The sequence below is a fragment of the Macaca mulatta genome, chromosome 1 (assembly GCF_049350105.2).
Source record: "Macaca mulatta isolate MMU2019108-1 chromosome 1, T2T-MMU8v2.0, whole genome shotgun sequence".
In the NCBI taxonomy this organism is placed as follows: Eukaryota; Metazoa; Chordata; class Mammalia; order Primates; family Cercopithecidae; genus Macaca; species Macaca mulatta.
In genome coordinates this window covers 146,372,124-146,426,926 of record NC_133406.1, presented here as the reverse complement: position 1 = coordinate 146,426,926, position 54,803 = coordinate 146,372,124, and the positions used below count along the sequence as shown (strand labels likewise).

The window sequence follows — 54,803 nt, the reverse complement described above, 5'->3', positions numbered from 1 at the left end:
TGGAAATATACTCAAATTATAAGTTTACTTTTTCCTTTCTAATTTTTATGCTTAATATTATTTTTCTTGTAATAGCATCAGCTAGTACAGTATATCCAGAAAATGTTAAATAATTTTTCATGATAATGGTGATAGTGGACTTCTTTGACTTGTTCCTGGTCATTATAGAAATAGAAATGCTTCTCCACTAAGCATGACGCTGGCTTTTGGGGTTGGTGTGGCATGAGCACACACACGTTTTATCACATTAAGAAAATACCTATCCCTATTTGTCTATAATCTATGGAGATTTTTCTTTGATCTAATATTCCATGATATATTAACAGATTTTCTAATATTTAACTCATTTTACATTCTTGAAATGATGCTACTTGGTTGTGGTGTATACTGATTTTAATATTTTATAATTTTTGCATAGTTAGAAAGATTGACGTTTAATTATCTCTCCATCATAAAATGAATAGCAAGTACAGCATTGTTTGTAATGGCTCCCAAACTGGAAATAACCTAGATGTTCGTCAGTAATAGTCTGTTTAAAGAAAGTGTGTACATGTATAGAATTAAATACAATGAAGACATTTTAAAAATGAGATCTATATATATACTGCTATATCCAAGAATATCCAAGATTATGTGAAAAAATAAGATATGCAGATGAATATTTTAAATGAGATTCCATTTGTGTTAAATAATGCCCATAGTAACAGTAGAAATTATGTATGTTTACTCCTATCATTGTGCATGCATAGATGATTTCTAGAAAGATATTCAAACAATTAGCAGTGGTTACTTTAGGGTAGTGCTGGGTTGGGGGAAGCAGTGGTATGAAGGGAAGAGCCTTCCTTTTTACTGTATACCTGTATGTAATATTTCAGGTTTTTTCTTAATAAGCCCATCTTACCTTGATAATAAAAAGTTAATTTTAAAAAAGTTAAAGGTAGGCCAGGCACGGTGGCTCATGCCTGTAATCCCAGCACTTTGGGAGGCCGAGGTGGGTGGATCACCTGAGGTCGGGAGTTCGAGACCAGCCTGACCAATATGGAGAAACCCCGTCTCTACTAAAAATACAAAATTAGCCAGGTGTGGTAGTGCATACCTGTAATGCCAGCTACTCAGGAGGCTGAGGTTGGAGAATCATTTGAACCCAGGAGGTGGAAGTTGCACTTCAGCCTGGGCAACAAGAGCAAAACTCTGTCTCAAAAAAATAAAATAAAATAAAATAAAATAAAATAAAAAAAACAATGCTAAAGAGGAAGGAAAAAAGAATACCTACCTGTTCCTGGATCACTTTCAGACAGGTAGCTGTAATACTGCTTATCCATTAAATATTTCTCAAACTTGGTTTTTAAAAAACATTTATTGACCCCTTATGCTCTACTATATGTCCAATCTCAGTGATTAATAAGCCCATTAGGAGCCCATCTGTTAAGCATCTCTAGGAACTCCTTCTGATACTATTGGAGAAACATATAAATACGTCTTTTCAGAGTGATTCCAGCAGGGATCATATCTTGGACGTCTTGTACACTGTGTTGAAGAGTGTGGACTTTACCCTAAAGGCAATGGGAAACCACTGAATAGTTTTTAGTTGAGAAGCAGTAGGATTAGATGTGTGTTTTGTACCATCTGTCTGACTGCAGTGTGGATCACGGGCTGGAATAACACACAACTGTAAGTTGGAAGACCAGTCTGAGGTAATCGGAGATAATCTAGTTAAGAAAATGATGAGGACTAGAACCAGGGAGGTGGTTTGGAGAGAAGGTTAAGTATACAAACTGGAGATGTTTCAGGGGAGGCCAAATTGATGGGCCTTGATGAATTAAGGGATGTCAAGGAGAGAGGGAGCAGTCAGAATGACTCCCATTTCTAATTAGGCAGATGGGTGGGTGCTGAAGTAGTCACTGGGACCACAAACAAAGTAGCAAGAAGTGGGTTTGGGAATAGGGGATGGAAATGAGTTCAGATTTGCAGATGTTGAGTTTGAGGTCTGTGGAGCATCCTCGCAGCTGGATATACAATGCCAAACACATAGCAGGCTCTCAATAAGTATTTATAGAATGAAAGAATATCAGAAAGAGGAGAATTATAGGAAGGGAAATGTATAGGGAGAGGAAAGGAAAAGAAGAGAAGGTCTGGAGCTCAGGAGACAGATCTATGCTTGGGATTTAAAATTCATTATCGTACAGATGGCACTTGAAGCTCTGGACATAGATGAGATCGTATAGGGAGAGTGTACAGTAAGAAAAGATGGGCCACAGCTACTCGGGAGGCTGAGGCAGGAGAATGGCGTGAACCCGGGAGGCCGAGATCGCGCCACTGCACTCCAGCCTGGGCGACAGAGCGAGACTCCGTCTCAAAAAAAAAAAAGAAAAGAAAAGAAAAGATGGGCCAGGCGTGGTGGCTCACGCCTGTAATCTCAGCATTTTGGGAGGCTGAGGTGGGTAGATCATGTGAGGTCAGAAGTTCAAGACCAGCCTGACCTACATGGAGAAACCCTGTCTCTACTAAAAATACAAAATTAGCTGGGCATGGTGGCACATGCCTGTAATCCCAGCTACTTGGGAGGCTGAGGCAAGAGAATTGTTTGAACCTGGAAGGTGGAGGTTGTGGTGAGCTGAGATTGTGCCATTGCAGTCCAGCCTAGGCAACAAGAGCAAAACTCTCTCTCCCTCTCAAAAAAAAAAAAAAAAAAAAAAAAAAAAAAAGAAGACTGAGTATAGAGGACAGAAACCCAGCACAGACATTTGAGGTATAGGCAAATAATGAGTCCTTCAAAGAGACCAGGAAAGGGTGTCTGGAGAGATAGGAAGAGATGCAGGAAAAAGGTGTTTCCCCAAGAACCAAAGGAGCACGTTTCCTCTGGAGGAGAAGGGGGTTAAGAGGAAAAGAGAATCACTTAACATTTTTTGAACACCTGCTTTATGCCAGAAAATTTATTTAACCTTTACCATTTAATTATCCCCTAATTCTAAGAAGTGTGAATTATCCCCATTTTATAGATGAGAAAGTTAAGATGCAAAGATGTTCTGGGAGTCAGGTGAAAGGATCAGCCTAGGAATGGTAGAAAAATGCCTGTCCTTCTGAGGCAAGTGGGAAGGGGGCAGAGATAAAAGCATGAAGGTAGACAGGGGACAACTGAAGGTGTTCATGTTGGAAGACCTAGTTTCTCTGTGCTCTCTTTTACAGCCCTACCTCATACCTAGGACCCAGGGAAGGTATTGACAAAGCAGAAGCTGCCTTAAAGGATGAGACACTCCCACCTTTTTGTCGCCTATGACCAATACAGATTCTAAAAGACCAGAGGTCAGGAGTGGTTTCATACCAATTTCCTCCTTATCTGGGACCTTCTGCATCCATCCGTTTATATTTTATAACCCACTCACCCTCAGCATGTAACTTTTGAGTAGTAGTTTGTGCAAGGAACTATGCACGAAGGAAATACAAACATGAGTGAGATAGAGTGAATTTTCATAAAAGTTGAGCCTAGTGAGGGACAGAGAGCATGGATTGGTGATTTCATTAATTAGGATCAGTTTCAGCTATGAGTGTGACAGGACACCCACAATAACGGTGGACTTTACAAGACAAAGGCTTTTTCTCTCTCATGTAAAAATGACAGCTACCAGGGAATAGCAGCTACTTAATCATGAGAGATCCAGGTTCTTTCTTATTCTTCCATCCTCAAAATGCAGCTTCCACTTCCTGCTCCAAGATGGCTGCTTCTGGTCAACATAACAGGAGCCATCAGGTCAACATACTAGCTTGTGGGAAGGAGATGAAAGGACAGAGAAGGGCCCTACTCCAACCTCATCCATCTTTGAAGGATACTTCCTAAAAGTTGCACATACCACTTCTTTCTACTCACATCCCATAGGAAGGTGGGAATTACAGCTTTTTTCCCCCAGGTGGCCACATTCTCAGCCAAAAATCAAGTGTCCCGTAACTACAGAAGAAAGTAAAAGTCCAGCAATTTCTGCCAGTGATGCTGAAATAGGTGTGCAGATAGCTGTAGTGCAAGACAAGAATAAAAGTGTGACAGAGATTTACACTTACTAGTTCTGTGACCATAGGTTAACCTCTGTGCCTCAGTTTCTCACTTATAAAATGGGATAATAGCACCTACGTCATAGGTTTACCAAATGCCTAAGTTATTATATACAAACATAATGTTACATATGTACATACGAACTTAGGTACATAAGGGTAACATAAAAATAAGTTATATGTGTAAGTCCTTAGAATAGTCCCTGACGATAAGTGCTATATAGACATTTGTTAAATAGAAATAAGTGGAGTAAAAATAAGCACAGGCAAATAGGAGTATATACATCAGTGGAGAGAATCTGAAAAAGGCGTTCTGAAGCATGTAGACTGTCAGCTCTGTGATGACTAGGATGACCTCCTTTCCTGTGCACCCCTAGCACCTAGTGTGGTGCCTTGCACAGAGGTGATGCTCAAAATATTGGTTGCTGAATAGGCTTCAGGTCAGTACTAGTTTGTTAGGTGAAATGGAGGCAGGAAAGATATTTTAGGTGGAATTAACCACATGAACAAAGACGTAAAAGCTGAACCTGTCATGGTACTTGGTGTGCATGGAACTCAGTATATGTTGACTGAATGCTCAGTATCAAGTAGTTTGGTTTGGCTGAAATGTTATCAGTCAGGTTTGGACAGAAAAACACATTGCTGTAGATAATTTAATATAGGGAATTGTTCCACAGGTGACAGAAATGCTGAAAGTGTTGGCAACTCAGATACTGCAACAGTAGGAAACCTCTACTACCTCTAGTGCCAGAGGGACAGTGGGAGATGGTGTTACCAGAACTTGGAAGCCTGAGTCATCTGGCTGGTGGGGGCTGGGAGCATGGTGGGGCCGCAACCCAAACCAAGGCAGAGAGAAATACGCTGGTTTCTCTCCTCTTCCTGCCCCCCTGTCTTTTGTCAGTGTCTTACTGTGAAGCCAGTTGGCAAGGGAATCTGGGACATGTAGTTTCCTACAAACCAGAGAAAGGGCTGTGAAAAGAGCTGAGAGAGAAATAGGCAAGTAAGTAGCAAGTGAAGTTTAGGGCATGAGTAGGGAAGCAGTGAATATAAACCTGTGGTGGTGTCATTTTATGGAGGGGCTTGAATGTCAGGTCTTGAATGTAGGGTTTCTGTTTGTGTCATTAGGCAGAGGTGAGCCATAGAGAGTAAAATGCAGTATGGCCTCATTAAAACTATTCAATGGGGAGGTTGCGGGCGAAAATGGAAACAGTAGCTTCCCTTTGAGTACTTGTTATTTGCAAGGCATAGTGTTTTTATTTAATCATCTCAGAAAGATGATGTGTCTGGTTCCGGATATGTTCAATTTGAGATAACTTTCTAGTACTTTATATGGTTAATTTATTTGTACAGTTAATTGGAAATGTGAGTCTGCAACAGAGGGTGGGGGATAGAGATGTAAGGATGGAGACTCTGGGGTCATCTGAAGAGGTGAGAGCATAAGTTGAAGGAGAGGGAGGACAAGATACTCAAGTCAAACAGTATAGAGAAAGAAGACGAAGGCAGGCATTAGGGAAACCAACAATTTAAGTGATGGACAGAGTAGAGTAAGAAAATAAAGACTAGGTAGGAGAAGCAGAAAAGCTGATCTTGCTACCAAAGTAGAGCAGCTCAAGCTTCAAGAAGGGGAAGATCAGTAGTGTCAAAAGACATTGTCTGGTTAGAAGGGATGAAGACTGAGAAAAAAATTGAATATAGCAGTAAGGAGGTATGTAGGAAGTTTCTCTAGACTGGTGGGGCCATGAGGAGGTAAGGCAGGCTTCATCAGATGGCCGTGGCTGGTTTAGTGGAGTAAGTAGTTTGCTGAGGCTAGGCGTGGAAGTTGGGTTCTGGGAGAATGGAAGTGTCTGGTATCTCCTGCATGCTCTTTGGGTGTAGAGGCTGCATTAGCTTCCCTGCTGTACCCAAGTGCTTATATAGTGCACAGGACTCAATTATTTGTGTTAGCTGACTTGCAGGATGAATGAATTTGGTGGAAAATATTTGAAATAAATGGATTGTGGAGTAGCAGTGAAAACCCAGCTGACAGTCAATAGCTTCATTATACTTTCCTGAATCTCAATAATCTAGACTGGTAAGAATAGTGTTTCCCTGACTGGGATTGGTGAGGTGAGAGTAACAGAAACAGATGAATTGGGTCTAGATTGGTTAGGGAGAAAAATGTATCTTCATGGGGATAGAGGATTCAGAGAATGAGTGGCTGAAAGGCTTGAAATCATGATTTCACAATGTTTGGGGGGTGAGACCCAGGCATCAGCCATTTTGAAGTCACCATAGGTAATTCCAAATTGCAGCCAAGGCTAAGTTGGAGAGAACTGAAGTAAAGGCTAACAGGGTAACAGATTGGGGTAGTCTGAGTTAAGAATCTTGACCACTGAATTCTCAAACAATGAGCTAAGGCCATGATAGTGATTCACTAAAGTGATCTGGAAATGAGGGTAACTGGAATTGATAAAATTGAGCTTGAGGAACTACAGGGCCATCTTGATTTGAAGGTGTATCGTCCTAGAAATCCTCTATGCACAAACTTACCTAATTTTACATTTCATAGTTCATTTGAGATGTCTCTAGAACACTGATCTGCTTATGACATTTAATTATAGGTCATGGTATTGACCCTACTTCTTGGAAGCATTTCTTCACTTCGAAAACTATGTGACAATGAGAATAATTGCACTTTACCTGAGAGACTGAATACCTGGTACATGTTAACTTTTTTTTTCCCATTATGATATTTTCTTTAACTTGCTGTTTCTAAGAATGGGATCCTATTAATGGGTATACCAGTTACTAAGGTTTTGTTGAACTTTTTTATATAGCCTCCCCGCTCCCCACTCCTTTTGTGACATCCTACTTATGGGACCCAAAATAGACATTTTCCCAGGTTTCAGTAAGAGGAATATTGGTGTTTCTCTAGAGCAGTTGGTTTATCATACAGCAGAACACTGAACACAGAACTCACTGTGTTAGATGCTAAGAACCTAGCCCAGAGCCCACCTTTATCAACTGTAGTCTTACAGCATCTACTTTGTCTTAAGAACATTTTGGGCTGGGCATGGTGGCTCCCACCTGTAATCCCAGCACTTTGGGAGGCTGAGGCAGGTGGATCACCTGATGTCAGAAGTTCAAGACCAGCCTGGCCAACATGGTGAAACCCCGTCTCTACTAAAAGTACAAAAATTAGCATGGTGTGGTGGTGGGTGCCTGTAATCCCAGTTACTCAGGAGGCTGAGGCAGGAGAATTGCTTGAACCCGGGAGGCGGAGGTTGCAGTGAGCCGAGATCATGCCACTGCACTCCAACCTGGGCGACAGAGCGAGACTCCATCTCAAAAAAAAAAAAAAAAAAAAAAAAGGATTTTGAAACCAGATGATGTATAAATACACCATTCTTTTAGAAATCTTTCAATATCTTCTCAGGGGTATTTTGAAGGTCTCTTTCACCAGCACACCTGACTGTGGCAGCACTTTATATTCTTTACATTTTTCTGGTATAAAGCCTTCAAATAGTTCCAGTTGGCCGGGCATGGTGGCTCACACCTGTAATCCCAGCACTTTGGGAGGCCAAGGCGGATGGATCACTTGAGGTAAGGATGGCAAAACCCCATCTGTACTAAAAATATAAAAGTTAGCTGGGCATAATGGCATACCCAGTAGTCGCAGCTACTTGGGAGGCTGAGGCACGATAATCACTTGAACTTGGGAGGTGGAGGTTGCAGTGAGCTGAGATGGCACTGGGTGATGGAGTGAGACTGTCTCAAAAAAAAAAAAAAGTTCCAGTAGGTGAACTGAGTTTAGTGACACAGGCCAAAGTCAGTAAAACCTGTTTCTCAAAAGACTTGCTTATTAAAAAGCAAAACATAACTTCATCCATTATTTAAATATCCAGATATTTGTAGAAGGCCAGAAGCACTAAAGGAGACAATTCTCTCATACTAGGTCCTTATTTTATCCAGTAGAAGGCAAAACATAATACTCCAGAAACAAAAGTAGTTTTTTATAAAAGAGAACAGACATAGATGCTTCCCTAACTCCAACTATGAATATTACTGTCAGTTCTGCTATTACTAGGTTGTGACTCCAAGCAGTAAATATGAGATTTCGGACATAGGTGTGGGCAGACTTCATGACTAAAACACCAAAAGCAATGGCAACAAAAGCCAAAATTGACAAATGGGATCTAATTAAACTAAAGTGCTTCTGCACAGCAAAAGACACTATTATCAGAGTGAACAGGCAACCTACAGAATGGGAGAAAAAATTTGCAATCTATCCATCTGACAAAGGGCTAATTTCCAGAAATCTACAAAGAACTTAAACAAATTTACAAGAAAAAAACAACCCCATCAAAAAGTGGGTGAAGGATATGAAAAGACACTTCTCAAAAGAAGATATTTATGCAGCCAACAAACATGAAAAAACACTCATCATCACTGGTCATTAGAGAAATGCAAATCAAAACCACAATGAGATACCATCTCACACCAGTTAGAATGGTGATCATTAAAAAGTCAGGAAACAATAGATGTTGGAGAGGATGTGGAGAAATAGGAATGCTTTTACACTGTTGGCGGGAGTGTAAATTCGTTCAACCATTGTGGAAGACAGTGTGGCGATTCCGCAAGGATCTAGAACCAGAAATACCATTTGACCCAGCAATCCCATTACTGGGTATATACCCGAAGGATTATAAATCATTCTACTATAGAGACACATGCACACGTATGTTTACTGTGGCACTGTTCACAAGAGCAAAGACTTGGAACCAACCCAAATGCCCACGAATAATAAAGAACATGTGGCACATATACACCATGGAATACTATGCAGCCATAAAAAAGGATGAGTTCATGTCCTTTGCAGGGACACGGATGAAGCTGGAAAGTATCTCAGCAAACTAACACAAGAACAGAAAACCAAACACCACATGTTTTCACTCATAAGTGGGAGTTGAACAATGAGAACACAAGGACACAGGGAGGGGAATATCACACACTGGGGCGTGTTGTGGGTGGGGACCTAGGGGAGGGATAGTACTAGGAGAAATACCTAATGTAGATGATAGGCTGATGGGTGCAGCAAACCACAATGGCACATGTATACCTAGGTAACCTGCACGTTCTACACATGTGAAGGGGTGGCCTGCCCCTCCACACCTGTGGGTGTTTCTTGTTAGGTGGAACGAGAGACTTGAGAAAATAAATAAGACACAGAGACAAAGTATAGAGAAAGAAAAGCGGGGGCCCAGGGGACCGGCGCTCAGCTTACAGAGGACCCACGCCGGCACCGGCCTCTGAGTTCCCTTAGTATTTATAGATAATTATCTTTACCATCTTAAAGATAAGGGACTGGCAGGACAATAGGATCGTTTTTAGGGAGGAAATTACTAGTAAGACATAAGAACAAGGATCTCTGTGACATGAATAAGTTTAAAGGAAAATCCTGTGCCTTGAGATAAACCTTTTAGCAACATTGTTTCATCCTATCACATGGGGATAAACCTTGGACAATACCTAGCTTTTCTAGGAACAAAGACACACCCTGCACGCCCAAAATCCATTAAACCTTGAGTTACTACAGCACATGTCTCTTGCAAGGACAAGGTTGGGGGTAGGGTCACAGATTAACAGCATCTCAAATACAGAACAAAATGGAGTCTCTTATGTCTACTTCTTTCCATATAGACACAGTAACAGGCTGATCTCTTTCTTTTCCCCACACACGTACCCCAAAACTATTATAAAAAAGATTTCATATTTGCTGATATCTCAAGGAAGCAGTATGCTGGAAAAATAGAGGTGAAGTGAATAGTAACATAAAGGAAGCTACAACTCACCAAGTATCAACAGAAATGATCAACACTCCTTGGGTGCCAGAAACCAGCTTAGCCAGGGTGTATACTTGTACCACTGGAGAAGAGGTAAGCTGGGTTAACTTCAAAGACCCCCTGGCCAACTTAAAATCATATTGTTTAATCCTGTTTTACTTGGACCACAACACTGAATCTGGATAAAAACCAATTATTCCTGTTTCAGTTGCCAAGCAAGGAAAACAGCTCTTCTGCCCAAGCTTTCTAGGTCATATTCTTCATATCTTTGTATCCCAACTTTCTGGATCTGAATTTTATAGCTAACAATAGGGCACTGCCTCTCTACCATCTCCTGTCCCCTACACAGACACACTCACACATAAAACTCTTAATTACAATAACGTTTATATATCTTTGATCTTTTTTTTAAAGTTCTTTGAACATGTTAGCAAAATTTATCCTATCTTTTAAATTTTCTTTAAGCATTGAAAACTTTACAAACCATCAGCTATCTTAAAATAGTTGAGATTCTTTTTCCTTTTTTCCCTTAAAGAGTCTACACCAGGGTGGGTCTTTTAGACACCCCTATTTTCTAAGGGCATGTAATCGATTCTCAAATCAACTTTTTCCAAATAGAAATTCCTGTACAAACAGGGCCAGTCTACGGTAAATTAATTTAGATGATGGTGTTAGTTTTCAAAACGCCTTTAATAAGTAAATAAAGGGGCGATGTAAAATGTGGCAGTTTGCTTGGTAAATCTTAATTGCGAAATTTCTTCTTCTTTCGGAACTTTTTTCCTGCTGCATTTGCTGCTTTTTCAGCCATGATCTCTAAGTACTTCCTTCGGTTGTATCTGAAAAGAAAAATCAGAACTTTATGTTTGATATATCAGACATTAGAAGTTAATATAATCTTGGGGTAAAAGTTGGGAATGGATTGGTGGACAAGACAAGTGTAGTCTCTGACTTCATAGCGCTTGCTTGCAATCTAGGGAGAAAAAATGGCAACTGTAGTTGGAAGACTTTCCTACTATATGCACTATATCCATCTATCTATCCATATATCCATATATCATCTATACCCATATATCATCTATATATGCACTATATCCATCTACCAGGCTGTATCAAATGCTTTAAACATTTTTGATGGATAAAAACACAAAAATCAGGACTAGAGCAAAAAAAAAAAAAAAAAATCAGGACTAGAGCAAAACACACTTAACCTGAAAATCCACAGTATGATATATTTCTTAGAACTGACCAATGGTTTTCAAAGTGTGGTCTGTGGAATAGACCCTTTCAAGGAATTCATTAGGTAAAAACTATTTTCTCAAGAATACTAAGGCATTAATTGCTTTTTTCACCCTCATTCTCTCATGAGTGTCGTGTTTTCCAGGGGCTATGTGATGTGTGGTATCTGCAGAAGCAGGTATGAGCCTCTGTCTTTAGTTAAACCACACATTAGAGAGATTTGCACTAAATTATTTTTCATAAAAATACATATGTTAATACGTTATGGATTATTTTAAATGAGTTAAATTATCTGAAATTTTATAAGTTTATACATATTTTAAAGCAAAGTATACATATTATAAAATAAATACAAATTCCTTTACCTTCTGAACTCAGAATCAGCCAGCAGTTCTTCCACAATAGTTCTTTTCCTTTGCTTCTTGGGAATTCGTGAATGGTAGAAATCAGCTGGATTGTCAACAATGGTTCCAATCTGTGAACAATTGATTGAAATAAGTCATGTGCTACCTGAGTGCCAAGATGCTTTCACACTTCAGTGTAGCTCTAATTATATTTAGAGAAAGGAATGGAAAGAACAAGCTTACATTACACTAATAGTAATGTAAATTTTGCCACTTATTTAAAGCCAAAAAAAAAAAAAACAACACACTGGTGCTACTAATTATGTTTCTTCAGTAGTTTATAGTAGATCCAAAATTTCTTTGCTAAACACTAAATTCATGATACATAGTGTAACTAAAGGAGAAAAGTGGAACAGATAATATACACTTTTTGTTCTAATTTCCCAAATCAATGAATTAGACACATTAATTCTACTACATACCTATTTTGTTTCCTAGGTCATCACAAAGGCTGCCAGCTTAGCCTACTTAGTGATCATTCTGTATCTGTTCATACACTCAACTAAATAAAATTTACAGTGATTACTATGCACCAGGCGCTGTCTTACATGTTAGGGAAACGAAGACAACATCTGGTTCCTGCAGTGAGGAGCCCACAGTCTTAAGGAAGCTCCACAAAAAAGTAACTAAAATATTAAAGCATAACATGTGCTAAACAAAACACTACAGATGCTCTGAAGACAAAGTGACCAACTGTACCTAAGAGAGGTAAGGAAGATTTAACAAAGATTGACAATTTAGCTTGAATTTATATGGGTAAAATTTCACCAAGTAAACGAGAACCATGGATATGCAAAGTCAAATAATGCAGGGACTGGTATGTACACGTTCTGACAAGACTGAGTAGCTAAGTGTGTTGGAATTTGTTGGGCTATATGACAAAAGGCAGGTGAACTCGTTTGGGTATGGATTATTAATGGCTAAATGAAGGGATACAGACTCAATCCTATGTCATAATTCATCACTGAATGTTTCTGAGCAGAGGTGTAACATCTGAACAGATGAAAACATTTTAAAAACCACCTTCGATTAGTACACGATACCCTCTTTACCCCTCCATCCTGTATGGACTCTTGCTGTTAGGCTAGTACTATTCATATATTCACATAGGGAACTTTATAGGTTCAGCAAGTTTTAGCTGACCTGGTAACCATTTGTAACACGATCTCCCTAATGTGATCAAATTAAAAGTTAGTGGCTGAATTGAGTTATGGCCATTATTATATGGCCTATGCAGATATGGTCCATACATCAGGCATGCACAATGGAAATATCCTCTATTTCAGGAGTAAATTTTAAAGATCACTGTAGTGCTTTCCAAACTAAAAATCACAGATCATCACTATTCTCTTTGCTTCATACCTGGAAGTACTTGGGGAAGCCATCTCTATCATTTTTCTTGTAAAATCTTTTTGGGTCCATGCTGGCTCTCATCTTCAGTGCTTTGAGATCATTTTTCAGTTCATTTGTCATTTCTGGAGCTTTCATACCAAACCAGCCATCCCCTGCTGTTTTTTGTCGTTCTTCCTGAAATTATGATTTCAAAAATAAACATTCTAACAACTAAGAGTATACATTATAATTCATTTCCCCTGAAGTAACACATACAGAAAATTTTGTGAATTAAAAACAAATAGTTGCTTTACTGAAAGCACTTATGTCCAGAATCATAGAAATAAAAGGAATTAAATCACAAAAAGTGACTTCTCTGCTAAATTAGGCACAGGATTATCAGTTTCATAAATGAGGGCTCCATAAAATCTATTTTCTGTCTCAAAGAGTAACTGCTGACTTGCTGGGAGAATAACACACAACTTCAATTTTTATTGTCTAAAACAGATTATATGCAGTAAGAGAATGTACAAAAACACCTTCATTTCTAGAGCTTATATGTAAACATTTTTATTCAGTCACCCAGGATTCTCAGAAAGCCACTCATACAAGGATCCAGAAATTTGTGTTGTTTCTACAATAAAACAAAAAACTACTATTCTTTTGAAAACTCCTAGCAAGTTACTTAATTTTGTTTCATTCATACAACAAATATTTAGTTAGTGCCTACCATGTGCCAGAGTGCTCCATATTAGTAACATTATTAGAGTACCATCCTCAACTTTCCTCCAAGCTCTCTGGATAACTAGTTGAAATGGCAGATAGAAGGAATCTATCTATATATGTTAAAAAAACCCACAAAACTCTACTTATATATGCACCATTGTGGCTGCAAAGATGTGAAAATCTATACATAATGTGTTTATGGTGCTACATTTTACAGCCCTTAGAAATCTGTAATTATTTTCTTTGGACTGATATATAGACCAACAGATACAGTTTAATTGTGCAGTTATGTTGTATAAGTTGAAAATATATAGTTAAACATATCCAAGCATTTTAATTAAGTCACTGTACTTACTCTGCGTTTTTTCTGAAGTTGATACTTTGATTCACTATATGGTGGAACACAGTGGTTTTTTTCAAAATCAGGTGTAATGACAGCTTTCTGCAGAAGCTATAAAAACATAAAATTGGTTTTAAAATAATGTCAGAATGTTATATAAGTTTTTCAACAGTTTAAACTTATATATAAGTTTTAAAATTTTTAGTCAGCCTGGCAAAGTGGCCCACACCTATAATCCCAGTGCTCTGAGGAGGCTAAGGGAGGAGGATCACTTGAGGCCAGGAGTTTTAGACCATTTTAGTCAACACAGCAAGACCTTGACTGTAAAAAAATTAGTTGGGCATGGTGGCACACACCTGTACTCCCAGCTACCTGTACTCAGGACGCTAAGGCAGAAGGATCACTTGAGTCCAGGAGCCTGAGGCTGCAGCAAGTTATGACTGTGCCACTCACTCCAGCCTGGGTGACAGAGTGAGACCTTGTCTCCCCGCACCCAGGCCCCAAAAAAAAGAAAAAAGAAGAAAGAAAAAAAAGGCCAGGCATGGTGGCTCATGCCTATAATCCCAACTCTTTAGGAGGCCAAGGTAGGACAATCACTTGAAGCCAAGAGTTCAAGACTAGCCTGGGTAACATAGGAAAACCCCATTTCTCCAAAATAAATAAATAAATTTGTGCAGTCAAATCTGTTTATCTTTTCCTAAATGATTTCTGTACTTCTGTTACTTGACTAGTATGATTATATTCTCCTAAAGCTCTGTGTGATTAAAGGACCTCAGCTTAATTAGTATTTTTCTCAGTACAAGAACCAAATAAGACTGCTCTGTAGCCCTCAAAATAGTTTACAGGAATATACTACAAGCATTAATTTGGGACTGACATTTGAAATGATCAACTCAGAAATTAACTGTCAGCCACCCAATTCAGGTTCAGGCCTAGAAGTTTCTGTGTGGTATAGGTAGTCGTCTAGGCTTTCCTATCCCTCATAAAAGGGGGCATGATATTTACTTAACAAATGATTAAGAGTTTGCTGCGTTTCAAGTGCTGTACTAGGCTCAAGGACAGTGATTCTCAATTGGGAGCATTTGGCAATGTCTGGAGACATTTTTGGTGGTGATGACAAGGAAGACTACTACTGACATCTAGTGGGCAAAAGATACGGATGCCATTAAACATCTGACAATGCACAGAACATTTCACAACAAAATTATGCAGCCCAAAACATCAGTAGTGCTGAGACTGAAAAACCCTGTTTTAGGAATATAAAGAAAAGATGATAAGTTAACATATCACATGATCAATAATGAATCAGATCTATGCTAGAAGTTATGGAAACACAGAGGGGCTGTGAGGAAGGACTGGAGGTAAAATGTTCTCCAAGGGCAACGATCAATTATTTTTGTACTTGCTTGGGAAAAAGCAGGGTAAGTTCAGGCAACTACAGTAGTCTTCAGTGGCAAGAATAGAGCAGATGACAGTTGGGTGGGGTAGAAAGGTACCTTGAAGGATTTAAGATAATACTATGTCACATCTGTGTGTGGTGTGTTTTTTGGGGCAGGGAGGAGACATGTGGTCTCGCTATATTGCCCAGGTTGGTCTCAAACTCCTGGGCTTAACCAATTCTCCTGCCTTAGCCTCCTAAAGTGCTGGGATTATAGATGTGAGTTACCTTGCCCAGCCGAATTTGTGTTTTTAGACAGAGAAATCTAGAAGTACAGAGGATGGCTTGAAGAAGATGATGAAAACAAGATCAAAAAGGAAGCCACTGGGGTAGTCTAGATGAGAAACAAAGGCCTGTACTAACTGGTGACAGTGGCTTAAAAAGGAGGAGGCGAAGAAAAAGTCTTCCCCTAGAGGCTTGGCGACTGACTACAAAAGGAAAAGAGATTTTGGTTTCATTAGCCAGAAGAGAGAATACAAAAAGAGGATTCCTGGTTCAGGCAGGGAAAGGGGAATTAGTGAGGTCAAGTGCCTGAGGACATCTAAATGAACAAACAGACACTTGGATTTAAAGGTCTGAAAGTGCAAGTGAGAGGCATCAAAGCTAGAAAACACAGATTTAGGAGAAAGCAGTGTAAGGTGTTGGCTAAAGCTAAGGGTTTGGGTAAGGTTACCCTAACAGCAATTCCTTCTGAAATTATATGTAAAATGTTTATATGCACATGTGTATTTTTTTCCTGGTGGAAGAGGTAGGCATTCACAGCTTTCAGATTCTCAACAGACTCTACATTAGTTAAGAACTTAAGAACTAAAAGTATAGCAAGAAAAGGGAAGAAAACAAAACCCCTGGGATCATAATTGGTGGGTGTAAGATGAGTAACACTGACCCTGTATTGATTTATTTTAAAGCATTATCATTCACAGATAGGATTTTATTGTAAAAAGAAATGACTCTTTTAGAGAAGGAAAAAACTAACACATTACACCAATGTGGTTTCACTGTAGGAAAATTAAATCTTTTACCAAAGACTAATTTCTAAAAGTGATTGGTTAGTTCTGTGAAAACCTAACAGCACAATTAACTTACCTCATTTTTCTTTTTCTCCTTGATCTGTGTTAGGGTTCTCTTGTTAGACTGTAGTTTATCTGCATTGAAATTAATATACAAACCACCCAACTGCTTGATACTCAGACCAGGGTCTATGCTGCTGCTTGTCAACTTTAGACTGAAAAAGAAATCATGACTTAAAGATCAAGTAATTAAATCAAAATGGAAACAAGTAAGATCGCATTTTAAAAAATCACTTATTCTTCTCTTGCCTTGTATTGTCCACGATGAAGAAAAAAAGCATATTATTTTTACAAGGAATTCCTGAAAAAACTCTAAATAAATAAATTTTTCATCATTTTATTTTATTTTTTGAGACAGGGTCTCACTGTTGCCCAGGATGGAGTGCAGTGGTGACCACTGCAGCCTTGAACTCTTGGGACTCAAGTGATCCTCCCGCGTCAACTTCCCTGGGTGGCTGGGACTACAGGTACGCACCCCACACCTGGCTCATTTTTTCTTTTCTTTTTTTTTGTAGAGACAGAGTCTCAATATGTTGCCCAAACTGGTCTTAAACTCCTGTAAATAGATATTTTCAATCTAGTAAAGTCATTTAGAAGAAACTCTGGATGCACAATGAATTAAACCAAAAAGGTTTTGGGGGAACATACCCAAATTTATTCTCCAGATTTTCTTAGAGAAGATTAAGGCAGGCCAGACGCAGTGGCTCATGCCTGTAATCCCAGCACTTTGAGAAGCCGAGGCGGTAGGATCACTTGAGGTCAAGATTTCAAGACCAGCCTGGCCAAAATGGTGAAACCCCATCTCTACTAAAAATACAAAAAATTAGCCAGGTGTGGTGGTGCACACCTATAATCCCAGCTACTAGGGAGGGTGAGGCAGGAGAATCTCTTGAACCCAGGAGACTGGGGTTGCAGTAAGCCGAGATTGCATCACTGCATTCCAGCCTGGGTGACAAAGCAAGACTGTCTCAACAACAAAAAAAGATGATTAAGGTCATATAAAATACCAACAGATTTCATAAAGAGATTTTATAAATTACAGAAAAGAATATACCTGATGATTCAATTTCATATATAGGTAGTGAGTTAATAAATGTACACATCTTCATTTCTAAAACTAATGAGAAAGGCAGGTTCTTGAACTTCCAAGTTATCAAAACTTAAATGTTTTTTCCTGGGTGACTAAGGGCATTTGCTAGTATCTCTAAAGTGAGTCTCGAACAGCAATGAGCATCCATCCCACAGGAGTGTTTTAAAAATACAAATGTCATACCCTAGACCTACTGAATTGGGATCTTCTAGAGTTGACCCGGGCTCCTGCTATATTTATGTAATAATTTCTACTTTATATTATGGAAGGGTCCTTTTTAAGCAAGTACACTTGGACTGACAGTAACTTTCCTCCCTAATTATCCATACACACTGAGTAGGTGAAAGCATAATCAACCTCTACTGGAAAGTGAAATCATTCTTGTGCAGTAATTCTCAACCCTGAATGTATGTATGTAGTCCCCTGGCTGGAACTACAGGCACATGACACCATATCCAGCTTAGTTTGCACTCAATCTTTTTTTTTTTTTTTTTTTTGAGACCAAGTTTTGCTCTGTTGCCCGGGCTGGAGTGCAATGGCATGACCTTGGCTCACTGCAACCTCCACCTCCTGGGTTCAAGCAATTCTCCTGCCTCAGCCTCCTAAACAGCTGGGATTACAGGTGCCCACCACCACGCCCAGCAGCCAGGATAGTCTCGAACTCCTGACCTCAGGTGATACACCCACCTCAGCCTCCCAAAGTAAGTTTGCACTCAATCTTAAATGATCATTTGACATTATGGAACTCTAAGTTCTCAAATACTCACAATATTGAAAAATACAATACTGATAGACATTCAGGATACAACCTGAATGTCTATCATTACTTGAATGGATAAATTCACTGTTGTATAGTCATACAATGGAATACCACTCAGCAATAAAAAAGAATGAACTACTGGTATATACAGTAACATGGATGAATTACAGAAACAATATTCTGAGTGAAAGAATGCAGGCAGAAGAGAGTACATATTCTTTTTTTTTTTTTGGAGACAGGGTCTCACTGTCACCCATGCTGGAGTGCTGTGGTGCGATCTCAGCTCACTGCAACCTCTGCCTCCTGAGCTCAAGTAAGTGATCCTCCCACATCAGCCTCCCCAGTAGCTGGGACCACAGGTGCTTTCCACCATGCCCAGCTTTTTTATTTTTATTTTTTTGGGTAGACATGGGTTTTTCCCATGTTGCCCAAGCCAGTCTTGAACTCCAGGGCTCAAGCGATCCACCTGCCTTGGCCTCCCAAGGTGCCGAGATTACAGGCATGAGTCACTTACTGCTCTTATCACATACAAAAATATTAACATATGATGTCCTTTTTTTTTTTTTTTTGAGACAACATCTCCCTCTATTGCCCAGGCTGGAGTGCAGTGGGACAACCATGGCTCACTGCAGCCTCAATCTCCAGGACTCAAGCAATCCTCCCACCTCAGCTTCCCAAGTAGCTGGGACACAGGCGCACAGGGCACCACACATGGCTAATTAAAAAAATTTTGTGTGTAGAGATGGGGTCTCCCTATATTGCCCACGCTGATCTCAAACACCTACTTGGGCTCAAGTGATCCTCCTGCCTCAGCCTCACAAAGTGCTAGGATTACAGGCATGAGTCACTGCATCCAACAGATTGATTTCTAATGTCACCAAAACGAGCACTTTTAGTTATGACTGCTGGGAAAAATATGACTAAAATAGGTATCCAAAAAGACAAGGGAAATGCTGGATAGAAGAGCTATTCCATGAAGAACCCAAGGCAGTGATTTTCTCATTCCCCAGGCTAACATTTCATATTTTTATGGTAACCACTTGAAATACATGTATCAAAAACTTATAAAGGAAAAACTTACAGTTTAGCCTTTGTGCTATTTAGTAAGTCTTCTTCATCACTACACTCATCTTCATTTTCGTCATGGTCTGATGAATCTTCACTTTTTTCACCCTCTTCCTCTTCTTTTTCTTCCTCAGTGGCAACCTCACTTGCTTTGTCTTCCTCTTCCAAGTAAAAATTTTTATCAGCACTCATTCCAGGAGTTGTGTCAATTACAAACAATGCATTGTCACATGACAGACTTTCTGTGTCTCCACTTAATGACTCCCTTTGGCCACTATTTTCAACAAAACATAAAGTATCCTCTTCATTCTCACTGTTTTCAGACTGTTGGCTTTCATCACTGCTGAGAACTAATAAGACAGAATTATCTTTACCCTGAGATGTGTTGGGCGCAGACGTGTATAGTCTGGTATCACATTCAAAATCGACATTCCCTTCACTGTTCATGTCTTCACTGACACTTATAACTGTGGACTCTTCTTCATCATCACTACCACCACAATCACCAAACTCTGTCAGGTCACTTGCTTTTATGGGACTTTTTTTCTTGTCATTCCATCTGCCTACTTCCACAGTTGCAAATGTTTGAGTTAATGATTTCATTACAGCCTCAGAGTTCAGATTAGAGTGCACTGATACAGCATTTTTATTTTGGGGGGTTGAATGTCGCTGAGAAAGTAACTGTTGAAGGCTAGTGTCCTGAAGTTCAGAAAGATTCTTCAGCTGAGAACTTTTCTCATTAATTTCTTTCCCCTCATCTGTTATTCCATTGGCATCTTCATTCAAATCCTTACAATTCTGTTTTGTTTCTTTAAGAGATTCAACATTGGCCTGTTCTTGCACTGTTAATATATTTTCTGAACTTCTGTGGGAGAAATCATCATCGAAGTCATTATTATAGAAATTTGGCTTATTTATCTCAGAAAGAGATCTTGCTTGTAAATGGGAAGTTGGTCTGGTATCTGAATCCTCTGAATTCACAGGTGTGCCCACGATCTGTTTCTCATTTCCTGGTACAATCTTACTATCTTTCTTTTCAGTTTGTGCCTTTAATTTCCTCTGCATACTCCTGGTTTTTCTAGTTGCAATTTCAGAGAATGAAATGTCTGAGCTTGATGTCTCAGCAACAGATATAGCTTCTGTATGAGATTCTTGGCTTGGATCTGTCAGAGATTTAGCCTTACTTCTTCTGGTTCCTCTCGTTTTTTCTGTGGGAAGCACAATTCTAGAAATACCTGAAACATGAGATTCTGCTTCAGAGACTATTTCTTCAGTGTAAGACTCCTTTGTTGGAGTTACTTTCGGCTTTTTCCTAACACTGGACACTGGGGAGCATGCAATTAAGATCTGCCTTCTCCTAGTTACCCTTAAAATGGTATCATGGTGCTCAGACACAGAAGAATAATTTGACTCTGCCTCAGAGGTCTCTCCATCCGTAGATGGTTCAGTACCCTTTGGTAGTGAGCTTGTAGTTCTGCTCTTCCTCTTTCTAGCTTTAGGAGTTCTAGGGATTGAACTTTGTTTCCCAGTGGTCTGTGATTCAGCAGTAGTTCGGGCATCAGATCCAGTACTACTTTCTGGATGCGCTTGAATCCCATTAGCAGCAGAACTCTGCAAACCAGAGAAAACACACTGTAAATTAGGTACGGCTGGAACAAAGGCAAAGCCTTTGGTACTGACCCCAAAAGCTAAAACCCGGTAAACAAGATTACCTTTAAAACAAAAAACAAAACCCGCCCAACTCATGATTTTTAAAAAATCAAAATTTGGCAGGGCGCGGTGGCTCACGCCTGTAATCCCAGCACTTTGGGAGGCCGAGGCGGGTGGATCACGAAGTCAGGAGTTCCAGACAGCTTGGCCAATATGGTGACACCCCGTCTCTACTAAAAGTAAAAAAATTAGTCGGGCGTGTTGGTGCGCACCTGTAATCCCAGCTACTCGGGAGCCTGGAGCAGAATTGTTGGAACCCGGGAGGCAGAAGTTGCAGTGAGACGAGGTCGCGGCTCTAGCCTGGGCACTGCACTCTAGCCTGGGCGACAGAGCAAGACTCCGAATCAAAAAAAAAAAAAATCAAAATTTAAACACTGGATCCAACCCTGCATTTACTTCACTTGCCTCATCCTTCCTAGATGTAACTTCAGAAGCAGAACAATTAAAATTTTTCTGTTTAAAGTCAAATATAATGGGTAGACGAACATTCTGACCCACCTATAGGAGGGGGAGAAAAGGAATATTAACTCCGAACAACGATGTGTTTAGGAACACAATGATGGAATCAGCCGCCCTTACCTTTACGTAAGGAAAAAATCGCCGCCGCTCCGTTCCCTGCATCGCAGAGTCAGAATGAGACAGCCGACTGACGCCACTAAGAGTCACCAAGTGACGACACCACAGCCCTCCTCACGCCTTAAGGAGGTAACGCTGGACAGCTGCCAGCCTCCCCACGTGAAAACGAAGCTTTTTTTCCAGTTCCCCTAAATGGGGCTTGTGCATGGTGGCCGAAATTAACCCTCCTTGGTACCGTGTTAACAGTATGGTTTAAAAAGCTTGAACTATGCTTCTGCATTAAGGAGTTGAACGACCCAAAGAAAGTTATCTAACCTCTCTTCCATACTAAAAACTGCCTTAAAAGACAGTGGTGAGGGCTAGTTTTCGTGACAGTCTTAGCACGGGGCCTGGGAAACCCAAGCGCGCGGCAAGCTGGGGTCCTCTGTTGGCAGTCCGCACCCTTAAGCGGACCCTTGCGCCGCCCCGCCTGCCTGAGCGCCGCTCTGCGAAGCGGGGAGAAGTAGGAAAGACTGGATTTCCTACCTTCTGCCCGGAACTTTCAGCCGACGCGGCTTGGATGCTGGCCTTAGCCCGTGCGGATCTGGTAACCACCATCTTTCCGGCTCCCCCGCGACAACCACTACTTCCCTCTTCCCTGGCGCTCCGGAAATGCGTCAGAGAACTGTCTCGAGCGCGTTTTCCGCGAAGATCCGAGAGCTCGCGAGAATCTCATCCCTGCCTTCGCCCAGCCAGTTCAGGCTAGGGCGGTCTGAGACAACGGGCTTGGGTTTAAGTGTGCACTTTAGAGCTGTAGAAGACAAGCCAGATTTTTGCTGGCAAAGACCTTCATGGGGGCAGCGAAGCCCGCAGTGACAGAGGGCCTTAGCGTACAGGTTCACATGAATTGTAAAAACGCACCGACAGGCTATCCGTTCATTTGTTCAGTAGAATCATTTGAACCCGGGAGGCGTTCTTTCATTTCTGTGTTCTAAAGAGCTTAATGTAGCCCTTGGTGTATCCAAGGGAGACGTTTGAGGTATTTGTACTTTTTTTAAAAAAGGCAATATTTACTCGTGTATTATTTGTGACGCTAAATATAAATAAAATAAAATTTAAGGACTTGGTTGAGGTAAAAGGGATATAAAGTGCCCACAGGAACTCGGAGACAAAGTAGAAAGCTATATAATCTAAACGTGAGATGGTGTTTAGGGATTGGGAATAGCAGAAAAGAAAAAAAGTTAAAGAAATTGTAAAGGAGAGGAATAAGGTTTTGTTGTTATTGTTGTTGCAGTGAAAGGAAGAGAATGACCAGAATCAAGAGGTTTTTTTGGTTATCTTTTGGGACAAAAGGTAGAGAACTATGTTTGAGGGGATGGGGGATTGAAAAAATAAGTAAACGCAAATTATTGTTGGAGGTGAGAAACGATGGATGAGTGCCTCACCAAACCTAGTCTCTACTTCTTTATAACAGAAAATCAATTTTTTATTTAAAGTCACAGAACACAGACTTCGGTGGACACACTGCTTCCCAGCTTAAATTGCTTATTTTATAGTCTCCCTTGCAGCCAAATGTGGCTACGTGACTACGTTTTAGCCAATTAGGTATAAATTGTGTGCATGTCTTTAGGGACGGCATCTAAAAGAGAGGAGGCCGTCCCTGGCTTTTTTTTTTTTTTTTTTTTTTTTTTTTTTTTTTTTTTGGAGACGCAGTCTTGCTCTGTTGCCCAGGCTGGAGTGCAATGGTGCAATCTTGGGTCACTGCAACCTCCGCCTCCCGGGTTCAAGCGATTCTCCTGCTTCAGCCTCCGGAGTAGCTGAGATTACAGGAGTAGCTGAGATTACAGGCGCCCGCCACCATTCCCGGCTAATTTTTTTTGGTAGTTTTAGTAGAGATGGGGTTTCACTATGTTGGGCAGGCTGGTCTTGAACCCCTGACCTCAGGTGATTCGCCCGCCTCGGCCTCTCAAAGTGCTGGGATTACAGTGCTGGGATTACAGGCGTAAACCACCTCGCCAGGCCCTCGTGGCCTTTTAAAGTGCATTTTACTTCCTGGAAAGTTGGGTTCACTGGTTTTCAGGCAGCAAGTTTGTGCCATAAGGATGAAGGCATGCTTTAGAGATGGCATAGCAGTGAGATGGAAAAATCAACTCGTGGAGCTGCCCTAGGAGCCCTCAAGAGTCTTCTAGATTTTTCACCTGAGGAAAACACCTTGCTAAAAGCCACTGTTACTTACAGATTTTTCTATTTGCAGCCCAGCCTAATGCTAACTGAAGGACTGGATAATAAACAGATGTGGCTGTAGCCAGAAAAGAATGCACCTTCCTTTGAGGCAGGAGGGAAGAGTTGATATTTGAAACAGAGAGGAGAATGTGAATGCAAGTATGTTCAAGTGGAGTGAAGAAGAGAAGATTTTGGATAGATAATAGCCTCTGTTATTATCTATCCAAAAGAAGTAGGTGATACATCTCAGAAGAATGGAAATGGTTTAGATCAACTTTTGTGGCAAACGTGAAGAGCAAAAATAAATTTTAGTAGGGCCAAGTAGCAGTGAGATTATGTAAGAAGATGAACAGAAGAGAAAGGCTAGATTTGAAGAGGAGACAAATTGTGTAGAAGGAAAGTGAACCAATTGGATGTAGGCTGCGGAGATCAAAGCATCAAAGAACAGCAGCATCAATCATAATAGTATTGGCCACTTAATATCTGCTGGATACTAGTTACATGCTTTACATGTATTCACTCATTTAATCTCCACAACTTTAATGTGAGCAAATGCATGGAAATAGAAATTAAGATGACAGAAGTAGGTGTAGAAAATTGGAGAGAATATTAGAAAATCATTCAATGTCTAATATTCACTTGCAAGTATGGCCCTTTCAAGTAAAGAAAAAGAAAAAGGAAAAAACAAACTCATATATAATCTAAGGTCAAGAAACAAACATAAGATATGAAAATTGTCAGTACATATTCATAATATAAGAAGATTGAGCTGGTCTATCAACAAATCTACCATAGGCAAAAAAAAGTGTTTTTACATGGGCTTACCAGGTTTGCCCTATTCTTTGCCTATCTTCTTTATCTGAAGTGGATTTAGGGCAAATATAGTATATCTAATTTTAGGTAAATATAGTATATACAATACAGTTGACCCTTGAACAACACGGGTTTGAACTGGGAGGTTCCACTTATGCAGTGATTTTCTTCTGCCTCCACCACCACTGGACAGAAAGACTAACCCCTCCTCTTCCTCCTCAGCTTACTTAACATGAAGACAAGGATGAAGACCTTTATGATGATCCACTTCCACTGAATAGTAAATATATTTTCCTTATGATTCTCTTAAAATTTTCTTTTCTCTAGTTTATTGTAAGAATGCAATATATAATATATACAACATATAAAACATGTATTAATCAACTAGTTATCTGCAAGGCTTCTGGTCAATAGTAGGCTATTAGTAAAGTTTTGGGGGAGTCAAAAGTTATCTGTGGATTTTCAACTGTGCAGGGGGGTCAATGCCCCAACTCCCACATTTTTTAATGGTAACCAATACTATTACTCAGGCCCAAAAGGAAATTTACCTTAAATAATCTATATTTTATTAATTAAATCCTTAAACTGAAAGGTCAAAGCTCCCTGGAATTTTAGGCATTAACCAAAAGATGACAGTTTTAGTGGATGAGCCTTCTAAAAATACATACTATTCATGGTCATTCTGCATTGTTACATGTAAAACATTACTATTAGGCCGGGCGCGGTGGCTCAAGCCTGTAATCCCAGCACTTTGGGAGGCCGAGACAGGCGGATCACAAGGTCAGGAGATCGAGACCATCCTGGCTAACATAGTGAAACCCCGTCTCTACTAAAAAATACAAAAAAACTAGCCGGGTGAGGTGGCGGGTGCCTGTAGTCCCAGCTACTCGGGAGGCTGAGGCAGGAGAATGGCGTAAACCCGGGAGGCGGAGCTTGCAGTGAGCTGACATCCGGCCACTGCACTCCAGCCTGGGCGACAGAGAGAGACTCCGTCTCAAACAAACAAACAAAAAAACATTACTATTAAAATTAAGTTTGACCTGTAAGATGGTCCAGTGATCCCATTTTCTGGTCTTCAAACCTTTGAATGTGGGCTGGACTTAGTGACTTCTAATGAAACCAATATGACAAAAATGATGGATGTCACTTAGGTTAACAAAAGGCTGGCTTCTATCTTGCTGTCTCTCAATCATTCACTCTGTAGGAAGCTAGCTCTATGTTGTAAACTGTCCTTTGGAGAGAACACTGTGGCAAGGAACTGAGTAAAGGAGGCCTCTGGCCTACACCCAGTGAAGTATTAAGGAACTCAGTCTGACAATGTGTGAGGCACTCAGTCCTGCCAACAACTACACAAGTGAGCTTAGAAACCGACCCTCAATCCAGCCTTCAGGTGAGACTGCAGTCCTGACTTATCTATTGCTGCATCTGGATGCCTCAAAGTCATCCAGATGCAACAATAGATAACAAAGTCATCCAGATGCAACAATAGATAACTAGTAGTTATAGATTAACTTCGTCTCTCCTAAAATTTCAAGTAAAATAAATAATACAGGCCAGGTACAGAGGCTCATACCTGTAATCCCAGCACTTTGGGAGGTTGAGGAGGCAGGATCATTTGTGCCCAGGAGTTTGAGACCAGCCTGGGCAACATAACAAAACCCCATCTCTACAAAATATATATAAATTAGCCAGGTATGGTGGCATGCACCAGTAGTCCCAGGTACTTAGGAGGCTGAGGTGGGAGGATCACTGGAGCCCAAGAGGTTGAGGCTGCAGTGAGCCATGATCATGCCACTGCACTCCAGCCTGGATGAGAGTGAGACCTCATCTTGAAAAAAGAAATAATACAGTATATACTCATGTCTAGCTTCTTTCACTCAGCATAGTGTTTTTGTAATTCATCCATGTTACTGTGTATACCAGTAGTTCATTCTTTTTTATTGCTGAGTGGTATTTCATTGTATGACTATACAACAATGGATTTATCCACTCAGCTGTTGATAAACATTTGGGTTGTATCTGGTTTTCAATATTGTGTTTGGGGACTTTTAGAATTCTGTAATGTCAAATGATCATTTAAGAGTGAGTACAAACTAAGCTGGGTGTGGTGGCATGTGCCTGTAGTCCCAGCAACTTGGGAGGCTGGAGCAGGAGGATTGTTTAGTTCTGGAGTTCTGTGCTGTAGTATGCGATGATCACACCTGTGAATAACCACTGTACTCCAACCTGGGTAACATAATGAAAACTGATCTCTATAAAACAAAAACAAAAAAACAAAGATTGAATGCAAATACAGACATTTCAGAGAAACAGGATCTAGAAAGTTTACTGTCCCTAAAGACCTTTGGTAAAGAATTACTAAGGAGGCTAGGTGCTGTGTCTCATGCCTGTAATCCCAGCACTTTGGGAGGCTGAGGTGAGAGGATCACTTGAGTCCAAGAGTTCAAGACCAGCCTGGGCAACATAGCGAGATCCTGTCTCTACAAAAATAAAAATTAGCCAGGTGTGGTGGTGCATGTCTGTAGTCCCAGCTACTTGGGAGGCTGAGATGGGAGGATGGCTTAAGCCTGGGAGGTTGAGGCTGCAGTGAGCCATGATCATGCCACAGTACACCAGCCTAAGAAATAGAGTGAGATCCCTGTCTCAAAAAAAAAAAAAAAAAAAAGTGAACTTAAAAGGAATAGAATGCAAGAATCAACAGTGAGCAAAGAGGGAAAAGAATGAAAGTAAGTAATATTCATTGTAAAACATGAACCTTAAAATAATGGACCAGCAGACACATCAAAATCTTACATGACATTTTACACATTTAGTCATTGCTGAGGAAACATGTTAAAGCTTTTGTTGACTTCTCTGGTAGCGGAACTGCATATGACCATATCCTGATATAGTCAGAGGAGATAGCAAGTTTTCATCTTTTTGTAACATGTGACTTTTCCAAACTTAACCTACTTTTGTCTCAACAGAAGCCATTCCTTTCTATAAGAATAAGCTTTTGAAGGTATTTTCCTTGAACTTGTAAAGTTTACATATTAACTGCTCCATCATTCAATAAGGGCATATTTACAAACCAGGCAAACAAGGGTTTCTGCCCAGAATGCCCACCACACCTTGTCATCTGACCCTACTCTAAAGCTAATTTCTTCAGGAAAGTCTTTCTTATCCTTAACCTGCTACTCAGTCCCACTTCCTTCCACATGCCCCAATCCTTTTCATTACTTCTATCAACAGATACAGCTTTTTTTTTTTTTTTTCTTTTTTTTTTTTGAGACGGAGTCTTGCTCTGTCGCTAGGCTGTAATGCAGTGGTGTGATCTTGGCTCACTGCAACCTCTCACTCCCTGGTTCAAGTGATTCTCCTGCCTCAGCCTCCTGAGTAGCTGGGACTACAGGCACATGCCACTACGCCCAGCTAATTTTTGTATTTTTAGTAGAGAGGGGGGTTTCACCATGTTGGTCAGGATGGTCTCGATCCCCCGACCTCTTGATCCACCTGCCTCGGCCTCCCAAAGTGCTGGGATTACAGGTGTGAGCCACCGTGCCTGGCCTTTTTTTTTTTTTTTTTTTTTTTGGGACAGAGTCTGGCTCTGTCACCCAGGCTGGAATGCAGTGGTGCGATCTTGGCTCACTGCAACCTCCACCTCCTAGGTTCAAGTGATTCTTGTCCCTCAGTCTCCCAAGTAGCTGGGATTACAAGCATGTACCACCATGCCCGAATAATTTTTGTATTTTTAGTAGCGACAGGGTTCACCATGTTGGCCAGGCCAGTCTCGAACTTCTGGCCTCAAGTGATCTGCCCGCCTCAGCTTCCTAAAGTGCTGGAATTATAGGTGTGAGTCACTGCGCCCAGCCAACAGAGGCAGCCTTTTATTGCTCTTATTCATATACAGATTCCTCCCTTTCCCCCCACATATACCATATGTTCCTTGAAGATAGGAGTTATTTTTCATCTGTGTCCATCTGTAGCACAGTGCCTAACACATAGCAGGCATTCAATAAATCTTTGTGGAATGAATGAATGCATAAATAGCTTTATGATTTGGATGTTTTTAAATTATTAATTTATTTTCAAATCATACTTAGTTTGAGTTCAGATAGTTCAAAAATCAATATAATGCTTCAGGATGCTTCCAGTTATTGAAAAAACCCAATTAAAAATATACAACTCACACTTTATTTTGGTTAAATTCATAATGTAGGTAATATTAAAAATTATTATAAATATGTAATAATGCTTTATAATTTGCTATTATAGTACACCACTACTGACACATAAAAAGTTGACTTATCTAATTAAAACATTTTCCCTTCCTATGTTTCTAATTCTGAAAACTATAAAAATATTAAAGTCATGTTACATATTTTTCAAAAATAAAACTGCCATATCCCATTGCCAACTTTACAGGAAAAAGGTATACGTTCTGGTAACATAGGAAGTTAATGATGAAAAAAATAGGTTCAGAATTTTAAGTTGGTATATTTGAATATGAAAACATAAATGACACAAATGGTTTAAATCCTCATTAAAACAAGCTTCACATTTCTCCGAATGCATATTTTGCAGAAGGATGAACTTCTAGCCAACATACAATAAATATATCAATTGTTTACATTCCCAAATATTGAAAATACTGGCTGAAAAATCTAGAAAGACAATGTTAAAGGAGCATAATTAAATAAGCCTTAGACCTTTTATCATTGAAAATTAAGATCCTAATTTTAGTTACTACTTGGCTCTGGTATGGGAAAGTCTGAACTATTCATGCAAAACAGAATAATTTTTTATTTTCCATTTTATACATAGCTGCTATCCAAATGATCTTTTTTGAAAAATGAATAATTATTAGCTATTATTTGTGATTCAAGTTCTAGCAATGGCCATCCCTAAATGGATATTCTATTAACATACTAGCACAATATGGTCTTTTATATCATGTGAAAATACTTGCTGCTTTTGGTGACTACAGTTTCATGGATGGGAATTCAAGATAGACTCATAACAGAACAAATTCCAAATTACAGTACATTGTGTTACAGTAAGGCTCCAGTGTATTCTGGAAATGTAATAAACAAGCTACAGCTTTTTTTTTTCATATTTACTGGAAAAAAAACAATTATATAAACTTTTTTTTACCTTGGTCACACTGGATTCACATCTCCTCAGAAAACATCTGTTATATAAACTATTGATAACTTAGCTTTCAGTTTTAAGTAATTATTTGGTAGTATTACCACTCTATTTTATGGCTTTTTAAACATTAAGTCCTTAAACATTTGAAAAGTGTTCACTATATTCTGATAGTTCATGAAAAAAAGATGTGAACATCAGCTTAGAAAGCTTATATATAAAGCTTTAAAAATCAGTGTTTTAAAAGATTATTCAATAATAGAAAATCATGAGTACAGAGGTAAAATTAAAAACTTATTAAAAAATTCCATACACGATCCCCTTCAGAAAATGAATCTATAATCTTGCTTCTTTGTGAAGAGTTGAAGGTGCGTGTAGGAGATCACCAAAAAGCTGAAGTTTAGATACATTAGCAACTAAGTTTTTTTCCCCCACTTTCAAAATAACCCTTCAAACAATCAATTTTTGTAAGTCCAGGGTTATAAAAATAATAAATGGGATATTAAAGTTCCCTCTTAAAATATCTTGGCCAGTTCACTGTATAGATTTAAAATAAAATGAACACTTGTTTCAGGACTTACATGAAAAAAATGGGCATTTCCAAATGTAAAGATGAACTATATATATATTTAATAACATTACGATTAATATAAAGGCTAGAAGGCTTAAGTAGCTCAATATCTAAACAAGCAAATCACATGATTTCACATAATTTTTTCTTTTTTTTTGAGACATAGTCTCGCTCTGTTGCCTAGGCTGGAGTGCAATGGCATGATCTCAGCTCACCGCAACCTCTACCTCCTGGGTTCAAGTGATTTTCGTGCCTTGCCTCCAAAGTAGCTGGGATTACAGGCGCCTGCCACCAGACCTGGCTAATTTTTGCATTTTTAGTAGAGACAGGGTTTCACCATGTTAGCCAGGCTGGTCTCGAACTCCTGACCTCAGGTGATCCACCCACCTCGGCCTCCTAGAGTGCTGGGATTACAGGCAGGAGCTGTGCCCGGATAGATTTCACATAATTTTAATGATCAAATTAGCCAATCAGTAAACCACAAAATCTTACTTAGGAAAAGGGTCTATTATATTTATTTTGAATATGGAACCATAGTTCTTTTTCCCTAGGTTGAGAAAACTTGAGCAAAATTAGTTTTATTTAGGCCCATGGTTTAAAAATATTGAGATACAAGAGATTTTTTTTTTTTTTTTTGAGATGGAGTCTTGCTCTGTCACCCAGGCTGGAGCACAGTGGCGTGATCTCGGCTCACTGTAACCTCCGCCTCTGGGGTTCAAGAGATTCTCCTGCCTCAGCCTCCCGAGTAGCTGGGACTACAGGCAAGTGCCATCACACCCAACCAATTTTTGTATTTTAGTAGAGATAGGGTTTCACCATGTTGGTCAGGCTGGTCTCAAACTCCTGACCTCGTGATCCGCCCACCTCGGCCTCCCAAAATGCTGGGATTGCAGGTGTGAGCCACTGTGCCCGGCTGAGATACAAGAGATTTTAAAAGAAGTTTTCAAACTATTCAGGTTACAGACACAAATTTATAGAATTAAGGAGATTCATAGTGTACATCAACATTCATAGCTTATTTATTTAAAATTTTGTGGTTCTGAAACTAAGGAAGAATTATACGAAATGACCTATATAGTCTCTTTTAGCAATAAACTTTCAATTATATTATTCTGCTTTAAAATAGTTAAGACTATATCTCAAAGTTGTTTAAGTAGATAATGTTGGCCCTGAATTAAGGATTTTTTTTTCATCCCCTTTCTGGCTTTTAGTCCTTCCTAGTCAGTTATTGAATAAATATCACACATTTTACTCAAGTGATCCTTAATTCCTGGCTCTATGCCCCCTCCTCTCTCCAGAGCCCACAGTATCCTAACATATGGTAAGTACTCAATACTGAGGATTCTTGAATGAGTAGCAATATATACTAAGGATGGATCAATAATTTAAAAGAATCTGGAGGTGACAGTAGTTGCTTTTATAAACCCCCCAAACAATAATTTCAAAGCTTCTAGTCTCCTTTTCAGATTTACTTTGGTTTGTCTTTATAAGTAATAAAAAGAGATAATACGGTACAAGAATACATGGTTACATCATTACAGCTAAACTATAAGCAAGGACACATAAAAAAATTTAAGTTTCCATTCATGTATTGAAGAGTGAATTTTATTTACACTACTAGTAAATCCCAGCTACTCCAGTTATTCTGTTATATCTCATCAATAACAGGAAAAATATCTTCTTCCAGTATTTCAGTTTTAACAATTGTAATTAAATTGGTTAGTTATAATAAGAGTTAAGAAGCAATTAATGAATTTTTTTTGGAAATAAAAAATATGTATATACATTACCCTGATACCTAGGCCAAAATATATCTAACAACAAATTTTCTTGATTTATATTAGTCATAAAAATAAAGGAAAAATATATTGCAAGTATTTTCTTTATAGACAATTTCAATTAGAAAACAATAGTTTAAGGAAAGCAATAAAGTGGTTCATAAGAATGGATTGATATGGAGGCAAGATAAGTATTTAAAACTTGACAGACAACATACTGTCAAATATGACGAAAGACTATCTGCCTCAATGACACCATTTACAGGCAGTAACTAGATTTTTACACAACTCCATTTTCTCTCATATTGAAGGAAATTACAGGTAAGTTATGCTCCTAAGTCAGTTAAGAACCCCTTCTTTTAGCTTGTAAAATGTAGCCTTTTGATTTGATAATTCCTCTACTTTTCACAATGACCGAGTATCGCAGTAGCCACAGTGGCACCCACTCGTGCGCTTGAATGTCAGGAATGCTTTCCTGAAGAGCTTCTTGGAAACTTGCTTCAGAAAGCAGTTCTAAAAGAAACAACAAACAAAACTCCAGCGTGTTAAATTGGAAAACAAAAAAGCACTTTACTATGTAGGTAAGCATTTAACATAACAAAAGAAACCCTCAAAATTTAATATATAATATGCTTATCCTTCATGTGTGTGCTATGAATCTGAACCAGAGTATTAGAAACTCCCAGGCATTTATTTAAAAAAGTAACTACAACTCTACCCCAGCCTATTTAATTCATAACTTTTGGTGAGTGCAGCCTAGACATCACAGTTTTTTAAAGATCTCCAGGTGATTCTAATGTATAGTCAGGGAAAATACAGGAAAGTCTAAAGAAAAAAAAAGTAACTGATAATCCTATCAATTGGAGATGATACACCATTGTCATGCACTTTCTTACAACTTTTTTGGTGTATATGTGTATATATCTTCATATATATATCTCCATCCATATCTTGAATCTCTATATATCTCTATATCTTATATCTGTATCTGTGTGGGTATACCTGTATCTTATAAAACTAGAAATCATACTGTAGTTACAGCCTTTTAAATTATCTTTTTCCACTTATATTGTGAATATTTTCCCATGTAATAGTCTGTGAAAAGATCATTTTTAGTAATTTCCCCACTACTATATTATATAGCTATCATAATAATATATTTCCCTATTATTGGTCAAAACATTTGTTTTGCTAATAAAAATAATGCCAGGATAAACATTCTTTAAAAATATATATATATATTTTATATATAAAATATATATAATATATAAATAATATATATTATAAATATATATAAATTATACATATATAAATTATATATAAATATATATAAATATATATATATATATATTTTTTTAAGATGGCATCTCACTCTGTTGCCCAGGCTGGAGTGCAATGGTGTGATCAGTAAACCACAAAATCTTACTTAGGAAAAGGGTCTATTATATTTATTTTGAATATGGAACCATAGTTCTTTTTCCCTAGGTTGAGAAAACTTGAGCAAAATTAGTTTTATTTAGGCCCATGGTTTAAAAATATTGAGATACAAGAGTTTTTGTTTTTGTTTTTTTTTTTTTGAGATGGAGTCTCGCTGTGTCACCCAGGCTGGAGTGCAGTGGCACGATCTCGGCTCACTGTAACCTCCGCCTCCCGGTTCAAGAGATTCTCCTGCCTCAGCCTCCCGAGTAGCTGGGATTACAGGTAGGTGCCACCACACCCAACCAATTTTTGTATTTTAGTAGAGATGGGGTTTCACCATGTTGGTCAGGCTGGTCTCGAACTCCTGACCTCAGGTGATCTACCCAAGTTGGCCTCCCAAAGTGCAGGTGTGAGCCACTGTGCCCGGCCACAAAAAATATTTTCAAACAAAAATCGGTTTATTACACACGCAAAGTTGTGTGGATGGGAGGACAGAAGGACTATATGTATTATAACCATATTAATTACAGTATATTAAAATGGTGGTTTCCATTACAAATAACTCTGTAAGTTTAAATATATTAGTGTTATCCAATGTATAGACTTTATATAATACATTTATCAGGAATGCCAAAAAAAGCCATATACACATAAATAATGCCCATTTTACAGGTGACGTTTTAAACAATGAAAACATCAATGGCTCTGATGACACCTGGGGCATTGATCCATAAAAACCCTTTCTAAAAATAGAAATATTTGTACCAGCAATGCTTTCTTTAAGCATTTGAATACAAATCATTGCAAGACCATTTAAATAAATTTTTGTTATCAACTATATCTTAAAAAAAAAGTCTACACATAAATTTATCTCCAAATATGGAAGAAACAAACCACCACAATAATGCAGATGACGAACATTTTAAAATGCATGCCTGGCTGTGAAATGAAGGGCCAAAGTCCAAGTACATTCTTAAAGCTAGATACATGCCATATTGCCAGCTGCTTTACAGAAAGGCTATGCTTTACACTTCTACCAGCAGTTGATAACTTGAGAATGCCGCAGTGCCAATTCTTTTTTTCTTTTCTTTTCTTTTTTTTTTTTTTTTTTGAGGCAATGTCTTACTCTGTTGCCCAGGCTGGAGTGCAGTGGCATGATCACAGCTCACTGCAGCCTCAAACTCCTGGGCTCAATGCATCCTTCCACCTCATTCTCCTGAGTAGCTAGAACTAGAGATGTGCATCACCAAGGCCAGCTAATTTAATTTTTATTATTTTTGTAGATATGAGGTCTTACTATGTTGCCTAGGCTGGTCTCAAACTCCTGGACTCAAGAGATCCCCTGCCTTGGCCTTCCAAAGTGCTGGGACTACAGGTGTGAGCCAGCATGCCCAGCAAATTCCAAGTTTATATCCAAGCTCTCTATGACTGCTCTGATGCCATATATATCCCACCACTCCTCTCCTCACTGCCTCTTCTCTGGCCACACTGGCCTCGCCTCCTTGCTGTATCCTGAAAACCTCAAGCACATTCACACCTTGGGGCCTCTGAATTAGCTTCTCCCTTTTCCTTGAACATACTTTTTCCAGATATTCACATGGCTCACTCCCTTCCTGCAGGTCTCTGATTAATATTACCTTAGTAGAGAGGCCTCTCTGACTGTACCGTATAAAACAGCAATTAACTTGGATACTCTTTCTGCTTCAGCCAAATTATCTCCATAGCATATACTACCACTTATCATATGTAACATTTATTTTACTGTCTGTCTCCTCCCATTAGAATATAAATTCCATGAGGGTTTATTTTTGTCTGACTTGGTCCTTTATCTCTAGTATCCAGAACAATGGCTGGCAAATGGTGCTCAGATGTCTATTATATGCATCAATCAATATGGAAAGATTCCACTGGGGTCAGAAGCAACCTACAGATAGGGATTAAGGGAGCATCCTCACAGTTTGATTTCGGAGTGCTAAAGGACCCACCTACTCCCAAATGAACTGCTGTGATACCTGAATAGCATTAATAGTAAACGCTCAATCAATGTTAGCTATTTTCATGTGCCAGGTACTTTTCTGAGTACTTTACATGTATTAACTTAGTTAATCCACATGCTAACCCTATGAGATAGATACTATTATCTCCTTTATGGGGGGAAACTGAGGCAGAGAGGTTCGGTAACTTGGCCAAGGTCACATCACTAGTAAATGATAGTTTTCATAAATAGAATGCAAATGTCTCCTTGGAAAATTAACATTAATATGGATTTATCAGATTTTCTAACAAAGAGGACCCTGAGGGAAAGAGATATAATACAGATTGGATTTAATCGAAATGGGGGGCGGGGAACAAACAAAAAGGGAAAGTTCTAAATTCAAGATCATCTACTTTACAATTTTACTCTCTAGTTAAATTGTTATTACACTTCTAGTACAAAGGGTAATGGAAAATAAACCCATTATGGGGAGTAAGGGTAATTTTTAGAACAGGGGTAGACCTTCAGGAAATTTATAAACAAAATTCTATTTTAGATGACAAGCAGAGTTAAATGTTTTACAGTTTGGTTCCTTAAAAAAATTAAAAATATGACACAAAATCAGAGACTATGCTATTCATTAACTACATACTTTTAAAATTTAACTATGGTTGAACTCTTTAGTCAGTAAACATGACAAATTAAATCAAGAGTGGCTTCATTACAGATTAAAGTGTCTGACGGTTCATTAATGATAAATGCAGGATAAGCCTATACATTTTCACCAAAAGTCTTAGAATTAAAAAAGACAACCAAGTATCAAATTATGTCAGTAATACAAAAAATATAAAAAGGATTAAATCTCTCTCCTCATATACATATGCAACATATTTTGCCGTATTAGCACACATTCTAAATGTCAACATTTAGAGATGTGAAAATAAAACACTAGACACCTTAATCTCTTCGTATTTCCTTTCCTACTAGAAAAAGGATTGAGTTTTTTTCAAGTGAAGCTAGAAGAGGGTACAGGCTGGATCATCAGCTGTTGGTAACAATTACTGTTAGAAGAGCCTCCAAAAAGTAAAGAGACACGTGACATCTGCCAACATATGGAAAGTTAAAATTTAAATGACTTACAGTTCAGAATAAATCAGCATAACATTTGTTAGATTTTTCACTAAAATGGCTTAAAAAATCAGTTTACTTGATTGTGAAAGCTCTACTGGGAAGGAAAAAGTCACTGTATTTTATTCTGGTATGATTTAAATGAAAATGGATAAAGTTTTCAGACTGTAATATTATAATACTAACATTTCAAATCAGAGAGATTGTATAGTGGAAAAGGCTCCAAAATAATCCAAGACTTAGGCCAAGTTCAAACTTTGCCCAAAGCCAGCTGGGTGACCTTGGCTAGTTCCTTTCACTCTGAGGCTCTATTTCCTGACTAAAAAAATGTATAGTTTCAGTTGTTGTGAGGATTATAGATAACCTCTCTGAGGCATTTGGCATGATGCTTGGCATTCAAGGAACAATAACTATTAAAACTCTTTCTCCTCCATCTCCCCCTCCTCTGATGAAACAGTGAAGAAATGAGAATGAAGCAGACTGCTAATAAATAGTATAAAGTTTTAATAGATTATCCAGAGCATTCTTAAAATGAGCAAACTGAATCAACCCACCGATATTGTGTCATCTTTTTAGGTATGGAAGTAAAAGCTGAATATTTTTTTGGTGGGAATTATCTATGAAATATAATTTCCTCTAATATTTATTAAATCAGAACTTCTATAAAAATGTCATCGAGAATTAAAACTTTCACAAGACATTTCTCACTTATAAACAAACATTTCTCATTTATGCCAAAAATACTTAGTAATATACAGGCTCTCTGAAACATTTATCTTTGCAAGTTATGTTCAATATTATCTTCCAAGTCTTTCTAGTTATCTTATAAAATGTTGCAAAAAATTATTCTATAAAAGAGACAAGCCATTGTCATTAATCAAATATAAACATGTCTTAATAAAATACCTACTTACGTATCCTAAGTTGCTTATTAAGTTTTGAATTATATTACATGTGCCACTTTTTCCAGATATTTATCTCCTTGAATAAAATAGCCTTTTGGCCAGGCACAGTGGCTTATGCCTAAAATCCCAGCACCTTGGGAGGCTGAGGTGGAGGAATTGCTTGAGTCCAGAAATTCAAGCCCAGCCTGGGTGACATGGTGAAACCCTGTCTCTACAAAAAATACAAAAATTAGCTAAGTGTGGTGGTATGTGCCTGTAGTCCCAGCTACTCAGAAGGCTGAGGCAGGAGGAGAGCTTGAGTCCGGGAGGTGGAGACTGCAGTCAGTTGAGATCATGCCACTACACTCCAGCCTGGGCAACAGAACAAGACTCCATCTCAAAACCAAAGAAAAAATCAAGTGGCCTTTTGGTCCAGTCTTTGCTATGCTAGATAGTATTATATATATTACTATTTAGAATGTCTCAAAAGATCTTTTCTGTGTAGTTTAATTAATTTGTGAACCTCAAAAGACCAGATGTTCAGGAAATGATCCCTTCACTTTTTTTTCCCCATTGGTACAGAGATAAAGTTTTCTGAAAATAAAGACATGTATGTTTTGAACTAACCATTAAGAATAGTTCAGATAACACTGTATTTTTATCACTGTCCACACTTAAAATTATGTATCAACAAGTGCCTTTTTGTAAGACAAAGCTTATGATCAATCTCTATAGTGAAAATATCAGTTTTACCTTTTGGATCATTGTGAGTCAACAGCTGTATGTCAAATTGTTTAGCAAATGCAGTCAAATCTGGTGGCATCACACAGCAGGAGGCAAGATTAACTTGGTTACTATTTGGTTTTACCTAGAAGTGAAAATAAAATCATGATATCACTACTAAATTAAATACCAAAAATAGAAAGCAATAAGCAATAACATAATTTTAGAACATATGAAAAATCACAATCCACAGTGCTTAAAGCTTACAAAATACTTTTACATTAATATCATTATTAATATATGCTTTTCTAACCTAGGTTAGTAGTAATAGGGAACAGGAATTCCCTATTACCTTTTCCCTATGTAGTATGTTGCAAAATGTATTTTGCAGTGTACCACTAGGGGGAGGAAAAATCCAACATAGTACTACACTTTTTTTTTTTTTTGAGATGGAGTCTTGCTTTGTTGCCCAGGCTGGAGTGCAGTGGCATGATTTTGGCTCACTGCAACCTCCACCTCCTGGGTTCAAGCAATTCTCCTGCCTCAGCCTCCTGAGTAGCTGGGATTACAGCCGCCCGCCACCACGCCCAGCTAATTTTTTGTGTTTTTAGTAGAGACCGGGTTTCACCATGTTGGTCAGGCTGGTCTTGAACTCCTGACCTCAGGTGATCTACCCACCTCGGCCTCCCAAAGTGCTGGGCTTACAGGTGTGAGCCACGATGCCTGGCCCGGTACTACACTATTAAAAAGTCTCCTGCTAGAACCATTTAACAATCTAATACATCTGCCTAGAAAACAAACATGCTTTTTGTTAGTTTGTTAAGTGTGATGGTTTCAGCTACAGAGGGAATAGGTCTTAAAGGTAGAGGATCAAATACAAGTAAATATATTTAAAGTGTAAAATATGGCTATGAATCACACACATTTTGAAAGAAAAGAACTGACAGCTTCCAGCAGCTGCACTGGTTAATTTACATTCTGAATCATCTAAGTCTCTCCGGTAGTTTCTTGACCTCATTCTGGCTACCATCAAGGAGAAGGGGAAATACTTTCTCTAGGTCTTCCTGTCCATAAGAAACTCTGAAAGCTCTGAAAAGGAGAAGGCTGAAGAAGAAGGAAAAGGAATAAAGAAAAATACTGAGAGTAAAGGTAAAATGCCAGCAAGTGACTTTCCTAATAATGTAGGTTATTAGACCAGAGAGGGGGAATAATTAATTTATGACACTCACTCCATATCAAGTTGTATGAACTGACAGTCTTACACATCTTTGAATAACAGCAAAATATTTGTTATATATAATGTTCCCTTACTTAGGAAATTAGAGTCATGGTCTAATAGTACCTAAAGAAAAAGAAGGTGTTTTTTTTTTTTTTTTTTTTTGAGACAGTCTTGCTCTGTCACCCAGGCTGGAGTACAGTGGTGCGATCTCAGCTCACTGCAACCTCCGCCTCTGGGGTTCAAGTGATTCTCCTGCCTCAGCCTCCTGAGTAGCTGGGATTACAGGTATGTGCCACCACGCCCAGCTAATTTTTTTATTTTTAGTAGAGATAGGGTTTCACCATATTGGTCAGGTTGGTCTCGAACTCCTGACCTCATGATCTGCTTGCTTCGGCCTCCCAAAGTGCTGGGATTACAGATGTGAGCCACTGCACCCGGCTGTAAGGTTTTTCTTTAGGTATTATTGTTTTCAGCACATAAGTAGAACTGAAGGAAATGGCCTTAATTCATTTGGCTATAAATGTTTTAACACACATTTTCTAGTATTTTTGTCACTCATTTTAACTGGGATTAACATTCAGTTCAATCAGAGATACATTTAAATAAAAAGAAACAAAAACTCCAAATGATAAAACCTGCCTCAAAACTCCTGCAGAAACAAAACAAAACTCCCACATGTGGAAAAGTCACCCTGCAGGGATGGCCACTATGTGCATCACGCTCAACAGTGTGCAGCAAAGACTGAAAAGGGCAAGTTCTTCCCGGAGTACTCATGATCCTGCCATCCCTTACCTGTGCCCACTGATACAGCTGTTCCAACTGTGTTTTGTCTAGATCAGAGGTACCTATGGCAACAATCTTTTTGCTCTGAACTAAGTTTTCTAATTCCTCCCAGTAAGGCTGTAAATGCTCCAAGGAAAGATTAACTCCATCTTCAATAGGAGGCGAAGCAATGATCACAGAATCCAGCTGTGCAACTCCAAGGACTGAACAGGCTGATAGGAAGGAAAACACAAGGAGAATAAACGCTTGTTACATCATAAAAACAAATATTTCTAATGTTTTCAAAGTATCTCACTGAATTCTGTCCATATTCTTCACTAGTTTTCAAAATAACAGATTATTTCATAGTTTACTTTTCATTTAGAACATTTCCATCTTTCAAAAATGTGTAAGTGCCCATTTACCTACTTGCTCTGTGTGGCAGACAAGTGGGTTTCTCTGACCTGCCTTCTTCCTAGGCAGCTTGCAGCTACTACATGCTCCTCTTTCTGGGGAAAAAAATTTCTTGTTTCCTAGGTCCCAGAAGTTTTTAGTAGCTCCCTTACCTTCATAAAATTTTCTTCTCCAGTTCTACTTGCTCACTACTATCGCATATGGATGATCACAAGAATTATGACCTAATATTCTGTAACTGGTAGTCACAGCAAAGAATAAGCTTGAGACACTGAAAAACTGAATGTTTGGTCTTAATCCACATTTATAGAGGTAGATAACTTCTTAATTTCTATAAAAATAATTGAAGAGCTTATTTTAAATGATTATTCATTCTAAAGTTACATTAAAGAGCCAATTATTTGAGTTTTCAATATATGTAAATACTGGAAGAATTTTTTATTATCACAATAACCTAAGTGCTAAAAATAGATATAAAATACTTGAATTTTTTTTTTTTTTTTGCCATTGTTGGTTTTGATATTTCACCTCTAATACTAAAAGGGCTAAGAATATGATTAAGAACTTCTATCTCCAAACAGACAGTGAACATTTAACTACATTACACCTTTTACGTTCCTCTTGCATATCAAAGTATGACCTACGTAAGTCAGTATGATTTTACAGAAGCCATAAGAAACTAGGCTAGAACTTTAAAAGGTAAAATTGGAATCAACTCATTTTCTTTTTACCCGGACCTAAACACAAGTTATAACTAATACACATACACTAATTTAAAGTCCACTATTAAGATAAAAAATTTAGTTTTTGCTTACCCATGTCAACTGCACTTCTAGTTGATGATGAAGAGTTTGATCCTACAATGAACAGTTTTGCTGGGTAACAAAGAAAACAAAACTGATTACTACATTTGGATACACATTTCACTATATGCTAGCATTAACACTACTATAATACTAAGATGACAGATAATCCTGAATGAATTATTTTTCCTTTCCCAGTCACATAACTTTATAGTTTTAAGACATAAATGTATAGTTCCACTGTACTTTTAAAATCATGTGCTAGTTGCCAACAAATATCTGTTTATCAAAACAAAAAGTAAATATTTATTTCCCATTTATTAGAAGCAGGTTAGATAACTATTGGAGCTTAAATTAATTGAAATTTATATTTTTATGACTTAAAACATTAATAGAGCACATTATATACTTTCTCCAATAAACCAAAATCTATATACAAAGACTAAATAAAAAATGTAATGAGAAGAAAACTGAAAAAAAAAAAAAAAAGTCCACAATTCTACCTTCCCAATACAATCATTTTCATTTTCAGACATTATCTTCCAGTTTTTGGTCATATGAAGTAGGGCATAACATCATTTCCTCTTCTATTTGGTTTAACTTTATGTAACAAATATTTTAAATATATTTCTATGTAGTATTTAGTTATCTTAAAATTTCTTTAATTTAAAAAATTTTTTGTAGAGACAGGGTCTCATTATATTGCCCAGGCTGGCCTTGAACTCTTGACCTCAAGGGATCCTCCCACTTCAGTCACCCAAAGTGCTGTGATTACAGGTGTGAATCACCACAATTTTTTCTTGAGACAGGGTCTCACTCTCATCCATGTTGGAGTGCAGTAGTGCGATCACAGTTCACTGCAGCATCAACATTCTGAGCTCAAGTGTTCCTCTCACCTTAGCCTCCCAAGTAGCTAGGACTACAGGCATGTACCCCTACACCTGGCTAATTTTTTTCATTTTTTTGTAGAGACAGGGTCTCGATATGTTGCCCAGGGACTCTTGAACTCCTGGCCTCAAGCAATCTTCCCAATGTGCTGGGATTACAGCACCACATCAGGAAAAATTTTTTTATCCTAATAGTCATGTGCTTACTGTAGAAATGAAGACCTATAAAAGTAGAAAGACCAAAAAGAATGGCCAGTCTCATCACCCAAATTATTGTTTAGACTTCTGTGTATTCTGTGGCTTTTTTTCCACTTAGGGGTGGCCTTGAATATTATTCTGTGTTTTTAGTGTATAATTTTACATACTTTTTTTTTTGAGACAGAGTCTTTCTCTGTCGCACTGTGGTGCCATCTTGGTTCACTGCAACCTCCTCCTGGTTCAAGCAATTCTCATGCCTCAGCCACCCAAGTAGCTGGGCTTATAGGCCTGCGCCACCATGCCTGGCTAATTTTTGTATTTTTAGTAGAGACGGGGTTTTGCCATGTTGCCCAGGCTGGTCTCGAACTCCTGGCCTCAAATGATCCACCTGACTCGCCTCCCAAAGTGCTGGGATTACAGGCGTGAGCCACTGAGCCCAGCCAATTTTACATGCTCATTTTTTAATGGTTGAATATTATTTTGTAGTTTTGAAGAGTGGCATTTATTAAATGAGTTCTACTTATTGAACATTTAGGTTAGTAAATGTTCCAGTAGTAGTTCCAGTTTTCTATTTTCACATATATAATGCCAAAACAAACATCTTAGTAACTTGTTGTTCAGCATTATACTATATCATTTCCCAGGGATGAATTGTTAGAAATGTGATTATGAGTCAAAGCACATGACGTTTTGTGTCAGTCTTGTTATACTTTAAAAGATGTGTGCCAGTTTACCACACCACCACCAATTAAGAATTGCTCTTCTATCAACATAGGATGCTATTATTAAATTTTTTAAAAAAACTTAGTAGGTACAATACATACCTACCCAGGACCACATTAATTGTCATTTCTTTGGTTACTAGGAAAGTTGAGTCATTTTCTATATTTGTAAGATTGAGGTTTTGGTTTCATTTAAATTCAACTTTATATGTACGTATTTATGTAAACTCACTGTTCAAAAAAATAAATTTACTCAATAGACAAACAGGTAGAGTAGCAAAAGAGCAAGAAAAGAAAAAAATCAAAAGAGGAAACAGAGAAAAATAGGGCTAATGAAATACCCTTATATAAAGTGCCTGACATCCGATACATGCAACACATTTTCTTGTATGTTTCTTATATGAGTCCCTTCCTTCCTACTGCTAGGTGATGTCTCTAAAAACACTGCTTCCCTGAGATTACTCCTTATTGAACAGCCATCCCAGCTTCTCTACTAGATGAGAGTCAGTATTTACTATTTTGGTCTAACTTTAGCCCCTATAACTCTATGAAAACCTTCCCCACTACTATTCCTCTGTCCATGAATTTGTGCTGTCTGAAATGGTCTCCTTTCTCTGAAGGATGAGGCTTTTTTGGATAGGTAGAAAGAGGAAAGCTCTTTAGATGGGGAGAATTTTGATACCTATTAAGAAATCTCAAGCCCTGTAGGAACTGAAGACAACTTCTAAGAGACCCAAGATGGAACTAAATCATGAATTACAGTCAACCTCAGAAAGAATGTTGGTTTACGTCCTTTCCAACACAAACAGCAATGTAAAATTAACAGGAAAAAATGGGTTTTGGAGTTAGGCATACCCGAGTGGATTCCTGGTTCAACCACTTACTGGTTGTATGACAACCTTCAAGTTATTTAATATCACTAATGCAATGCGGTAACAGACTTACCTTGCAGGATTGTTTTGAGAATTAAATGAGAAAATATAACCATAAAGTACCAAGTACAGTGTCTGGCACAAAGCAAGACTCAATAAATGGTAGTTACTATAAAAGACACTAAAAAGTTACTAAAAAGACAATACCCTATCTCATCTTACATGCAATTTATTATTATTAACCATCTCAATAATAATAAAATAGCAACAACCACAATAACAACAACATGGTAGCAAACAATAGCTACCTAGAACTTACTTTGAGGCAAGCACTGTGCTAAGTGCTTCTTTTGTTATTTCATCCAGTTTACAAAGAAGCCAGAGAAACAGATACATCCCCATTTTATAGATGAGAAAACTGAGGCTCAGGGAGGTTAAAGTCTTTGTTGGCCCAACATTATACTAGCCTGTAATCTGCATACCCAGAAACTTCAAAGCTCAAGCTTTTAATGATTATGCTATGCTAACTGTAAGGTAAGGGCAGAGATGGCATATCTTTTCATTTTTGTATTCCTTGAGTATAGTACAGTTTCTGGAATTTGTCACTCACTACATTTCCTGAGTGGGTGTTACAGTATTTTCTTTCTCTCCATGTAACTTGCCCAGGTTTCTTTTTATATTTGCAGGTGACCTCAGACATTGCTTACCAGTATCTTACCAGAAGGGGGTGCTTATGCTTGCTTTGGGTGGACACTGCTTCTAAGCCTTCCCTTTATCCTTTCCATCTCCTTCATCTTAATCTTTCTACTGCTCTGAAGTTTGACACATAAATTACATGACATGATGACACCATCATGAAGAACAGCAAGTTGAAGTTCTATTCTGACTCTTATATAATAGCCAGCATTGACCTCTTAGAACTCCATCTTGGAGTTTAAGTAAAATTATGTTAAAAAATAATTTTTGAATTTCTCACATTTAGTGTCTGAGCAAAGAAAGGCTTATTTTAATGCCTAACAAAATCTATCGCTTCCACTATGTAACAAAATAAATTGAAAAGACTATACTTTACCAGAAACTTTCATTTCTTCTCTTTCATCAGGATTTATCTTTTCTACTGCATGAGATACAGTGCATTCCAAGACATCTGGAAATTCCTATAATAAACACAATATTTAAAATAAATACAAAATTTAATGCTTCTGATTAATTATAAAATTTTCTATTATCCATAATGCCTAAAAGAAGCAGAGAACCTATAAGACAACAGAGCTATTTACCTGAGGTCTGGGTGGCTAGGTGGGCTTTACAAGGGTTGTAAAGCTCTGACATAAAGGTAAAATGGTGTGTGTGTGTGTGTGTGTGTATCTGTTTTCTGAGAAAATCTGTCTCATTTTGACGAGGTATTTACAAAGAAGCATGATCAAAAAAATTAAAAACAAGCAGTGGGGGCATATGTGAGGAGTCAGAAACACTAGCACAGCAGATAATTTTACTCTAAAAAGAAGTGATTCTCCTGCCTCGGCCTCCCAAGCTGGGATTACAGGCACGTACCACCACGCCTGGCTTTTTTTTGTTTGTTTTTTTGTTTTTTTAGTAGAGATGGGATTTCGCCATGTTGGCCAGGCTGGTCTCAAACTCCTGACTTCAGGTGATCTACCTGCTTCAGCCTCCCAACGTGCTGGGATTATAGGCGTGAGCCACTGTGCCCGGCCTGTAATCACAAGCATTGTAAACCAAAACTTTTTTCCTGAGTAAAACAGAAAAAAGCAAAGGCCATTTGAACGTATTTTAATGAATAATGCACAAGGATAATGAGAAAATATTAGTACATATACATCAGAAACGTATTAACTTACATTTACAATATCATACAAAGTAAACAGCTAAGGCTTTCCCATGATTCTTGAGCACTTTCACAGCACATATCAGGGGTTCAGTAAGTGTTTACAAGTCAAGCATAAATAGAATAAATAGTCATTTCAGAGAAACACAGATTGATTTAAAAAACCATTACTCAATGTCTATATAGTAGCTATAGAGTTACATGGTTGCGGTATGCCCAGAGGAACCAGTATTTCCACACATGTCCTTTTCCATACTTTTAAAGTAGCCTAAGTAATGTGCTGTGAGCCTTTAACTGAGTTAGATTTCAAAGAGTGGTTTAGGGTTTTGAACACTAACATTTATGACAGTAGCCATATACTGACATTTAATGGAACACAGTTCCTTACTGTTTCATCGGAAACTGACATTTGAAAAATTACTTCTAGTGACATTGAGTCTACCAAAGCAATCAATCAATCACAACTGATAATCATTCCTCTACTAGACCAAATATAAACTGAAATAAAACACTAATAGTGAGGAAACCACAGTGAGGAAACCGTGGTGAGAATTAAGCATGAGAATCCTAGTATCTTATCTGGTTAAACAGTTGCCTACAGTCTAGATTTTCTGTTTTACGCATAAGCCTACTGGATCAGAGTGCCGTCTCAGCAAATCGACCACAGAGAGTTTTATGGCTAATTGCCTATTTGACTTCCCTCACAAAACTGAAGAAATTAACTTCCTGTTTACTTTACTTCCTTTTTGACCTGCATGATTTTTGCATTCACATTTCACTTACCCTCACCAAATCTGGGTTGATTTGGGAACTCCACTCATTCAAGGTTTTTTGGATACAATCACGAAGCTGCAAAACGAATGCAGTTTGAAACTGTTAATCAAACTCTGTACTTTTCTGTACTTCTACAATAAGAATATATTAATTTGATAAGCAGGAAAAAAAGATAGCAACAGGAAATACCACATGAACCCCAATTTTAATTCTACAGGGTTTTTATTTCCTTTAACATAGATAAATTCAGGCCTGTTTTCACCCTACTCTTGTTTCTCAAAGGTTCTTGAACTAAAGCAGTTGTCTAATTACTTTAAAGTGTTTTTTGTACCAGTGAAAATTTAAGCAAACTGTTGAGACATAAAAGCATTCACAGGCCAGGTACAGCGGCTCATGCCTGTAATCCCAGCACTCTGGGAGGCTTAGGCAGGCAAATCACTTGAGGTGAGGAGTTCAAGACCAGCCTGGCCAACATGGTGAAACCCTGTCTCTACTAAAATTACAAAAATCATGTGGGCATAGTAGTGCATGCCTGCAATAGCTACTCAGGTGGCTGAGGAAGGACAATTTTTCTTGAACCCAGGAGGTGGAGGTTACAGTGAGCTGAGATGATGCCATTTCATTCCAGCCTGGGCAACAGAGCAATTCTGTTTCCTCCAAAAAAAAAGGCATTCATAAAGAAACAAAAATAAGGTTTATAAACAGAGGAACTTGGATTCAAGCCCAGGCTGTCTGACTGGAATTCATGTCACAACTATGCCACATTTCTCAAAGACAAACAAATTAAATTATTAGAGAATAAGTGTAGCTGGAAAATCCTACCTCAGATTCACCTGTGCTGTTTATTAAAAGTTCAGACTCCTGAGCCTAATCCTAGACCCACTGAATCACTCTCCAGGAGCAGTTTGGACTTTCATTTTAGCAAGCATCCCAAGAAGAGTACTTTATCTATGTACTCTAAAGTCTGAGAACCACCAGGATAGACATATCTTGCAGAACTCAACTTGTATGACAGTCCAGAAGTCATTTCCTAACATTTAGGTGCACCTCTAACCTGTCTTCCATGTTTTCTTAAACAAAAAAAATTTTATACAAATATTCTAGTATGTTGTAAATTAATTCAAACATACTTTATTGAAGTGTATTTCAGACTTATTTGATAGTAGTCCAAAGTAAGACATACATTCACATAGTGAGCAAAGACCTATATACATATAATGGAACAAAACATTCACAAAACGATATTTATTTTCACAACATGCCAGGCACTCTAATGGTTCTAACATATTACTTAGAAAAAATATATTGGTCCATGACTCACTGAACTGATTTATGACCACTAATGGGCCAAACCTGGCAGTCTGAAATCACTGCCTTATTAGATAACCAAGGACATAATGTTTTGCATTCTTCTGTGGGCGATCAATGAAAACACAAATGAGTAACTAGAGGCAAGCCCCTGAATTGCAAAAGCACTTTCCTAACAGAAACAGCAGACACTAAACTTCTGAACTATCTGAACTATGATTGCTTATGATAAAAATTGATACAACCACTGTACTACGTATATCTTAGTACACACGATTACAAGACATAATTGGTTTATCAATTTAAGGGCACAGAACTACCTATGTTAAGATTCACAATCCATAATAATAATTTATGTGCTATTCACAACAATTCACTTGAATTCAAATCACAAGGTCTAGATCTTTATGTAAAGCATATTTATAATCAAATTTAAGTCAGTGGATGAAAATGAGTTGATAATCATTCCAGATAGAATTACAAGTCATAACAGTCTCTTAAAAATTAGTAAACATTGAAAGAGCAGAACCAACTAGAGGTTAAAAATTCTATCGGAAGTGCTTTGGCTCAAAACATGGGAGAATTCTAAGAAATTTCCCTCCGGAAGGATGGCTCATTTGCACACTTGAGGCTTTCCCAATGAATTCCTCAATTCAGGAAAGTACGTATATTTTCATAGTATTCACCCTCTTCTTGAAACAATTTCTTTAATCTTGGATTCTGCAAAATGTCAGGACACATCATAAAACAGTCTAACATTATAATTGCGTAGGAAATTCATTGACTTTATCACAAGCCTAATGATTTTTAATCTTGTAAATTACATGTTCGCTATATTGACTAAACATTAACCTTGTACTTGGGTTAATGTTTGTCATTAACATTAATGTTTATGTTTGTTCTCTGCTCTCTTCATTCTTATAATACACATGCAATATCACTGAGGATAAGCATCACCACAACTTAGCCTACCATTAGATCTGGAGTTGTATAAGAATTTTTTCAATACCATGATTCAACCAGTCAAACAGCCTTACAACAAAGAAGTGGGCAAAACAGTCCTATAATGGTCCACTTAAAAGCTATTTGATTTCATAAAATTCCAGTGAAACAAAAAATCTGAACAGAGGTCATAACAGTTTTTTAAAAATTAGAACTAGAAAAGACCTTGTAAGAAATTTAAATGAACTCTCGACCCAACATGTACATTTTCTCAAAAATAAGTGATTTGTTTAGTTTCTTTAATCTCTTCAGTGAGGCTGAACTGTTCCAAGTAGTATATCCCAATTTGGAGCTTTGGATGTTACAAAGTTCTTTTTACATAGAAACAAAATGTGCCTCCCCTTTTGCTCTTACCAAGCAGTCATAGTTTCCCTACAGTATGATGCCATTCCTTCAAGTTTTCCTCAAATGTTTTCTAGTTTCTTTAGTTTTATCCTACTCTTATGAAGTGCCCTAAATAAAACACTAGAAACCAGAATTAGTCCTTTGAACAATGTTTTACAAACTGTGGTGTGTGACTCCGAGCATCAAGAAATCAACATTTTAAAAATTAAAATAAGACAGAAAAAATCAGAATACAGAGTATAAAATAAGGGCTAATATCTTTTTGTGAAACCTGTTTCAGATATACTGATTATACAACTATTACCTGGATTGCAAGGTAAAATGTACCTCTTACTGTGTTTGCAGTCAGAAACTCTTTTGAGTCACTACTTTAGAGTATGCTATTGTGAGATAGGTAAAATTTCACCCAATAATATCAATATATGTGCAAAATTCTGTATTTATGTACCACCAACAGTACTGGAAGAAATTAAGACTCTATGTACCGAATACAGAAATATTTATCTTTGGGAGAAACAACCAAAGTAGGTGGTTGAAATAAAACAAAACATACACACTGAGCTGCAACATAAACACAGAATATGGTACAGACTCAGATTCCTACTTAAGTTACAAGCAAGAGTTCTCATCTCCTGATGGGCACTGACCCCAACAGCAGGCCTGGGCACAGGTCCAGCACTTAACTCAGAGGGATGCCGTGTGCTGCTGCATGGTTTGTTACCAACATCTCATAGAAGAGAGCAGAAACCGCCTAGGAACACAGCTGATATCATAATACGACATAGTTTAGGAAGGTTTTTCTTTTAATTAAGATTTATCTTTCTGATGAAACCAGATGATAGGGAGACAGATGCCTGTACGGTGTGCGTTTTTATATTTTACCTCTTAATTCTCACAACAACCTGATGAGGAAGGTTTTATTACCCAACTTTAACTTTCCCAAAGTCATATAGCTCCTAAATCTAAAGGTTTTGTTATTTTTTAAATACTAGAATTGTCTCATACCGCCAATATGCACAATGTGCAGTGGATTCCTATCCGCTCAGAAATGGCCAACAAATAGGTAACAAGTTTGTAATTCCAGATTAATTTCTGTCACCTCTAACTAGTAACTAGTCTTTTTATTTTCCAGTTTTTACAAAACTTTTATTTTTTTAATTGATAGATATTTGTACATATTTATGGGGCATATGTGATATTTTGTTACATGCATAGAATGTGTAATGATAAAGCATACATAGATGCACAGATATATGCATAAAATGTGTAATGACTAAAGTCAGGGTATTTAGGGTATTCCAAAGCCAAAACTGAGTGCTTACTCATTTGCTTCACGGCAATAGAGAGTCTAATGTCAACATTCTAAAAGTTAGGTGTACTATGAATACTATTACATCCGAATGCACCAAAGGACAATCTCCGAAAATATTCCTTTACCTGGACAGGGTGGGGGAAGGAAGCGAGAGATGTGAAGAGGGACGGAGCGACGTCCTGGCCCTCTGTGACCTCCGTGCCAGGAAGAGGGACCCAGGATGTTTGAGAGTTTTGCCACCAGCCTTACAGCACCGAGAGAGGCGTCACTCAGTGCGCAGCTGCACCCGCTAAGTTTTTTAGACGCGTTGCCCCTCAGTAGCGGGTTTGGACCCGAGGTCGCGCCGACACTGGCCCTAGCATCTTCCCGCGGGCGGAGCCCAGGTGAGAGCAAGGCCCTGCCACCCTCCCTCGCCCGCGGGTGCTTCTTCCTTCCCGGAACCGCCCGGCCAGGCCCAAGGCCTGCCCCGGGAGCCCCGCGGCGACGGTCGCCGCGCTCACCTCCTCGCTGTGCGTGGACGGGCACTTCTTCCGCAGGCGGCCCCAGTTCAGCAGGTTCCCCGTCTGCAGGTGCAGGGTGCGGGCCCGCGCCAGGAGCGCCTTGGCCGCGCGGCTGTCTGTACCCATGGCAGCGGCCGCCCAGGGGCCGAGCGGCGAAGGGGCTGCGGGCGGGCAGGCAGGCGGCCGCCCCACAGGACGCGGTGCCCGAGGCCCGAGAGAGGCCCGAGAGGGAGCGCGAGGCTGCCGGCGCCGCGCGGCTGGAGCCTGGCCTCCGCTCGGGCCCCAGGGAGGCCGGACGGCGGCTGGGCGGCGGCGGGAGAGGAAGGCACCGGTGACTGCGGCTACGGCCCCGGCTACTGCTGCCGCAGCGGGAGAGCTGACTCCAAATTGAGGGAGCTGTTTCCTGGTAGACAATGACTAAGCAGAAATCGCGGCCGAGAAAGTGCTTCGTAACCGTTACTCGTCCCGCGGCGGGGCAGGGGCGGGGCGCGAATCGGCTGCGGGACGCCGGCCCGCGAGTGACTGGCCCTCAGCCTGCGGCGGGCGTGGCGACGGGCGGTGCGCGGCGGGCGCGCGGGCCGAGAGAGCGTGGCGGCGCGGCCCGGAGCGCAGTGCGCCGCAGGGCTCCCCCTAGTGGTCAGAGGACAGAGTGCGGCAGACACTGCCTCCACCTGGTGCGGTCTCCGGGCGTTTGGGTCGTGGCTCCGCCCACTGCCGCCCCGCAGCCGGCTTCCTACACGTCTCTTTAAAGGGCAGCCTGAGCAGCCACCGAGGCTCGGAAATACTACGTAGGTTTCGTTCTCAGAAGCAGCTGTTTGTGCGCAAGTGCCCCCTTCTTCTTTTCGCTTCGCTGCCTTCAAGGACCTTCTCCCAAACTGCTAATATATTTCTTCATCCATTAATTAAAGGTCTATTGATTCACGCTATTTGCTGGTAATGTGTGAAGTCAACGAACAAGACCGAGTCTTTGCCCTTGAGACGCCTACACTCTACCCAGAGACAAGTTCTAAGCACAGAAAACAAGTAATTTTATAAGAACATCATAGGGCAGTTGTTCTCCAGATGAGTTCAGATTAAAGACGACCCTTGAGCCGGTGAGATCGCAGAAAGATTTTATCACCCACCCCTTCAGAGGTGGTCGAGATTATTTACCCCTATTAGGTTTCACGTGTGGTGGTGGACTCGGTATGAACATCAAATTGAACATTTATTGAGCTTTCCTCAACAATCTTTCACTTTCGTTGAAGTGAATCAGATTATTAAAGGCAAAATGAGATTCTCATTGTAAGCGGGGACAATATAACTGTTAAAAAGAGAGCTGAGCCAGTTGGTAAAATGGTAAGAATTAGGAAAGGGATGGAAAAAAAGATCCTTCTACAAAGTTAGAAATTGAGCCTCATGTTGAGTAGATATTTGTTGGCTGAATGAATGATGGTAAGAGTTCATTGAACGAGCTTGCGCTGCTTTTTTTTTGGGGGGGGGTATCAATTTTTTTTTATAGTGAAAGAGCTACCCACAATCACCACCACTACTCAAACACATTTTGATGCACTGTAACATATAATTAACATTTATTATTATAAATAATTCAAACATAAACAAAAGCAGAATATTATGACACCCGATATAACTAGCGTCTGAACTCAAGATTGAATAAGATTTGTCTATACTTTTTTTTATTACATTTTAAGTTTTAGGGTGCATGTGCACAAAGTGCAGGTTTGTTACATATGTATACATGTGCCATGTTGGTGTGCTGCACCCATTAATTCATCATTTACGTTAGGTATTTCTCCTAATGCTATCCCTCCCCACTCCCCCCACTCACAACAGGCCCCAGTGTGTGTGATGTTCCCCTTCCTGTGTCCAAGTGTTCTCATGGTTCAATTCCCACCTATGAGTGACAACATGTGGTGTTTGGTTTTTTGTTCTTGCGATAGTTTGCTCAGAATGATGGTTTCCAGCTTCATCCATGTCCCTACAAAGGACATGAATTCATCCTTTTTTATGGCTGCATAGTATTCTATGGTGTATATGTGCCATATTTTCTTAATCCAGTCTATCATTGATGGACGTTTGGGTTGGTTCCAAGTCTTTGCTATTGTGAATAGTGCCACAATAAACATACGTGTGCATGTATCTTTATAGTAGCATGATTTATAATCCTTTGGGTATATACCCAGTAGTGGGATGGCTGGTTCTAATGGTATTTCTAGTTCTAGATCCTTGAGGAATCGCCACTGTCTTCCACAGTGGTTGAACTAGATTACACTACCACCAACAGTGTAAAAGTGTTCCTATTTCTCCACATCCTTTCCAGCATCTGTTGTTCCCTGACTTTTTAATGATCGCCGTTCTAATTGGTGTGAGATGGTATCTCATTGTGGTTTTGATTTGCATTTCTCTGATGACCAGTGATGATGAGCATTTTTTCATGTGTCTGTTGGCTGCATAAATGTCTTCTTTTGAAAAGTGTCTGTTCATATCCTTTGCCCACTTTTGGATGGGGTTGTTTGATTTTTTCTTGTAAATTTAAGTTCTTTGTAGATTCTGGATATTAGCCCTAGGTCAGATGGGTAGACTGCAAAAAATTTCTCCCATTCTGTAGGTTGCCTGCTCACTCTGATGGCAGTTTCTTTTGCTGTGCAGAAGCTCTTTAGTTTAATTAGATTCTATTTGTCTATTGTGGCTTTTGTTGCCATTGCTTTTAGTATTTTAGTCATGAAGTCCTTGCCCATGCCTATGTCTTGAATGATATTGCCTAGGTTTTCTTCTGGGGTTTTTATGGTTTTGGGTCTAACATTTAAGTCTTTAATCCATCTCAAATTAATTTTTGTATAAGGTATAAGGAAGGGATCCAGTTTCAGCTTTCTACATATGGCTAGCCAGTTTTCCCAGCAGCATTTATTAAATAGGGAATCTTTCCTCATTTCTTGTTTTTGTCAGGTTTGTCAAAGATCAGATGGTTGTAGATGTGTGGTGTTATTTCTGAGGCCTCTGTTCTGTTCTGTTGGTCTATATCTCTGTTTTGGTACCAGTACCATGCTGTTTTGGCTACTATAGCCTTGTAGTATAGTTTGAAGTCAGGTAGCGTGATGCCTCCAGCTTTGTTCTTTTTGCTTAGGATTGTCTTGGCAATGCAGGCTCTTTTTTGGTTCCATATGAACTTTAAAGTAGTTTTTTCCAATTCTGTGAAGAAAGTCATTGGTAGCTTGATGGGGATGGCATTAAATCTGTAAATTACCTTGAGGAGTATGGCCATTTTCACACTATTGATTCTTCCCGTCCATGAGCATGGAATGTTCTTCCATTTGTTTGTGTCCTCTTTTATTTCGTTGAGCAGTGGTTTGTAGTTCTCCTTGAAGAGGTCCTTCACATCCCTTGTAAGTTGGATTCCCAAGTATTTTATTCTCTTTGTAGCAATTGTGAATGGGAGTTCTCTCATGATTTGGCTGTTTGATTGTCTGTTATTGGTGTATAGGAATGCTTGTGATTTTTGCACATTGAATTTGTATCCTGAGACTTTGCTGAAGTTGCTTATCAGCTTAAGGAGATTTTGGGCTGAGACAGTGGGGTTTTCTAAATATACAATCATGTCATCTGCAA

The 54,803-nt window shown here is 38.8% G+C and overlaps 2 protein-coding genes across 2 annotated transcripts; both read right to left on the bottom strand.

The window, feature by feature from the left end:
* Positions 1-10,537: 10,537 nt before the first annotated feature.
* DNTTIP2 (deoxynucleotidyltransferase terminal interacting protein 2) lies at positions 10,538-22,268 on the bottom strand. Its single transcript, XM_015145331.3, has 7 exons — positions 22,139-22,268; positions 19,344-20,938; positions 16,429-16,567; positions 13,920-14,015; positions 12,869-13,033; positions 11,468-11,577; positions 10,538-10,702 (listed from the first exon to the last, which is right to left on the bottom strand). The coding sequence occupies exons 1-7, from the start codon at positions 22,208-22,210 to the stop codon at positions 10,609-10,611; spliced, it is 2,271 nt and encodes a 756-aa protein (XP_015000817.1). The 5' UTR covers positions 22,211-22,268; the 3' UTR covers positions 10,538-10,608.
* Positions 22,269-31,913: 9,645 nt separating this feature from the next.
* GCLM (glutamate-cysteine ligase modifier subunit) lies at positions 31,914-51,674 on the bottom strand. The gene is made up of 7 exons (XM_015145343.3): positions 51,198-51,674; positions 46,740-46,805; positions 45,183-45,267; positions 41,444-41,503; positions 40,245-40,447; positions 38,264-38,378; positions 31,914-32,617 (listed from the first exon to the last, which is right to left on the bottom strand). The coding sequence occupies exons 1-7, from the start codon at positions 51,321-51,323 to the stop codon at positions 32,448-32,450; spliced, it is 825 nt and encodes a 274-aa protein (XP_015000829.1). The 5' UTR covers positions 51,324-51,674; the 3' UTR covers positions 31,914-32,447.
* Between the last annotated feature and the right edge of the window lie 3,129 nt (positions 51,675-54,803).

What these genes read in the sequence shown, in the direction of transcription:
- DNTTIP2 (XM_015145331.3), bottom strand. Translation starts at nt 22,210, where the DNA reads ATGGTGGTTACCAGATCCGCACGGGCTAAGGCCAGCATCCAAGCCGCG. An exon ending in CTGAAAGTTCCGGGCAGAAG is followed by an intron (nt 20,939 to 22,138) that starts GTAGGAAATCCA and finishes TCTGGTTTGCAG; the next exon opens with AGTTCTGCTGCTAATGGGAT. An exon ending in AGGAGAAAAAGAAAAATGAG is followed by an intron (nt 14,016 to 16,428) that starts GTAAGTTAATTG and finishes ATGTTTTTATAG; the next exon opens with CTTCTGCAGAAAGCTGTCAT.
- GCLM (XM_015145343.3), bottom strand. Translation starts at nt 51,323, where the DNA reads ATGGGTACAGACAGCCGCGCGGCCAAGGCGCTCCTGGCGCGGGCCCGC. An exon ending in TCAACCCAGATTTGGTGAGG is followed by an intron (nt 45,268 to 46,739) that starts GTAAGTGAAATG and finishes TGTTTATTATAG; the next exon opens with GAATTTCCAGATGTCTTGGA. An exon ending in GACTCACAATGATCCAAAAG is followed by an intron (nt 32,618 to 38,263) that starts GTAAAACTGATA and finishes TGTTTCTTTTAG; the next exon opens with AACTGCTTTCTGAAGCAAGT.